The sequence below is a fragment of the Arvicanthis niloticus genome, chromosome 14 (assembly GCF_011762505.2).
Source record: "Arvicanthis niloticus isolate mArvNil1 chromosome 14, mArvNil1.pat.X, whole genome shotgun sequence".
NCBI lineage: Eukaryota > Metazoa > Chordata > Mammalia > Rodentia > Muridae > Arvicanthis > Arvicanthis niloticus.
In genome coordinates, this window is record NC_047671.1 from 65028812 (window position 1) to 65100900 (window position 72089).

Genomic DNA, 72089 nt, shown 5'->3' on the forward strand with positions numbered 1-72089 from the left:
CAGGACAGCCAGGGCTATACAGAGAAACCCTGTCTTGAAAAACAAAGCAAAAAAAAAGAAAGGAAGGAAGGAAGGAAGAAAGAAAGAAAGAAAGAAAGAAAGAAAGAGAGAGAGAGAGAGAGAGAGAAAGGAAAAAGAAAAAAGTTTAAAGATACCTGTAGGATATTTAGCATAATCCTAACACCTCTCTGGGTGTGTTAACTTTGCATAATGAGATTATGAATTTAAAGAATGCTGCTCTGTTGACCTATGATGATGCCAATGATGCTGATTAAATTATCCATAGCCTGAGCTCAGTATTTCTATTTTGGACAAATCTTGGGAATGGCATATATAGCTTGATCGGGCTAGCCCTTCTTGTCCTGGGAATACTTTTATTTCTGCCCATTATGTTAAAGCTTGTCTTTAACTACATCAGCATGTTGTCAGCCAAAGTACATGGCTTAAACCTGAAAATGGACCCCCAGACAAAGTTATTAAATTAACAGGCTGGCGAGCCAAGGACGAGTAAGATTCTACATAGAGCTTTACCAACCTAAGACAGAAATGCATTGCCTTTGATAGTGCATATTCTATGACAGGTAATGAAGGCATTCTTGTCAGAACGACTTAAGACAGGCTCAATCTTGTTAACAAAATAAAAAAAGGGGGAGAGGTGGAAAACCTTTGGGACTGCTTGGCAAGAAGCTGGCATGGGCCAAGGACAAGGAAATGAGCTGCTTGACAGGAATATAACATTGGCCAAGGACAAGGAAGTAGGCTTCAGGCAGGAATCTGACATTAGGCTAGAAAAAAGAAGTAATTTCAGGTAGGAGTCTAAATCTTAGGTTACAACAAAGAAGTAATCTCAGGCAGGAATCTAAATATTAGGCCAAAACAAAAAAGTAATTTCAGACAGGAATCTAAATTTTAGACTAGAACAAGGAAGTAGGCTTCAGACATGAAAATGCCCTTGGGCTAGGATATGGAAGTAAGATCAGATACTTTGGTCATCCTGATAAGCCTTTAGAAACAGTGATCATGGGAGTGTTCATGTAACTGGGTTTAATTGCCTTGCTTTTTCTTTGACTATTTGTGTTTATTGTATTGCTTTTTCCTCGACTATTTGCATCTATTGTATTGCTAGACCCTCAACCTAGAACTGACCTTATTATATGCATGTAATCAAAATGGTATAAAAGCATAAAGAAAGAGGGGGTATATAAAGAATAGGAGGTTCTAGGGAGGGGAAAGGGAGAAAGGGGATGACATCTGTACTGTAAATAAATAAAATATCCAATAAAAATATAAAATATTAAATTAAAGTTGGAGCTAATTTGACTTATGTTTACCAATAAAATGTTGAAAAGCTATCAATAGGAAATTCAGAGAAGGATCTTTTTAATGCTCCTATTTTGAATGGACTAAGATAAAAATCTGAATGTAGTTTTGATTAACTTCTTTCTGATCACTAGATGTTGTCGATACTAATCATGTGCTTATTGCTCATTTATACTTCAGCTATTAAAATGAGTCTCTCTGTCTATTCATTAAGGTATTTATTGATAAGCCCTTAGAAACAGTGATCACAGGAGTGTTCACTTAATCTTGTTTATTGCCTTGCTTGTTCCTTGACTATTTGCATCTATTGTATTGCTAGTCCCTCAATCTAGAACTGGCCTTAATACTTGCATGTAATTAAAATGATATAAAAGCAAAAAGGAGGAAGGGGGACAGAATAGGGGGTTCTAGGGAGGGGTATGGAGAAAGTGGATGACATCTGAAATGGAAATAAATAAAAATATTCAAAAAGGAAATATTCAACAATATAAACAATTTTCTAAAGAAGTCTGTAATACACATATGCAAAACATGCGATAAATACAGAGTGTAACAAAATCTCTTATAGGTCTTTTTGAAAGCCCCAGGAACTATATTTATCTCAGACAGGCAGCTGTCAGCCCTCCTTCTTAGTTCCTTTCCTTTCTAATTTTGGCTGGGTCTGGCAAGAACAGATTTATCTTGGAATCAGAAACTTTCAAACGACTTTAATTATAGCTAAGTTTTTGCACATTTTCATAAGAAGCAGGCAAATGTTCCTTGAAATAGGAAGGGATTACACTCAAAAGGGATTGTATAAGAATAGTGTGTTTATACAGTGGGGTACTACTCAAAAGTTAAAACAACAGAATTAGATTTATGTATAAAAGTTTGTATAACAAAGTGGTCAGCTATAGCACTGGAAGAATACAGCAAAATAAAGCATTCTATACGTTTCTAAACCTCCAAACACAACACTCAGTAGTCTGTATTCATTCACATGCATTGAGCACGTGTGAGCATGACTGCAACTCTATCTAGCAACTGTAGATTATTCCTAGAAAAGGAGGAGTGAGAATAATAGAGGGGAAAATGAGAACCTAAGAGTTTCAACCACATCAGTAAAGCACTATGGAAAGAGAAAATACAGCAGCAGACACTGGCTGTCTTTGGCTCTGCAAAAATCATTCTTTTTTTTTTTTTTTTTTTTTTTGGTTCCCTCATCCTATGCCTTGTGCCTACCAGGGTTCAACAAAATAGGGAAATAGAGAAATATATATATATATATATATATATATATATATATATATATATATTATCATGTTGCCTGGCACACATGCATGCACACACACACATACACACACATGCATGAATGCACACATTTTCAACCATAAAAAATGGAATAATTAGGTGACCACATAGATGAACACTAGAAATGTAGGCCAAGTGACAAGTAATACCCAAAGGACAAATGCTAAATGAATCTACTTTTCTGAACTATCTAGAAAAACTCAGAGTAGGCTGGACTCCCAGGAGCTCTAATATGCACAAGAGTGTAGGTGAGTAGGCCACAACACGCCCCCCCCCAACAGGGAGTAATTCAGGACCCTTGGAGACCCAGGAACCCCCTCAAGGTCAAGGGCGCTGGACTCTTTCAGTGTGCACCTGTGCCTGGAACAGTCCTAAGGCTACAGCTCTGCACCCAATCCCCCCAAAATCAGAGGAGGCTGAATTCCCAGGAGGTCTAACACATAGACACATAGGATAATAGAATCACAGGATCTCAGGATCTTGGGCACACCAGGATTTCAGGAACCCAGAAGCAGCCTGACTCCCAGGAGGTATCATGACCAGGATCTCAGGACTGTAGACAGATGGACTCTGGGAAGTCCTGACACAACCAAGATAACAGGACAGACAGACTCTAGTCAGAGACAGTGAGTGAAGGTAGCACTAGAAATAACCAGATGGCAAAAGGCAAGCACAAGAAAATAAGCAAGAAACCAAGGTTACTTGGCATCATCAGAACCTAGTTCTCCCACCATAGCAAGTCCTGAATACCCCGTGACACCAGAAAAGCAAGATTGAGATGTAAAATCACTTCTAAGGATGATGGTAGAAGACTTTAAGAAAGACATAAATAACTCCCTCAAAGAAATACAGGAGAACACATGTGAACAGGTAGAAGCCCTTAAAGAGAAAACACAAAGAAATACAGGAAAACACAAACAAACAGGTGAAGGAATTGAACAAAACAATTCAGGACATAAAATGGAAGTAGAAACAATAAAGAAATCACAGAGAGAGACTATCCTGGAGATAGAAAACCTAGGAGAGAGATTAGGAGTCATAGATACAAGCCATCACCAACAGAATACAAGAGATAGAAGAAAGAATCTCAGGTGCAGAAGATACCATAGAAAATATTGACACAACTGTCAAAGAAAATGCAAAATGAAAAAGTTCTTAACACAAAACATCCAGGAAATCCAGGACACAATGAGAAGACCAAACCTAAGGATAATAGGTATAGATGAGAGTGAAGATTCCCAACTTAAAGGGCCAATAAATATCTTCAACAAAATTATAGAAGAAAACCTCTCTAACCTAAAGAATGAGATGCCCATAAACATACAAGAAGCCTATAGAATGACAAATAGACTAGACCAGAAAAGAAAGACCTCCTGTCACATAATATTCAAAACACCAAATGCACAAAACAAAGAAAGATTATTAAAAGCATTAAGGGAAAAAGGCCAAGTAACATATAAAGGCAGACCTATCAGAATTACACCAGACTTCTCACCAGAGACTATAAAAGGCAGAAGATCCTGGACAGATGTCATACAGACCCTAAGAGAACACAAATGCCAGCCCAGACTACTATACCCAGCAAAACTCTCAATTATCATAGATGGAGAAACTAAGATATTCCATGACAAAACCAAATTTATACAATATCTCTCCACAAACCCAGCACTACCAAGGATAATAGAGGGAAAGCTCCAATACAAGGAGGGAAATTATACCCTAAAATAGCAAGAAAGTAATTCTCTTTCAGCAAATCCAAAAGAAGATAGCCACACAAACAATGCCACTGCTAATAACAAAAATAACAGGAAGCAACAATCACTGTTCCTTAATATCTCTTAACATCAATGGACTTTCCCCAATAAAAAGACATAGACTAACTGACTGGATATGTTAACAGGACCCAGCATTTTACTGCGTACAAGAAACCCATCTCAGTGACAAAGACAGACACTACCTTAGAGTAAAAGTCTGGAAAACAATTTTTCAAGCAAATGGTCCTAAGAAACAAGCTGGAGTAGCCATTCTAATATCGAATAAAATTGACTTTCAACTTAAAGCTTTCAAAAAGGATAAGGAGGAACATTTCATACTTCTCAAAGGAAAGTCAACCAACATGAACTCTCAGTTCTGAATATCTATGCACCAAATGCAGGAACACCCACTTTTATAAAAGAATGACCTAAGACAGGCTCAGTCTTGTTAACGAAATACAAAAGGAGGAGAGGTGGAGAGCCTTTGGGGCTGCTTGGCAAGAAGCTGGCATGGGCCAAGGACAAGGAAATGAGCTGCATGGCAGGAATATGACATTGGCCAAGGACAAGGAAGTAGGCTTCAGGCAGGAATCTGACATTAGGCTAGAAAAAAGAAGTAATTTCAGGTAAGAGTCTAAATCTTAGGTTACAACAAAGAAATAATCTCAGGCAGGAATCTAAATATTAGGCCAGAACAAAGAAGTAGGCTTCAGACATGAAAATGACTTTGGGCTAGGACAGGGAAGTAGGCTCAGATATTTTGATCATCCTGATAAGTAAGCCTTTAGAAACAGTGATCACGGGAGTGTTCAAATAATTATATTTAATGCCTTGCTTGTTCTTTGACTATTTGTGTCTATTGTCTTGCTTATTCCTTGACTATTTTCATCTATTCTATTGCTAAACCCTCAACCTAGAACTGACATTAATACATACATGTAATTAAAATGGTATAAAGGCAAAAAGGAGGGGGGATGGATGGGGGTTCTAGGGAGGGGAAATGGGGAAAGAAGATGACATCATAAATGTAAATAAATAAAATATCCAAGAAAAAAAGAAAAAAGGATAAAGAAAATAAAGCCATTGTTCCACTTAAAAATAAAAGAAAGAAAGAAAGAAAGAAAGAAAGAAAGAAACAAAGATAGATCTATAGTAGTCAAGGTCTTGTGGATAGAGAGCTGATCACAGATTACCAGAAACATAGAAGATAGGGAAATAAGACGTTGTTGCTTAACATTTATAGCATTTCTTGTTCTAGGTGATAAAAATGATTTGGAAGAAGATAGTGTTAATGTCTATACAACATTGTGACTATAATACATACTACTGAAATATATACTTTAAAATGATCAAAACACTGGGACTGGAGAGGTGACTCAGTCATTAAAATGTTTGCAACTCAAACTTGAGAGCTTAAGTTTAGATTCCCAGTAACCACATGAGAAGCCAAGCATGACTGTGTACCCTGTAATACCAGTGCTAGGGGTGGGGATGGAAACAGGAGATGCAGGAGATACCTGGCAGTTGTCACCAAGTCTAGACAATCCTTGAGCTTCAGGCTCAGTGAGAGATCCTGCCTTAAAAATAAAGGTGGAAAGCTATTAAGGATAACAATGACATCATACACATGGATACATATACCTATACATACATGCATTACAAAGATACATAGACAAACATATGATCAAAGCATCAAATACTTTATTCATACACACACATATACACACATCGTGCATTGAAATTAATAATGAAATATACCGAAACATCTATTAATATACTTAAAAGGAAAATGATATGTGACTAGTTTAAAGACAGATTTAGTCTTAGGAATTGGGTTTTCCAGTTGCAGAGTTAGGCTAGGCAAGTTGAGGCCAGCTGTCAGGATGGCAGGTTTGAGCTCTGGGTACAAACTGATGCTGGCTATAGTCTCAGCATGATTTCTTCTTCATCATCAAAGACTGTGCAGCAAGTGGTCTTTACTACCAAGCCATCTCTCTAGTCCAAGGCTGGGTTTGCAAAGGACAGATGGTGAATTCGGGGTGGATGCTTGAAACCCCCATTAATTGTCATTATTTGTCGGGGGACCATAAAAGCCATTCAGTTGTTACTCTACTCATAATTTTCATATCACACATAAACAAATAATTTATGTATTTTAAAATGTCCCCATAGTCTTTGGAGCCTGTGGAATTTGTTGCAAACTGAATGAATGCACATAGAAGTTGAAGACAACAGTAAGTACTTGTTAGGAAAACCACAATGGGATGTTTGGCTTTTTCTGCAGCTTGGCTACCTTACTGTCAGTTATCCAGTCAAAAAGGACCCAAAACCAGATGTGGTAACTCATGCATGTAATTTCAGTGCTTGGGAGGCTGAGACAAGAGAATTTCCATGAGTTGAGTTTCAGCCCAGACTGGGCTACAGAGTGAAACTTCATTAAAAAAATTACACCCACTTAGAGAAAAAAATATAGGTGTTGCTCCAACGGTATTTTGTGGTATGATGAAAATCTAAAGTCAGGTTCCTTTGAGGAAGGAAAATCTTTCTGGGCCATCTGGGTGTATGCCGCTCAGTTATTTGAAAGGCCTAAGTTTGGATACCAGCACCCAAGTAGCAAACTAAACACCCTGCAAATGCCTGCGACTCCAGCTGCTTGAATCCAATACCCTGTTCTAGCCTCCATGCACACAAAGGTGCATGTACACACAACAGACAAGTATAGCTAAAAATAAGATAAACAATTTTGAAAGTACAACAAGTTTTAAAGTAAGCCTATATACCTATGTTAAGCTCAAAATCAATAAGATACAAGTCTCAGGAAGTTCACAATCTACTCCTGCTTCCAACTATAAGCCATGGCCATCCCCCAACATGACATGATGAACTCAATGTACCATCCACCCTGCTTTGGATGTCTCTGTTAACTCCCTCCACCAACTGGCTTCTCAACTGAAAAACCAATACAAAAATTAATATGGAAGGATGTCTTAGAGATTTCTATTACTGTGAAGAGACACCATGACCACAACAACTCTTTCTTATCAAGGAAAGCATTTAATTGGGGCTGGCTTACACTTTCAGAGCTGTAGTCCATCATCATCATAGCAGGAAGCATGGCAGCATGCAGGTAGACATGGTGCTGGAGAAGGAGCTGAGAGCTCTACATCTGGATGGGCAGGTGGGAGGGAGAGAACTGGCTTGAGATTTAAAGAGACCTCAAAATCTACCCCCACAGTGACACACTTCCTTCAACAAAGCCACACCTACTCCCACAAGACCATACCTCCTAATACTGCCACTCCCTATGGTGGTCCAGTTTCTTTCAAGCCACCACAGAGGATGATTATATAAGAATCAAGTACTGATATTTCAAGAAGCTGAAAGAAAGGATTGTATTTTCACCCTAGAGAAATAATAAATGTTTGGTTTAAACAGTGCTCAATGCAGAAATGTCTGAAACATCACACTATAGACATCCCATTATTATACACCGTTGTTATATCTCTGTGTATCAGGTAAAATAAGTTTAATCCAAACTTACAAAATATTTCTGATCAGGCCAGAAATTTTTTATTAAATCAAAGTAGTTGCCATTCTTTCAAAAAAACAAAAAGAAAAAGAAAATTACAGCCACTTCTGTCTGATATATTTTTTTCTTTCATGACAAAGCTTGCAGAGGCAGGATAAGCAATGCGTCTGATGAGTGGGAGGCAGGACTTGTATTCTGTTCTCCAGTTCATCTGTTCTTAATTGTGCCCCATACTCTTGGTCCTTCCCCTCCAGTCTTCCTTTATTCTTTCATTCTAACATGTTAGTTTGTTTGTTTGCTTACTTTTGTCTTGGCCTTGACCCCTCATTGTTGCTCTGGCCAAGATTCACCTCTTGCCATCAGTCAGTGGTAGAGAGAATGACATGGTAACCTCCCACTCACTCCTTTGTCTGCAGGATGCAATCAGTAAGATAAAGCAAAGCAGATGCAGGAAATGCAGAGTATGAGAGCAAGATAAAGCAAATGCAGAGTGTAGACTGCAACTCAGTCAGTTAGGTGCTTATTGCACATGAGTGGAGTCCTGAGTTTCATCCCCAGACCCCACATGACACAACCAGACATGGTGATGTCTTTCACAGCCCCAGAACTCAGTGAGCAAGTTCCAGTCTAAAAGGTGGATGGTGCTGAGGAATTCCACAGATGTGCCCATCACATATACTCACACGCACACACACACACACACACACACACACACACACACACACAAAAGTACAAACACTCATGCACAGTATAAAGAAAACCCTTTTTCAAGACGAAATATGATAAGACATAAGAAGTTCTAAGTTCCATTTCCTCTGAGTTCGTTTAAAGTGATAGTCTTCTAAGACGGTGGTCCCATGGTTATTTTATGTTGAAAACAATACTCTGCTGATCATTTTGTGTTCTTAGGAAACATCACTCCATGAGAAGACAATGACTTCTGTAAAGACACGATTTATTAGCTTCTGTGCTTTAGGCTTAGGAAAGTTCCTCCCTTGTTTTTGCTGCCTGTAATTCTTGAATGTCACTTGAAAAAGAAAATCCATAATTTTGTAAACAGAAATTACAACCTCCACCCTTATTGAGCATCAAGTAGCATGCAGCCATGCGTGCAAACTTATTGTGGGAAAATAAATCAGAATTCTATGAAAATTAATTTAATTATGCTCTCAGAGTTTTTCTATTGACAGAATGTGCACTTAACTCCTTTAGGACAATAACGTCCTAATGGAATCTAGTGAGCGAAAGGTTTGTTGTTGTTGTTGTTGTTTAAATCATTTAATTGCCCATTCCTCTCAGGAACATATCAGGCAAGTCAATACATTGCCATTTAAAAGGAGAAACTGAGGCAGACCCACTTTTCAACCAGATCTTCTGAACACCACTGCCTGTTCCTGTATCACCTTCTTTCTGTGCATTGAAATATTTGTGCAAGGTTGTATCTGTGAGTTGATGGAAAAATAAACGTGCAAGGTTGTATCTGTCAGGTGATGGAGAGTCCTAGCACTGTGTATTCTCTGACATTTCAGTTGAACAAATACCCAAAGGACCCTCCCAGGTGGATATAACTTGGCTTTAGGCAATTAGTGTTCAAAGCCACATTAATGTTGTCTTCCTGAAGCTGCAACTTGACAGTCTGATAAACAATAGCACTGAGGGAGGTGTGAACTTCCACTATTTATCTCAATGGGCTGTTAACTTTGAAACCTAATTATGATCACTTAAATGCCAACACTGTTAATCACTTCACTGCTGAGCACTGTACCAGAAACATCCAGCCACGGCAGTGTGCTTCTTCCCAGGGTGGCCAGGTTCAGCGGCCGTGTCCTGACGAGCTTCTGCAGACTGTCCTCTTGTTACTGGCATCAACCTCAGACTAGTTAAATGGGCACATTCGGCATGGGAGCCATGGGCTAAGCAAGATACCTCAGACTGTGCTTAAAACAAAGAAAAGGAGTGCATGTCTGCTGTTTCTTAGTTTAATATAAGAAGTGAGGCTGTGGCAAGACCCTGAGTCCAGCTGACAGCACCAAAAGGAAGAAAATAAACAAATACTGAGACCGACAAACATCTCTGCTTGTTTGCAGTTAAGTTTTCATAATGTGTTGATCTCACCCAGAAGGATCATCCCAACATTAGTAGGTGTTGTTTCACATTTAAAAGAAAGAAAATAAAAGAAGAGGTGGGGTTGCCTGCTAGATCCTGAGTTCTGTTATGTTGTGATAGAATTTCAGTGTGACTTATTGAATTGAATGTGACGGGGGCCGGGGGGAATCAGTACTGTGTTGAAGAATTTCCTGGGAATGTTCACATCAAGTGGGGGTGGAGGTGGGGGGACTTGATATTTCCTTTTCTTTTTTTATTTTTTTCTAATTTGTGACACCGGAGGCTGAGCCTAGGTCCTCACACACAGTAGGCATGCTTTCTATCACTGAGCTATATGCCAGATCCAGATATCCTCTTCCAACGAGCAGTCGAAGTCAAGGCAGTAGTGTCGTTTGTAGGAAGGGTTTGCAGCAGAGGCTTTCAAACAGCATCCCCTGAAAGGCAGTTTCTCAAGCCACTGCAGATGCTCTGGGCAGACGGGCTATGAGGCTGAAAGAACAAACTCTCGGGATGCTAATGCTCACTGGTGTGTAAGAACTACTGGTCTATGAGAAACCTGCAGTACTGAGGCCAGGACCTGCCTGTCACTATCTGGAACCAAACAATGACCTCTCTGCCTGCATCACCATTAACCCCACTACATAATTAAAAAGAAAGAAAATCCATGCCCCATATTTGAAAGATAAACTTCGTTGTACCTCTAACCACATATTTTGACTCTCTTTTTACCCATTGTCCTGAGAAAGCTCTGTGCCTGAGCCGCTAATCAGAAACTTTAGAAAGCAATGAGAAATATATATTAAGTTTTAAATAGTCTGAATAATACTTTGGCTTTGATCTTTCTGGTATGCATCTCTTGCAGACAACATAGAAAAACACTCCTAAACTCTGTTCAAAACTCAAAAACTTCTACCTCAAGCTCAAAATGCTAATGATTTGCAATCATTTGATCAAAGTAAAATTATTGCCAAGTGTGGTGTCACATGTTTGTAATTCCAGCACTGGGCAGCCAGAGGCAGGTACATCTCTGTGAATTCAAGGCTAACCTGGCCTAAACAGAGAGTTCCAAGCCAGTCATGGCTATGTAGTGAGATGATCTCTCAAAACAAAATTATTATATATTATGATGAATATTCTCAACTTGACAGCTCTGCAATCTGGTGTCTATGAAGGATTAGATTAGGGAAGATCCACACTTAATGTACTCCGTGATCTGGGGTCCCAGACTGAATAAAACAGAGAAAGCTAGCTGAGTGCATCCTGACTGCGAATGCAAGTGTGGCCAACTGCCTCCTGTCCCTGACGTCATGCTTTCTCTATTGTGGTAGACTGTTCCTCCTTAAACCATGAGAAGAAATAACCCTTTGCTTCTTAAGTTGCTGCATTTATCAGGTGTCTGTCACAGCAACAAGACAAGTCACTACCACATTTCCCACTGTACATTCGATCAACCACTTTCTCTGAACCATGGAAGGGAAAGCATTCCCCAGAAACTTGTAATATGTCTTGAGCAAATGTTGCTTACTCAAGAATGCCCCCTTTTCTGAGGCTGAAGAGTGCCTCGGTGGTTAAGAGGACCGGATGATTCCCAGCACCCACATGATGCTCATAACAATCTGGAACTCCAGCTCCAAGGAATTTGATGGCCTCTTTTGGTACCTGCCAATACTAGGCACACATAGAGTATGTAGACACACACACACACACACACACACACGCACACACGCACACACGCACACACGCACACACGCACACACGCACACACGCACGCACGCACGCAAGCACGCACTGACATATATCAAATGATTTTTAAATAAAAGAGGAATGTCCTTTCCCTAAACTTACGTTCTGTTGAAATTAAATAAATTCTGGTAGATATTTATCAAGCTTATCAAATTTATCAAATAATAGAAAACCCAGGTTACTTGATTAATTTTTTGTTCATTTTATCCATCCAAAGGATTCCATATTCTAAAGCAACTAGCCAAAACAGTCTAGCAAGGATCACTGCTGTCCCATAAACTTAACTTAGAAGCTCAGCTTCAAACTCTCCCAAACCCAAACTACTGCTGTCCAAGAGTGATCGTCTCACTGAAGTGTTCTATGCATTATCTAAGGCACAGGACTACAGCTAGGGATTTACTCCCTGGGAACAGTTGATTAAAGAGAGCTGGAGCCCTGAAAAGTAGCAAGCTCTTTCACAGAAAGGTACACTCTGATGCTGCTACCATGGCTGGTCTCTCTATGCAGAGGCAGCCAAAGGCTAGGAAGAGTTTGAGTTTTTAACCTCCTTGCATTCTAGCAGGTTAGCCCAGCACAGTTTCTAGATAAAGACGGGACTTGAGTTTATTGCACATTGTGATTGTGGTAACCAGAAGAACAGTACTTACACTCACAGTCCTACTCCTCATCCCCACAAAGTAACAGAATGAGGGCCAGGTGATGTCTGTACACACACACACACACACACACACACACACACATACACACACACACACACACACACACACACACACACACACACACACAGTTGAATAATAAGAGAAGACTCCTGAGTGTAGAAAACTTAAATTTTTTGTAATAAACAATATTTTAGAATGTATAATACTATTTTTTTTAAAATACTGACTTTTTAATAAAAAGGTTGCTCCAAAGAATGAGTTAATATTCCTAGTATATTGTAATAGTAAATAAATATCCCTTTGAATTGTAGGAAGAGAATGTGCCTTCCGAAACACTTCACTGTAAGAACTCTCTGCAAAGACCACTAAGAGTAAGATGATTAGTGCCCTCACTGTCTAGGACAAACAGGAATGCAAGTGGCCTGGGGATTTCCCTCTCAATAGTAACTATAGACACTGGAGGGGCCCATTCTCCTGGGCTCCAGTCGGCACTCTGGGCATATTAATCACCTTCTTAGTCTATCTCCTAGATTATCCAGCAGGAATAATAATGGGAAATTTTCCATAGGTTAGTGTGCAAGTGAGATGTGTGCACAGTGTATTTTGGGCATTCGTGCCACACCCTTCACAAAGAAACATTTAAATGGCATTTATATCTGTCCCAATCACATATGACACGGTGTCCAGCCTTGGATGTGGCAGCTTCCCATTAGAATATGCTCTCAAATTACAAGGCTCAAAAAATAAAATATAACTTTAGAAAAATGAAAGACAGTGACAAGTAAACTATGTAAATTTTACTACCCATTATGAAAAAAACAAATTTTTTTTTATTTTTATGTGCGAGCACCACGAAGAATATATTTCTTAACCAAAAAGCTAGAGTTTATGAAAGGTCTTTCTGTGGAAACTCCAAACCTCATTATTTCAGATTACCCACCCTCACTTCCGTACCTGTCGGGCTCAGTGTAGCTTTCTCTTTGGATTGTTGTGTATTTGAACCTCAGTGACATCATCAGTTGGACTTCTCTCTTGGCAATAAATGGATATGATTTGTAACATGTGGGCTGGGCAGAGACACAGTTTAGTAAATTTGTAAGTGAACAACCCAATAACTTGTTTTAAAATTAGACACAATGTGGCTTACTGGTGAATACATGGAATAGATTCAAATGGTGAATACATGAATAGACTCAAAATCAGCATTTACTATTGTGTTATCCTCAGTAAAGATTAAATGTAGTAAGGTGTGCAGCGAGTTTTTCAGGCATTAAGTGGAAGTGTATGATAGATATTTGATAAATGTTGCTTTCCTTCCATTTCTCCAATTAAGCAAGGAATGAAAACTACTGGAAATAAATTTTCTAAGGGCCTAAAGCAGTTTGTCCATATCCTCTTCACGTTATTGATCAATGTTTCAGATGAAGGTGTCAATGATATAATTACATTCACAAATGGTACAAAACTGGAAGGAGCGGGAAACCTATGTAATGGTTGGACTAGTATTCAAAAAGGTTTGAATAGCCTGGGAACCACCTAGCTTGAGTTCAAAAGCTCATGATAGTTTAATATAGATTAAATACAAAGTTCTCTAGTCTGTCCCATGTTTTATAAATACCAATTTAAAGAAACTCAGACTAGTATTTTTAAAAATGAATATGACTCTGTGGTTTGTAAAAAAAAAATAAATTGTGGAACTTTTAAAAACCCCAGACTATGGAGTGTTCATGCAAAAAACACATCTCTAATCTCATATGTTCTGTAACCTAAGAGTGGCCCCAGAAGACAGATTCAGATGGACTTCATATAGACTATTTTCACATGACAATAGTTTCATGAAGTTTCTATAGAAACAGAACAAAGAAAATGAAAATCTTCAACAAATCCCTTTAAAATATGGAAATATACGCTAGTCAGAAGTCTGCCTTTATATTCTTAAAGGATTTACCTAATAATCACAAAACGTTAGGTCATACACGGAAGTAGAAAAAATGAGTATTTAGGGATCTAGAGATAGCACAAGACAGTTTGGGTACCAGCCTGATGCATCTCCCACTGAAGATTTCATCACTCAGTCAGCCTTGGTGAATGCTAATCACACATGTGGCTCCTTTCTGAGAAATCCAGCTCCCGGGGGCTGAGTCTGATCTGTCTTCCAGGTTCCAACGTTTCTTAACACTAGAATGATGTGGACAGAAATGATGTGACCATTGATGCCCATTCAAATACATTTTACATTTCCTAAAAGGCTTTTGTCATGTAGTCCCCTTGCACTCAGCTACGGAAACTCCAAGTAGAACACCTTTCAAAGGATCCTCACAGGTACCAGCCAGAGTCACCGGAAGAGATTTAACTCATTTTCCGTTTTCATCCAAGCCTCTCGAAGGCTGTATGGGTCCCAGACTGCCACCTCTCCCCTGATGCTGCTAAAAAAATTATTCTTATACTTTCAAGTTATTAAACAATTTTATTGAAGAAATTAAATTACATTTAAATTATTGATATTTTCAGAGACTGAGTACTAACGAGATCCAATAGGAGAAAGAGAAAAGGACATTCTTAAAGAGCAATTATCTTGACAGATTCGGTCTTGAAGCCTATATGCAATTCACAAGGAGATTCCAGCTGAGTCTCTTTTGGTTTTTGTTAGCAGGAGTTTTACTGAATAGTCCCCAAACATATACTGGTTGTTTCTGCAGTTCCCTTAGGACTCTTTATAGAAAAGTCTCCAATTTTTCTTTCTCTGAAACGTCAACAGGGTCACGTGATAACTTCAAACCACTGCAGTTCCAGTGGTACAAACACAAAGGGCAATGGGCCCGCATCTCCCCTCGGAGTTCAGTGAATGCTGACTTCAGCTCCCAGATCCCAGAGGCTAGAGGAGCTGCCTCACATTCCCGCTGCCATCATTTCAGCCCCGTGGTTAAGTTCTTCCAGACTTCCGGCTCCCTGCTCCCTGCCAGCTCCCGCACTGGCTTCTGCCATTCAGAGACTATGGCCCCAATAGCTCCTTAAACTGAAGAAAGTTTTATCTTTATCTGGAGACTGGGAAAGCTCACGCCAATGTTCAAATGCTTCCACATCTGTACACTCTGAGGTCCATACCTTCCAGCACCTTCTGGCAGAGGAGGGAGGTTTTGATCTCCCGGTTCCCTTATCTCGGAGTTTCACTACCAAGTCCCCATTTAGTTCCCTTGTTGACATATGGAACTGCGACAGAGAGTGCATTCTGGGAAACCTTCTAGGGAGACAACAAAATTAGTAATCAAGAAATACCATTACCAAGGATGACTGAAAACAGCAACAGCACCACGACCCCCCCACACACACACACACAAGAGAGAGAGAGGGAAAGGGAGAGGGAGACAGAGAGAAGGGGGGCAGAGGAGAGAGCCAAGGCTGACTAGAGCTATACATGCCCAGAAGCACGCCAAGAACTGAAGGTGACCTATGGCTCATTATAGTACTAAAACATTCCCCCATCCCTGTGTGGAGACCTAAGATGCTATTAAGATAAGCAATGCATACAAAGTACATTAAACTTATTTGTAATTGTCTTACAAAAAAAAAACATAAGCAATGCATGAAGTTGTATGTAGAACTATACGTAATGTAGAACATGCACTAGGAAGCTCATGCTATGCAAATGACCCACAAAGTCCATGCTACACTAATAACAACACCAATAAAAATAAAATAAACCACACAGAGAGAATGAGACATGAAAGCCCCAATCCTCTGTACAGTGTTGTCATACAAGTACTTTCCCTCTACGTTGCCCTCTCCTTGGAACTGTATTATCTCTTAATAAACCATAACTGCTTCTGCTAAAGTGGTGTGTCCTGTTCAGTTCCTAATTCAGAGACAGAAGGACCAGAAACTACACCCCTGAACCCCAACATTCACCAATATCACTGTCTGGATTCTGTCCCTCAGAGGGTGCACATCTGTGTCCTTGGTTTCGCCTGAACTACTTTTGTCCTCACTTAAGAGTTCAGGCCTTACTTGTATCCCAGAGTTCCACACTTCAACCCAGAACAGCAATGAAAGATTCAAGAAGGCATCTGCCTCTTCCTGTCTCCTACCACAGCCCATTACAACGGTTCTTTGCTTTATCTTAATATAACGAAGACTTTCTACCTAATACATTCATTAGATAATCCTTGTTATCATTCCAGACCAAGACTTTTCGAACTTTTTCTACTTACAAGCTCCCCTTTCGTAATTTGTAAGAGTATTATATGTAGGTATACGGGGTGTGTGTGTGTGTGTGTGTGTGTGTGTGTGTGTGTGTGTGTGTGTGTGTTACTGTGTGGGGGCATGTTCATGTTAGAAGCATGGGTGTGTGCATGCCACAACAAGTGTGTGGAAGTTAGAGAACAGTCTTACTTCCCTCTTTCTTCGAGACAGGCTCTTCCTCACCACTGACTTCCTGCCAGATTTCCTGGCCTGTAAACTTCTGAAACTCCCCAGTCTCTGTCCATAGGTGCGCTGGGATTATGGATGTGCACTCCAGCATCTGGCTCTCCCTGTACTCTAGGGATCCAAACTTTCTTGTCCAAGCTTGTGCAGCAAGTTTTTACCCACTAATCTTATCCCCAGCTCACATTCCCTTTTTGCCTAGGAAATTTTTGTATGACCCCAAATACATAGGTATATAAAATATGTATATGAATCGAATATTTGTAGGTAATAAATCATAAGGGAATTTATATTAAAACAATTATTTAGTACTTACATGGTTGTGGTTGTTTAAATAGGAATACCCCACCACCATCATAGCCTCATGTGTTTGAATGCTTGGCTCGTAGGGAATGGCATTATTTGGAGATGTGGTCTTGTTGGAAGAAGCATAGCTCAGCTCACTTCCTGCTGCTGGATGATATGGATGTAGAATTCCCAGCTCATTCTCCTGCATCCCGTCTGTTTGCATGTTGCCATACTTCTCACCTTGATAATAGAATAAACCTCCGAGCTGCAAACCAATCCCAATTAAATGTTTTCCCTTATAAGAGTTGTTGTGGTCATGGTGTCTCTTCACAGCAATAAAAACCCTAAGACAATGGTCTTATCATTTATTAAAGATTAAAGCGAATTTACATATGAATGAGATGGATGTGTTTATTTCCTGACAAAAAGCCATCTAAAAATATGCTAATTTAATACCTGCATGTTGAGGAATGACTATAGAAAAACAGAAGTCTTTGTTTTCCATAACTGTGTTATTATATTTAACAGAAAACTTTGTATAAGCAGTGAAACACTGCAATTCATAATGGATTACAGTCTGGAATCTTAGCTTGTTGTGGATTTAGTCTAATATCTGTATTATGTTAATTGGGTCCTCAAAATTGCATGAGAATCCACATGTAAGATGCTGATGGTCCCTACCCTCAGTTGGTTTTGATTGGTAAATAGAGTTGTCAATAGCCAATGACTGGGCAAGGAGACAGAGACAGGACTTTAGGATTCCCAGGCAAGGGACAGAGGGATGAGGAAGAAGATTAGTTGCCATGCAGGGAAAGGAGTAAAGACCAGGCCTGAGAGGTGCAGAAGAGAGAACATAGCAATCATGTACAAGCCAGGGAAGAGTGGCCCCAGGGAAAGCCCCCAACTTGGTCTGGGGCAGCAAAGATGGAATATAGATTTTAGTAAGTAATAACTCAGAAATATCGGAAAGGAGGTGTTAGCCACATGGAAGTTTGGGAGTGGCCCAGCCATTGAGCTGTTTAAGGCATATAAGTCTGTGTGCTTGCGTGTGTGTGTGTGTGTGTGTGTGTGTGTGTGTGTGTGTGTGTGTGTGCAAGATTTGGGAACCCAGAACATTGGGGTAGGTAGTGAGGAACATGCCACTACCACTGATGAGTTTATTAAAGAGGGGATTAATTGGCAAATACTACATTAGCTATTTCAGGCAGCATTTGTTGGCTGTATGAATCATAAGAACATGGTCCATGGAAGATACCATCCTGTGTGTTCGGAGCCCAAATTACAGAGAAGTCTCATGATACAATCGAGGTGAGTATTAACAGAACACTCAGACTCATCCCATGTTTCATTTTGGATTAATTTTTGGTCATTATGTGTTCAGAAATCTTCTGGTTTCACCAGATGTTTCATGAGCCATACATTCAGGTATGTGACCCCCAGATCCACAATTTAAGAAGTCTTTTAGTTCTAACCTTGGCTGTAAAATCTTCTAGTCAAGACAACTCAGAATGTGTAACAGATGAATGGGGCTAGGGGGCAGATGGAAAAAGATGTTGTAAAATTCAGGTTTTTAACAGGTGTACAGGGTGATGTTCATTAAAACATATTAATCTGTCGCACATTCTGCTGATACCACCTGCTGAGAACCTTTCTTTCCCACTGTCATCTCTGCTATTGTGTTAGCCTTTCCAATGCAACTAAGTCATCCCATCCCCCTAAATTCAGGACAACTTGCATCCATCTCTAGTCTACACAACCCACTGTATTGCAAGCACTTAGATCCTGCTTCCACTATTGAGCTATAATAAAGAGGCTGTGTTAGGCTTATCATTTATTTATAATACCTAGTAGAGTGGACATTCCATAAAGGCTCTTAACTTATGTTTAATGTGTGAGTAAAAGTCTCATAATCTGTGAACACAACATTTTGTCTTATTTACATGTTACTAACTTTTCTCTTCACTGTTACATATACCTGACATAAGCCAGTGTCTTAAAGGCAGAATATTTCCTTTACCTCATGACTTCAGGGACTCTAGTCCAAGGTCACTTGACTCATGTGCTTGAATAGAAAACATGGTGGTGGAAATGTATGACAAAGGAAGTTTTCACTTTATGGCATACAGAAAATAGAACAGGAAGAGGTTAGAAACAAGATACCTGAAGGGTCCGACTCTGGTGACCTACTTCTTCCCATTGGGTCTCCTGAAGTTTCCCAAACCTCTCCAAAAAGTACCACCAACTGGGGATTTAGACTTATCTAAGAGCCTATCAAAGCATGGCAACTTCTCTCTGAAGTACCCCAACAGAGCCCAGATCTGACACCTCTGTCCCTATCTGTCATTATGACTATTAAGTGACTTTATCCACATAGATGGGTTTTCCACTGTCAATTATTGGCTCTATCACTCTAGTCCCCAAGCAGGTGATCTCACTCAGATATCTTCATAAATGTGTATCTCAGTCTTTGTAGTAGGAAGAATACAAAGGAAGAAACTAATCTCACCACATCCACAGTCAAGAGCAAAGAGAGAACAGGTAAAGATCTGTTTCCCATTCACTGACTTTAATGTAGGAGAAGGGAGATAACTTGAACTTTGTATTGTAATAACTACAATAACTGTAATAGGGACAGATGTAACTATAACAGGAAATAGCTACATCCTGCCTAGAACATTTACACCTCGTACTTCAAAGTTTTCTAGATCATAAGAGGAAGAAGAAGATTTTATGGGAGCTTCTAGTTTCATTTGCATTGCTGTAGTAAAATGTCCAGACAAAAAACAACTTGGAGGAAAAAGGGTTTATTTTGTCTACAATTCCAGGTTATAGTTCACCACTGTAGGGGAGCCACAGCGGCAGAAGTTTGAGACAGCTAGTCATATCACAACCACAGCCAAAGAGTGGAGAGAGGGTGAATACATTGCATCTCTGCTTGCCTGTGCTCAGTTAAGTAAATTCCTCTACACGTATGCAGTTCAAAACCCTTGCCTAGAGAATGGTACCACTCATAGTGGACTGGGTCTTCCCAAACCAGTCAATACTCAAGGAGATCCCAGACAGACATGCTCACAGACCAAATTAGTTTAGATAGTCCCTCATTAATATTCTCTTCCTGGGTGGTTCCATGATGTCTCAGGCTGACAGTTAACTATCCAGCAGATGTCCATAGCAAGGTTCTATGGTGAAGCAGAGTTCAAGACAAAAATAACATCAGGCTTTTTTCTCCCTCTTTGAGTCTGCCTAAAAACACAATCTCGTAAGGCCAAATGTATTGTATGCTTTATTCTTTACCTACATATACTCATTTTGCAGCTTTTTATTATATTAATTATTTACATATTTATATTTAATTATTTTAGTTATACAAATTTATGAAGTGCTTTGTAATAATTGCATACATGCATAAACTATATCTTATGATCAAATGGGGCAGCTAACATTAATCTCTCCTTAAATGTTTAGCATGTAGTAATTGCATGAATTTACAGGCTGTTGTGACATCCCAATGCGTGTTTATAACACACACTGATCAGTGCAGGGTAATTAACTTTCCTGACTCCTTATTATTAGTTTGTGTTGAGCACCCATAAGCTCCTCTGTTCTAGTTATCCATACAATGTAAGAAGACTAGATTATTGTAAACTGTAATTTCCCTGCTATTACTTCCAATTGTTTTAAAGTTGGGGAATGGGGAGGCATGTGTATGCCCCAGAACATGTGTAGAGTTCAGAGAACAACATGCCTCTCTCTGAGGTTATCAGGCTCGGAGTGTCTTTACCCATTGAGCCATCTTGCCAGCCTTAAAATGTTACTTCTACTTAACTGTGTTTGGGTATCAAGTCTCCAACCTCCCACTGTTCTAGGCTCTCCCCACCCCTCCAGACTCCAACAATAACTACTAGAAATCATAATCAACCTTCCACATGAAGTGTCTCTTTGCATCTCATTTCACTTAATATATTGTCCCCTACTTGGAGATATGTCGCTGCAGATGGTAGGAGTTCATTCTTTGTAATGGCTCATCTTAGTTTCACAACCTCCATGCTGCTCTCCACAGTGGCTACAACTTCCGTTCCTGACAACATACATGAGAGTTCCCTTCATTTATTCATTTTGTTGTTTTTAACTTTATTTGTCTGTATTTTTATCTTATTTATTATCAGTCATTTGTGGTCTTTTAATAATAACTATTCTGACAGGGGTGTGATGATACTTCCTTGAGGCTTTGACCCATATTTCCTTGATGGCTAATGAAGCTCATCACTTTTCATAAACCAGCTGGCAACTTGAATTACTGCCTTTGAAAGATATCTGTTCATATTCTCTCTCTATTCTTAACTGAAATATTTGTAGGGGTTTTGTTCTGGACATTTTAAATTCTTTGTATGCATATTGAATATTAATCATCTGTCAGATGAATCACTTTGGTTTTTCTTCCACTCTAGGTTATCTCTTTACTGTGTTCACTGTTTCTTCTCCTGTATAGAAACTTCTTAGTTTGATAGCTAGCGCATTTGTGTAGTTTTCCTTTTATTTATTTCCCTTCCTTGGAAGACTCTTGCTAAAAAATCAAAATCATTGCCTGTGCTGATGTCACAAAGTATTCCTCTCATGTTTTCTTCTAACAGTTCCATCTTTTCAGTCGCTACATTTAGGCCTTTGGTTCCTTTTGAGTTTATTATTTATAGTGTGAGAGACAGATAACCTGGGTCTATCTTCCCAATGGGTTCCCTGCACCATTGCTTAAGGAACTGTCCTTTCCCAATGTCACTTTCTGGTGACTTAGTCAAGCATCACTGGACTGTGAATAAACCGGGTTGTCTCTTAGTGTTCTTTTTTTATATTCACTGAGAAACACTTTGAAATATTGTGTTTCATGTGTATGGAACTTTTGCCTTGGTGTATGCTTTTACACCATGTGGGTACACTTCCTGTGGGGCCAGAAGAGGGCACTGGATGCCCTGGATGTGGAGATACATATGCTTGTGAGGTACCACATTGTTGTCCAGCATTGAGTCTTGCTTCTCTGCAAGTGCAGTCAGTGCTCTTAACCACTGAGCCATCTCTTAGTCCCCAAAGGTGTTCTATTTTTAAACTACACCCCCTTTGATATATATCCTTACTCTGAACAAATATTGCTGAAAACAAATTAGGGTAAACTCTTGCAGTTGTGTTAACTGATACATTTTGCACCCAACAGGCAAGTTTTAGCATTTCTGTAAGCACATCCTAAAGCTCATCCTAAACCTGAGGCTGCGTGTTGTTGACAGAACGTTTCTGACCTCCTAAACTATGAGTGGGATCAAGTCTCCAGGTGAGGGTGGGAGGCCCTGCTTCTTTAATTCTCAATGAGGGACCCAAGACTCCAGGGTAGTCCAGCTGGCCATGAGGAAAGTTTGAGAACAGACTTCACAGCTAAGGAAGAGATGCTTATCTGGATCAAGTGGAACACAGACAGGAACAACAGCAAGCTAAAAGGAACAGGAGCTCGGAACACTAATGATACAAGTGTTGTGTCCAGTAGATTTTACAATAACAGAAAAATAACTCATTATGAGGAAACAATAAAAAATTGGGGAGACATGCATGGAACATTCTACAAGACAATTATCTTAAACTATTACAGGAAAAAAAGTATTGGAAATGAAGAAGCTGAAGAGACTGTTCTAGATACTCAGATGAGTGAAACAGCTAAATGCAATGTGTGATCTTCAAATGAATCCTAAACTCCTTGTTAAGGGTGGTACAGGATATCCAGGGGACATTGGCCATTGAGCTATATGTTAGATTACACAGAATCCTCACCAAACTTTGTAGTGACATCATAGTAATGATGAACATTATCCTTCTACTTGAGATGTGTGCCCAAGTAATTTTTAATTTTTTTTAATTTCCATACACTATATTTTGATCATAATATTTCTCCTCCTTCAACTCTTCCCAGGTGCTCCCTCCCTCCAACTATTTTTGATGGAAGGCTTCATATCTACTGCTTACCTTCAGATATTCTGCAAAATGTTCAGTCATGGAGGAGCAGAGAACAAATGTGGTCATGTGTTAACAAGAGTGAAATCCAAGGGAAGGTGCACAGGCACACAGGTGTGAAATCCAGGTGAAGGTGCACAGGCACACAGGTGTGAAATCCAGGTGAAGGTACACAGGCACACAGGTGTGAAATCCAGGTGAAGATGCACAGGTACACAGGTGTGAAGTCCAGGTGAAGATGCACAGGTGTGAAATCCAGGTGAAGGTGCACAGGTACACAGGTGTGAAATCCAGGTGAAGATGCACAGGTACACAGGTGTTGATTGATTTCTTCAAGTATTTTTAAAGTATAAGGTTCTTTGGTTTTGTTTTTGTTTTCAAGATTTAAACCTTTGTTGGAAGAATACAGTTCCCTTCATCATGGCTGACTGGGAGGTAACAAGAGACTGGCTTAGTCTCTGACATATATATTAAAAGTTCTACAGGCTAGAGAGATAGCTCAGCAGTTAAGAATGCATACTGCTCTTCTAGAGAACTCAAGTTCAGTTCCTATCACCCATGTCAGACAGCTCACCTGTCACCCCAGCCCTAGGAGGATCTGAGGCTCCTGGCTCATTGGGTACCTGCACCAAGGTACTCACACCCACACATATGCACAAAATAAAAAAATTAATAAAAATAAGTACTTTTTTAAAAACTATATTTTCCCTTAGTATATGACTTGAAAGCAAGAACAAATTCTAAAAGTGGACAGAATGTAAAAGGCAGAGTTTAAACAGAAACTAAACTGAATAGCTGGGGGCCATCCAAGCAAAAAAGAGGTTTGGAGAGTTAGAGTCAGGAGCTGAAGGAGCCAAAGACCCTGTTAAATGGGGACTGGACAATCCTTCTAGAACCTTAGATCCCAGGGAGAATTCTCCAGTATGTAAAAATTAAAAACAAACCAAAACAAAACCTGAAGCTCATCAACTTTACATAACTGCCAGCTGCCTGCCCAAAGGTGTGAGTGGGGAGGGGAGAAATCAGAAACCACCATGGTCCCATGAGTGTCTGTGAGCCAATTTCCCACTGGCCCAGAGTCAATACAATCCTGCCAGGAGAGCCTCCCCAGTCCAGAGCAGGGAGGCAAGCCAGCCTAGGGCAGGAGAGGAGGAAACTCTTGCCATTTCACTTGACTCTGCTGGAAAAACACAAAGAAAAACAAAACCACCAGCCTCCCAAGGGAATGCTCCTGGCACACCCCTTCTCCACTGTGGGAACTGATATTTCAAGGTAGCTGTGGTCTTTCCTCTCAAACCCAAACTCTGAAAAAAAAAATGTCTTAATTTGGGCTAAAGGGATGAGGCAGTCACTGAAGTGTTGGCTGCACAAATGTAAGGACCCAAGTTGTGTCCCCAGTATCTATGTCAAAAGCCAGACACCGCACTGCACTGGCCTCACCCCAGGGCTTCGAAGGCAGAGATGTCAGATTCCTGGGGCTTGCTGGACAGTCAATCTACTCAAACCAGAGAGCTCCAAACCGGCGAGAGACCATGTCTCAGGGAGTAAAGTGGAGGATAATCAAGGGTGACAGACATGTTAACCTCTACCTCTACAAAGACACACATGTGCACACATAACGTACACACAAAGAAAACAGTTTAAATCTAAGCATCAATTTATTCTGCTGGTCCTTAATTGTATCTGACTATCATATTATCACTAACAATAATTACAATTAAAGCATCATCATTATTAATTAGTTCTCTCTAGAGGTCACTTTGTTCTCTACTTGGAAACTGAGACACGTGGGAGCTTCCTGTCAACATGGCCCTCCAGCATGCTCAAACGTTCACAGAGAGGCACTCTCTCTTTCTACTCTGGTTCTACACTTTTCAAAGTGACTTCTTCCCAGAGAACTTTTTGTCTTTTATGTTCCAGTGATTTATTGAAGAATTACTCTTCCAGCTCAGTGGCCTTCCCTTCTCTTCACTGTTCCACATCCCACTAAGAAATGCTTGAGGTTCCTGAGGTCTGATATCTGGCAGGAATCAAGTTGCACACTCTCATTCGAAGGAGCGCTTCTTTGTAGTTTTGTGGTGCTGGATATTGGCTTGATTGAAATTCTATTTTAGGTAGAAGAGAACGGAGATTGATTTTAGAGAATGATCAATAACTATAGTGTCTGTATTTGGCTCTTTTCAGTCATCATTTATGCATCTCCTAGGTTGTTCCCCTCCTCACCCCACCTCATGGTATGTACCTTTTCAATTCAAACCATGTCATCTACAAAGCAATGCAATGATGCTCTCCTGCTAGATGGTTAAGACTGTAGGAAATGCTTTTAAAACTGGCCCATATTTCCTACCATGCCGTCCTCATTCTGTTTTTCAGAGGTATAGTCAATTCTTCTAACTTGTAGATTCTACTTTGGCAAACTTGCATATGCCCTAAACCAATAGCCAGTGCTCATAGCATGTAGTTAGAATTAACTGGGGATTTCTACTCCACCTTTGGTCATTTCGTTCCCAGATAAAAGACACATAACCTTTTATATTTATAATAAGCCTTTAAGCACTAAACCTGGGCAGATATCAACCTTCTAAGCTATTTTGCTTACTTCTCTGTCAATAACCCTGAGATATAACTTGTCATGTTCTGTCTGGGCCACTCTTACTCCAATTGGCCAGCCCTCACAGACAGTTCTCACAATCCATCTACCCCCTATGGCCTCTTCTCTCTTCTCTCTCATGTTCTCTGCCTCAAATCCCAAGCCCTGGGAATCAAAGCCTCCTATATTTCTCTTCTGCCCAGCTATAGGCTGTAGGCATCTTTGTTTAACCAATAGTTTTAAATCAAAGAGCAAGGTTACATAGCATCACTTGAAGTACATGAGGATTTCCTTGTCCCCAAGACCTTGGCTGGAGGCAGTATTTAGCAGTTAGCATAGTAACAATAGCACCTTTTTGGTTATTTGTGTATGTTCGGAGTACTTCAGAAACAAAGTCACTCAGTGGAGCCTAGGGAGATGATGGCTCAGTAAGCAACGTCCAAAACATGAGGGCCTGTGTTTAATTTCCAGAACCCACATATAAAAGTCAGGTATCATAGCATATACTTAAAATCCCAGCATGGGGTAAGCAAAGACAGGGGCATCCGTGGAGCTTACTAGTTGTCCAGCCTGGTCTTGTTGGCAAGTGCTAGGCCAATGAGAGACCCTGTAACAACAACAAGAAGTGTGGAGAACAGTAACAGTCCCTGTGGCCCTCTGGCCTCCACATGCGCACAAAACAGTTATTCAACACGCACATCCTCAACTGGAGCGGAGCAAGGCCACACTGACTTCCTGTTTTACTTCTACGATACAAGCAACCTTTCAACTGTGTATCTAGTGCCACTGTTTGGTGTTTGTCACTTCTGTGGGTTTTGTCGTGATGTCACTGCTTGAAATGGACCCCAAGCATGGTGCAACGTATTCTCTCTGGTGTTCCTGTGCACACACAGAAGCTATGCCGGCCCTGAGGAAGGAAGCAAACATGTTTGCTAAACCTCATGCAGGAATAAGAGGTGGCAATGTTGGCCACGGGTTTAGTGTTAATGAACTAACAACATTAAATAACAAAAGTCCCCAGCAAATATATCGATTGGTTGACATAGAAGGTCTTGTTCGCCTCCCTGCAGTTTGAGATTTGCTTATTCAAAGTTGGTGGTAAATCTCTAAAACAACCACTGTGACTAATGAGAATCTATTGTGTTTCTTCTTTATTTGAGCAGATAGTTCACAGGTGATCCGAGAAGATAACAAATTACTGTGAGCTTCACCATTTTAGAGATGGGACAGAAGAGATATTCTCAGGGAGAAATACAGAAAGCCATGGATAGAAACTACCTTTGAATTTTTCCAAGTTCTTGTTCAATACGAGGGACCTCTCTTGGAACATGCTAAGAGTTTAAGGACCAAAAACATCTGGTTGTAACCTTTGTAACAACTTTATTCAGGGTGCACTCTGTGATTTCTGAGGAATTATCATAAGTATCATCTCTATTATTTTAATTTCATACCTACTCTGTGAGAAAGTGCAAAGTGGGACTCATATTCCTACATGAGACATTGTCCTCAATGAGGAGACAACTTGATCAAGACTCATAGCAGTTCAGCAGCATGACTGGAAATTAAACCCAGGCCCTCCTATGCAGCTCATTCTGGTGTTTTCCAGGCCTGCTCTGGCTGGGGTCCTCTGAGTCCTCCCCCCCTCTATTAGCATTTTCTCATTGCACCAGACAATAATTTATTGAACTAGTAGTTTCACTTTTGTTGTTGCTACTGTTGCTGAAATAGGTCACTAGTAGCTCAGGCTGTCCTTGACCTTGGCACATAGCAGAGGTTAGCCTTGAATCCCTGATCCTTTTGGCTCTACTTCCTGAGCTGGCATAACAGGCATGTGCCATCATGCCTGAATAAACTAGCATATATTTAAGAAGCAGTCTTCATCAAAGAACAAGTGAATTTTCAGTTCATGTCACAACAACAATGAAGCATGTCTCTGTCAGTAGCCGCCTATGGAAAGCAAGATCTCGGGGATAACCCTAGAGCAGTGGTTCTCAACCTTCCTAATGGTGTGACTCTCATGTTGTGGTGACCCCCTAAACATAAAATCATTTTGTTCCTACTTCATAACTCACAATTATTCATTGTGATGTAGTTTTGTGATAGTCTCAGGTGACCCCTGTAAAGGTCATTTGACTCCCAAAGGGGTTGCAGCCAACACATTGAGAACTCCTGCCCTAGACAATAGGAGTGGGGTGGTAGAGGAAGTGTGGTATCTATCTGGACATACATAAAACAGTACATTAGGCTGCCTAGTCAAAGCATCATGTCATAGGTCACCTCACAGTTGGGACATGCTGGCTGTGCTACCTGGAGAGAGTAACAGTGGGTTTGCAGGCAAAAAAAAAAAAAAAAAAAAAAAAAAAAAAAAAAAAAAAAGGCTTTTTAGTTCTAAATACATCTGTACATATAATATGCTGTTGGTCATATCCCAATTTAGTGCTGAAGAAACATTCTAGAAAACAAGGGCAGGGGTGGATAATCATCATTGGAGAAGCAGAGAAGCTGCCACCACCCACCATCCCCAGCCTTCAGTCCCTGTTCAACAAGGGAATGTGGGACTGACTTTTACATCTTTCCGTCCCCACTACAATTGTCCTAATGTTGAGCCTACACGAGCCTGGGAGTCTAGAAACCTAAGTCCACACAAGACTTCATTTCACTGGCAACAACCACCTGGGGCCAGATTTGGGATCTGTTCCAAAATGGACAGAACCACAGAGTGAATTTGCATTTTTGTATGTATACATATATACACACATATAATCGAGTTGACAATCAAGATTAGCCACCACCCTCTAAGATGATATCAGGTTTATGTAGCTTTTGAGAAACAGATGTTTAGTTATGAACTGAGAGACTATGATAACAAATGTAAGCTGCTCTCTGTAGAAAAGAGAACCTCATGGAGATGTTGAGCTGAAGGAGGCAAAGCTTGCAGCCTCTACTCATGAGCTGCTCTGGTGGCTCTGGGCCCCATAATGAGGTGACTCTAAGAAGAGAAGGCTCCACTCCTAAAAAAGACTTCAGAATCTGAGCCAGCCTGTCCAGTGATCTGGCACTCAGCTTTGGCCTCTGTGTAACTTTTCTCCCATCTATAACAGAAGCCCCTAAGAGAACAACTTAAAGGAAAAAAGCTCCGTTTGGGCTCACAGTTCAAGAATTTGCATTTCATCCATAATTTCTATTAGCTCTGGTCCTGTGGGGAGGCAGAATATTACAAGAATGAAAGTGTGTTGTGGAAGTGACCCACCTTGCAGACAACGGGAAGCAGAGAGCAGGTGGCTGCTGGGGACTCGGTATTGTTCTCAGAGGCAGCCTCCAGTGTCCTACGTACTACACAGCAGGTTCTGACTCTCCAAGTTCCCATAACCTCCAACCTCCTCCAAACAGTCCAGCGAATAAGAATCAAGCCCTCAATACAAAACCTGCTGGGGACATCTCAGAATCAAACTGCAGAATCCTCTGCTGTTCAGATTCTGGTCGCTCTGGAAAAGCATCTTGCTGGTTGTTTCCATGATAGTGATAGGGAGAAGAGTGAAGGTCAATGAAACCTGTTGGAGGGGGGATCACTGCAAGTGAACCCTTGAATAAGCTGTAATGTAGACCATTCCGTCTAGTTTTCTTTAAAGTGGGAACTGGGTGAATAGAGAGGAAGCTGACACATAAAGCTAATCTCCCTCCATCCTGTCTGCTGGCAAGAAGATGCCCAACTCCAGAAAGTCATCTGTGTCTCCACACTGCTCAGGGCTGAAAACTTACCAGCTGTAGAGCAAGGACTAGGAGACAGGAGAAAGAAACATTCATTTCAAGCTTTCAGAGAAAACGTGTTCAAGGCGCTATGGAGGATTTGAGGAGATGGGAAAAGGTGGCCCAGGCAACAGACATATCTTCAAACTGGCACTGCCTTAAAGGGAATAAATGCTCTCCCCAGCCTTGCTCCTGGTCTCACCTCACAGACAAGACAGAGACAGCCATCCCCTCTGACAGCAAGTATTTGCAGAGGAACCTGCTGTAAGTATTACTATCCTGAGGAATCTACCTCCTTTACACAGAAAAAAATGAATAGATTTACTCACCTCATCAAACTATTGTGGATGTCCAGAGTCACTTGGGAATAGTTAACAGGAAAACGCTACTATGGTCCCAGTGCTTTCCTGTGACCCAGAGACTAGGGTTTACATTTTCCATACTGAATGAGGCTGGGCTTCAGGTCTGCTCCTTTTGAGGGGGACAAGAAGGGGAACGAAAGGGTGAGCAGCAGGTCACTTGTTTTTTTTTTTTTTTTTTTTTTTTTTGCCTTTCTGCCAGAATGTGGCATTTATCCTCAGCACTCTGCTAGATTCCTGAAATCCTCGTGTCTTTACAAAATATTTTTCTATTTAGTTGAATCAGGCGGCACAACCGCAATACGTCTTCTCTCTGTGGCTGCCTTTCACAGCCTGTGCCTTCACGAGACTTAGATGAGGTTTGGGTGATTCATGGCGCTTAAACTTCTCCAGAGCACTTTTTTCCATTGGAAAATTCTCTGAAACTGAATGCATCATCAACACAGTTGTCCATGCATTAAAGAGCTACAAGCAAAACAATGAGCACCATTTTTTAAAACCTACGCTTAAGCCAAGAAAAACAGTTATATCACAAGACGTTAAAAGACCTTATATTTCAGTTTCCAGGGATCTTTCATGAAGAACATGGCCTGTCTTTGTCTTAGGGCCCCTTATTCTAGGCTTTCTAAATTGCAAACGAAATAAATAGCTTATATTTTGTTTAGCTTGTTTTCAAGTTATTAGCATGATTTATGGAGGCGTAAGTAATGCAACCTGCTATATTTATGTACAACTGATCACCCTTCAACCATGTTAATTCTTTTCTTCATTGGTGGGGAAAACAGAGGGTTTTTTTTTTTTTTTTTTTGTAATTTAGCTGGCTTTTTCATTGTTATTTTTATGTATTAAATGAGAAGAGAGTTACCTAACATGCTTTCATGTGAGTTTTTTTTTTTTACAGTCTCTTGTGAACATATATGCTGTACTAATAAAACACAGATCTTATCTGGAACTTTAAATTAAAGATACATGACTTCTGTGTGATCATGCATAGCTATACTCCTAGTATTCAAGAGGCTGATTGGGGACGATTGAGAATTGATGCCAGACTAGGAGTTCCAGGATATCTTGAAACAAATACTCAGACTCAAAACAAACAAACAAACAGGTGTGTGTGTGTGTGTGTGTGTGTGTGTGTGATATTTTTCCATTGTGTGAATTCATTGTACATGCTGTTACATGTCATAAGTATATTTCACATAAGTATATTGAATATATTTTCCCACATCTCCTTACTCTCCAATTTTTCTCTTTATTGTCCTACCAGTTCCCTCTTCCCCAGAGTTTTGATTCTACATTATATTACACTTATATGTCATATATACATGCATGATTTATGCTTCTATTTTACGCTACATATTTCTATAAAATATGTACCTGCCTATATTTTTCCCCATCTGTCTCTATCATATAATGAAAAATTGTCCCAATAGGAATCCACAGATGCAGGTTCGTGTTTATCTTAAGACACACTTGGTTTTCCCATATGTCAAGTGGGCATCATATTTCCTACCCCTGAGTTTCTCAGCAGAGTGAGACAGAAATATCATGGGGTTGAGGCCAGCCTGGGCAACATGGTGAAATCTCCTCTCAGGGGAAAGAAATATCTCCCATCCCAATGTGTAACATGCTTATTCTCTTATTTAATAAATATTTATTGAACCTAACTGTGAGTTAGAGGAAAAACACAAGGTGCTGCTTATGAGACAGTAGAGTGTGATGCTCACACCTATAAAATGGTACTACCTCCTTGGTATATGTATCCCATGATTAAACTGTGCCTGCACACACAGTAAACACTCAGTAGATATTAAGCACCACCAATGCTGTTTTTATTGATTGCTAGAGATGGAAGATGGGCATGCACTGCTCCTACCCTTGAGAAACTTACAATCAATATATAAACAGAAAAGACCCATACCATAATTCCTACAGCAAAAGCTATGCAAGAACAAGTTGAACTTTTCACATGCTTCATGTGATTTGTATAAATTACTCCATTCATCAAAGTTATATCTGAATCTACAAGGGTTAAACATATGCTGCTCCTGGGTTAAAAACACACCACCATGCTGTGTCTTGTCCTTGTAAAACTGCACAGTTTTTGTACCAATAAAAATATTAGGAAATTTTATAACGGGGCTTGAAGTCAGAAGGCATGGGTACATAAGTTAGCACTCTTCTTATTACATGGAAAAGAAATTCAAATCAAATTCACTTAAGCAAAAAAAAGAGAATTCATTCATTACCTCATGGAGCTGAGAAATCAGAGTTCAGCTAACTTATCAAGGTCAGTACCTCCCTTACCCTCTCTCCTCTCCAAACTCTATGTGTGTCCTCTTCTCCTGAATAGTCCCTATGCCCATAAGCCTCCAGGATCATATCTTTCCCATTATCCTTGGAATAGGCAGAATTACTTTTCTTCCTGGACTCCAGCAAAACTCTCTAGAGGACTCTGACTAATCAGCTTGGGTGGCAAGTCCATTTGGGAACCATCGCCACAAGCCCACTTTTGGACCAGTCATGGGGTCATTCCCATTGATGCTACATCTAACTAGAATGGGAAGTGGGCTGTTTCCACAAGGAAAGGGCATGGTGAACAGAGAAATGCAAATAAAAATGACTCTGGGATTCTATCTCACCCCAGTCAGAACAACAATCATCCATAAAAACAAGTGAGGACCAACACTCGGAGGAGTTCTGACAAACCTTCGTTCACTGCTGATGGGACTGTGAACTAAACTAGTGGAGCCACTATGGAAGTCAGCATGAAACTTCCTCAAGAAACTAGCAGTAGGTCTACCATGTGACCGAACTTCACCACCCCTGGGTATTATACAAAGGACAAGTTATCACATAGAAAAGATACTTGTGCATCAATATTGACCTCAATACTGGATGACCAACAACCAAGGAAAGGGGAGGGGAGAGAAGGAGAGGGAAAGAGGAGGGAAGGAAAAGGGAAGGGAGAGGAAGGGAAGGGAAGGGAAGGGAAGGGAAGGGAAGGGAAGGGAAGGGAAGGGAAGGGAAGGGAAGGGAAGGGAAGGGAAGGGAAGGGAAGGGAAGAGAACTGTGTCTTAGGCCAGGTGTGGTGGTGCATGCTTTTAGTCCCAACACTTAGGAGACTGAAGCAGGTAGATCTCAAGAAGAGTCTGATCAACATAGTGAGTTGTAGGCCCGCTAGGGCTACATAGTGAAACTGTCTCAAAAAAAAGAAAGTGTGTTTTATAGACACAGTGGAACTTTTTCAGTCATAAGGAAAACTAAAGTTACGTCATTTGCAGGAAAATGGATACAAACAGATGATTATGTTAAGCAAGTTAAGATAGTCTCAGAGAACCAAATACCATATATTCTCTCTCTTTTTTCTTTTTAAAAGTCCTATACATAATAAACACATAACTTATAATGGACAGAAGACAAGGAGAAAGCACCAAAACTGGGAAACAATAGGGAATCAATGGGAGGGCCATAAACTGAAGGGGGGACTGTGAACTGGGGGGAGGACTGTGAACTGGGGGGAGGACTGTGAACTGGGGGAAGGACTGAGTATGAGGAGAGCATGCTCAAAATATATTATATACTTGCAAAAAACCCAGCATTTTATCACCTGCATAATTTTCTTTTAAGACAGTCTTTGTGGGGGATGAACAGATGGCTCAGATGCTCTAGAGTGTAAGTACCTTGAAGAGGGACAGAGAACTCCATCATTGGAGTCCCAGTGCCTGGCACGGTGTTGGGCAAAAGTCAGAACTCAATGTATGATTGACTTAGGTCTGCATCCTTACTAGGCAACAAGTTCCTGGGTGTTACTCACATACAGCTCTCTATACAACTGGAATACAGGAATAAAATTCCTGCTTTATGGTGAGAATCTGGCCATAAATATGTTAAGGTAAGGTTAGGAATCAGCCAGATTTCCACAACTACTTGGTGTCTGGTTTCACCTCCAGAGGAGAAGTCTTCATATATTGTTCAGGAAGCTGTTTCTTTACACTGTGGTATCTTAGGGATGTCAGTACTCACTTTCCCCTTGACCATTCTACATAGAGCAACTATTAATGATCTTAGGCACACTCTCGGTGTCTTCATTTCTCATCAGAAGAGGAAGATTTAGAACCTCTAAAGACTTGAAATCAAAGCTGTGTTCAGACCAACAGTACCAGGACCAGTAAACAAAATGTTGGCTGGATTTTGGCAGAAGTTGATATTACTTTAGCTGTAAGCCACAGACCTCTGAACCAGCTTAATTATATAAAATCACTATCTGTCTACCTAAAATAATTGAGCAAAATAATAATGAAGCTTAAAAAATGTGGGGAATATAGTCAGTCTTCTATTATATCCTCCACAAATCTAATCAGAGCAGAAATATTTGACCATATTTGAAACAAACATCTCTCCAGCCCCTGGCAATTAGACTTTCATCTGTCACTTTTGCTGAGGGTGTGGCCAGTTGGTGATTTTGGATTAAACTCTTAACTACTGGGACATTTTCCTCCACTTTGGTATACTGCATAAAGTGTTTTAATGTCTATCTTTACAACATAAGGTTAGGCAACTGCCAGATTCATTCACTTTTTCCAGAAAGAACCTAGGAAAATTAACTAATTATTACTATGAGATTGGTTAATCGTAGAAGAAAATGCCGTAACGCCGATTGAGCTGTGCTTCGCTTACACCCCAGTTATTTTTAAGAGGAAGTTTCGTCTTGGGACCTTGATGCAGCTCCATCTCATCTTTATTCTTCCATGCTGCAATTCTGGTTTGGGAAATGCATGATGACTTCCTTGTCCATAGTCACTCATTTCTAAGAATCAAGTGTCTTCCAGAGTATGACATACTTGTCACTTCCTAGAAATATAAAGCCACAGAGAGGACGGTGTCTCAAAGTAGAATAGAAATCAAGGTAACATCTCTGAAAAAGGCGAGAGAAAAAATTTAAGAGCTCGAGGAAGGGGAGGAGCTCTGTGAAATGCCCAAGGAAGGGGAGGAGCTCTGTGAAATGCCCAAGGAAGGGGAGGAGCTTTGTGAAATTCAGTCTTCCGGAAAGGCAGGACGTTTGCAAACATGAACTCAAAGTAGCAGTGGGTATCTGAAGAAAACCTGTACAAGCCCAATCCCTCCCTGAGGACCCACTGACAGGTAATGGTTCCTGGCAGACGGAGAGTCATTTTCTTGACCTGTATAGCCACTATACAGTGTACACTATACACTATTACAGTCAGATAATCCAGCCCTCAAAACCTTGCCACCTGTCCACCCAGCATCACACACCACCCACATACTGTCGTTTTATGACATTCCCTATTTCCTTCGTGAAAGAGCAAAACCCATCTCCGGTATCTTTTAAAACAACAAGCCGTGTTTAGGTTTTTGTATCTAGCTGTCCTCTCCATCTGCAGAAGATAAAATCTGCTACAGCATCAAAACACAGATCCTAAGTTCCCCGGGGTTACACCCGTGCTTTGTCCTTCCTAACACATACTGTTGGTCTTAACTTTCTAGAATTCTGCTGAGAAAGCAGACAACAGCTGGCTCTGACTACAGCACTTGCGGCCCCCTAGTGGGGCAAACGCAGTTTCAACCTGAATGCAGAATGAATGCAAATGAAATAATAAGCCACAACCACAAAGGGAGAACATAAGAATACCCAGGGAGGTGTTGAAATCGTCTGGGAGGGGGGGACGGGGGGGGGAAGCCCATTACGGGGCAGCATACAAACAACAATAACCCAAACTGAGGCTCAGACCACAAGTCTGCGTCTAAGAAATATTGAACGCGGAGTCAGCAGGAATAAGATGCAAAATCAAAAGGAAGAGCAGCAGCAAAGTGTCTGTAATTCAAATGCAGCCGGCAAAATGACTGTCATAGTGAGGGACTGAGATTCCCGTCTCACAGCGAGCATCACACCCTGAGATGCTGAAGCTCACAGTCACAGCTCAGCTGGGCCCTGGCTGCTGACTTGATGGTTTTTTTCTTTGTGTCAGGTCTATTGCTTATACAAATTGGGAACAGGAGGAAGGGGCCAAGACAGAGGAAGAAGAGTGGCTGATCTGCTAGACCCGCGATCTGCCACATCAGTCTCATCCTGTGTGATTTTTACCATCTTTCCAATCACAATGGTAACAACCGGAAGGACCTTGGGACCCTTAACCCTGCGTGCTCTGCATCTGATTAGCATCCCCCCTTACTGGTCATGTTGAGTCAAAGTCCAAAACACAATAGTGGGCTGAGGAGTTGGTAAGATATTTGTTTTGAAAGCAAGGAGAACCCACATAAAAAGTTGAGGACAAGTATGATGGTACAAACTTAACAATCTCAGTGCTGGAGAGGGAAAGACAGTGGATACCCAGGTTTTACTGGCTAGCAAGACCAGTGAGAGACTATTTTAAACAAGGGGTGACATGCAAGACTATTCTCTGAACTCCACATGTACATGCACACATACGAAAATACAAGCTGCATTAACTGGCAGCCACTGGCAGTCATCAGACTTGCTGTATACTACAGGAAGCATAAGCTTGGCAAGTTCCACAACTGTAAATTGACAAAGCTCACCTCAGGCCAGAGAACAGGAGTCTCTCCATCGCCAACGGGCTCTCCTCCACCTCACTACAAGAACATCAGATGGGGATGCTTTAGAGAGATGAAAATCTCTCCTGTTCCAATATCCCATTTTCCCTTCTTAATTCATACCCATAAATAACCATCACTGTCTGGATCATCTTCCCTGTATCTAACCAAATCTGGGGAGGCTTTGTTTGGTGTTTTAATTCTATTGTATCCACAGGGAAGATGCATGAATGCCAACCATTGTCCTTTGTGCAAGAGCCCTGGTGTCAGAGAAATTAAATTTGTCCCTGGTTTTAGACTCATCAGATTTTATATCCGGAGGTGACATTAGAAATCCCCTCAAACCATCACCCCCTGCTCTCATTCCATCATCCCAACAACCACCTAAGAAGGAACAGACCCTAAGAAATTCTCTGACTTGCCCACGGAAACACAGTAAGCTAAGCAAGTTTTCCTCTCAAACAATGTATTCACACCATTCCTTAAACATATCTTTGTCTGCTTCTCAACGACACACAAGCTCTGGGGTTCTCTTGTAACAATGATCTCCACTAGGTGATTTACGAACCCTAGCACATAGAGGACCCTGTATGTGAAACTACATATTGTAGTAAGGTTGGCTGTGAATCAGTCTAAAGGTAACAATCTACAGAACAGTAACTTCCCAATCTGTTTTACTCAACAAGCTCTGAATTAAGATAGCTTAGTGGCTGATCCATTAGCCCCAAAAGAACAGAACTGACTGACCCTGAACTCAGCCCTGCCTCCAGACTATACAATTTGTAACAAATATAGGGGATACTCTAAGTGTCTCTAAATTAACAGGTTTTTTTTTGAGAGTATCAAAATGTTTTAATCGTGCTTAAGTTTCTTCACTATGTAGTAGCTAACACAATTGCTGTCTCTCTTAGCCTATAAAACCCTGGAGAACTTAGATTTTTTTTTTCTCTATTTTTAGAAGGGGCCATTTATAAGTACTGCATTTTATGTGTCTGAATATGACAATGTTAAGTATAAAAAGGAGCATTTTTTTCAGTATTAATATGCTGTGATTTTGCCAGTGAGCTAATTTTACTGTTTGAATATCCTAGCTTACACACTGTGGAGACCTGTCTTCCCAAAAGAACAGCGGTGACGGGTTCTATGAGACCTCTGAGACCGGACTCCTTGACTGTTAATGTTCCCTCATAGAGAAAGGGACTGGAAAGCATCACTGGACCCTCACCTGAGCTTCTCGCCATGTCTGCACCTTCCTGACAGTTGTGTGTAATTCTGCTCTAGCTCCATGTAGTATGGTGATCTTGAAAGGAGATGGAGGAGATATACACACACTGTGGAAGGCTGGCTGAATCGTGGGTTCTGCCTATGCACTCATGCTAAAGTGAGATTTCTGTGGTGTGTGAGTTTTGGGGATCATCCTTAAGTAACTTCTAACCCATTGATTCCACAAGTTTGACTTTGGTGCAGTCGTACGTTGCCTTGTCACTGATGCCACATAAGAAAGGGTCTGGCATTTGTTTTCATCTCCCCACACAGAAGAGTTCTTGCTCTGTCCCACACTTAGTATCTGTTTATAACATCACTACCCTTCTTCCATCTTTCATGCAGCTCCCTTCTTCCCATTGTTTTTTCAAAGATGATTTATTATTTCTGTGTGTGTGTGTGTGTGTGTGTGTGTGTGTGTGTACATGTATGGGTACCACATGTGTGCAGGTGCTCTCAGAGAGGCCAGAGATGCCTTGTAATAGGAATCATGAGCAATTGTGAGCTCCCCAGAATGGGTTCTGGGAAACAAACCTGGGTTCCTCTGGAAGAACAAGTGTACTTAATCTCTGGGCCACTTCTATAGCTCCCCCATCATTGATTCACCCCCACTTCCCAGGAGAGATTTCTTCCCATGCATAAGTGCACAACTCTACAACACACATTTCTAACCTTTTTTTTTTTTTCAAACAGGTACACTGTATATTTTGATTTTACTCTCCAAAAATCTGAGAACCTGAAGAGTCTCAACTGCTGAACTTTGGAAATCTCTCTCATTAGCGGATTTGTGGAAATCAGGGCTCTTTTAGTTACGTTTAACTTTATTTAGTAAGTTCTCTCAGGCTCTATCAAGGAGGCCCAAGGAGCCTTGCTGAGAGTATGTAAGAGAATCCCTTCCTTCTAAGGCAGCATTTAAAACAACACTATTTCCAATATAGGATGTTTTTTCTTTATTGATTCTTGGGTACTCAACAGTTCCATCTTCTATCTATGCTAGCACCTCCAAGTGCTTTAACAGTATAGGCTTCTGGGGAGCAGAGATGGTATTTGTTATTACAGATGCAGATGAGTCCAAGGTGAACATGTTGGAAAGTGAGATGCCAGACACAAGATGAGTCTTGGCCTTTTTTCTGAAGTCTTTCTGTCTCGCCCCTCTCATTTCTACTTTGCTCTCCCACATCTCTGGGTACCTCACCATCCCTTAGCTATGTTACTACTTCATTGATGTTCTCAGTTTCCTCTCCAGGAAGTTTCATTTCTCTAGATGACCTAATATTTGCTTTCTCGGCCCTGAGCCTGCACAAATTAAAGCTCTGAACTAGCCATCAATACCTACTAGCCATCAATACCTGTAGGAAGAAATTGGCTGGGAAACCCAGGGTTCCTCTCACCACACTGTGTGTAGTCGCCTGGGAACACCCTGGGTTCCTCCAGCTGAAAGTTAGGCCCGGCCGCTCATTGACTAAAGGCCTCTCCACGGTTCCTCACGGGGCAGCCCCAACACACAAGAAAGTCCATGGGTTTCCAAAATGGGTTTATTGGCATGGCGGATGGTGGATGGATCTGGATGTGTGCCCCCTAAAACCAAGGGCGGACCTGAGTTAAATAGGGAGAGGAAAAGGAGGGAGGGGCTGGGGAGGAATGCTTAATTGGCTCCACCCTCTGGCCTTTAGGTATCTTATTAGTATGTAAATCTGTCTAGGGCCTGGGGCCTGTTCATCACGCCCTCCTGTGTACCTGACTGAAGTGTGAAGGTGGAGTGAAGATTAGACCTCATGTCAGGCCTGACAAATACCCATTTTTTTCTTTTTTTAAATGTTTTTGAAAATAGATTCTTTTCTTGTATAATGTATCTTAATTATAGATTCCCCTCCCTCCACTCCTCCAAGTTTCTCCCCACCTCCCCTTCCCGCCATATACACTCCCTTTCTGTCTCTCATTAGAAAAGAGCATGCTTCTAAGAGACAACAACAAACATGACAAAATGAAATACAAAAAGAAGCAAAAACTATCGTATGTAAGTTGGACATGGCAACCCAACAGGAAGACAAGAGACCCAAGAGCAAACACAAGAGGCAAAGAACCACTTGTTCTCACAGTCAAGAGTACCATAAAAAACTAAGCCAATATTTATATAATATTATATTATTACATAATATAATATACTCAGAGGACTGGGTGCAAACCCATGAAGGTCTTGTGCTTGCTGCTTTACTCTCTAAGTTCATATGCAACTTGCTTTGTTGATTTAGAGGGCTTTGTTCTTCTGGTATTCTTCATCCCCTGTGGCTCTTACAATCTTTCTGTCTCTTCTTCTGTGGGATTCCCTGAGGTGTGAAGAGAGGGATTTGATGGAAACCTCCAATTTAGACTCTCTTTCCTCAGAATGTCTGCCTATGGGTCTCTGTATCTATTCTCATCTGCTGCTGAAGGAAGCCTCTCTGATGATGACTGGGTAAAGCACTGATCTATCATATGGGTTCTCAAGCCACATGAAGGGTGTGGAGCACTGTCCATACCCTCGACAGCTCCCAGAACGTCTCTCAGAGAGCAGGGCAGGAGCTGGGCCACCCCCTCCCCAAATCAGGCTTGGACCTACTCAACTCCATAGAGTCAAAGGCCACATCATAATAAAGCCAGTTCGGCTGCTGTTTCCCTGCCAGAGAACTGGCTTCACAGAAATCATGTGACCTGAAGTCTGCTAATTTAGCAGATATGTTTGGAAGACTCTTACCCCCATCCTCGTGACACTAGCACTTCCTCCCTTGTCCTTTCTCCCCCACCTCATTTGAGCTATATAAACTAACCCCACTATTTCAATAAATGAGCTGTCCTCTGACACAGTCTCCCAGATACTCACCACTGCCCTAAGACCCTGCTCCCATCTCTTCTGCACCCTGAGACTGCCAGTGCACAACAACCAGCGGGGGACCTACTCTATGAGTATAGCAGAATATCATTAAAAGCCATTTTGTTGGTATTTAAAAGAAAACAGTGTTTTTTATCCAGGTTTCCTTGGATTATCTAGTCTCTAGTTCTTGGTTACTGACTCAGTGTTGGATGTGAATTCTTTCTGGTGGAGTGGGCCTTAAGTCAAACCAGACATTGGTTAGCTACTCCCACAAGTTCTATGCCACCATTGCCCTAACATATCTTGCAGGCAGGACAGGTTGTGGGTCAAAAGTTTTGTGACTGGATTGGAGTCCATGTTTCTCTTATGATAGCCTACAGTGTACCTTCTCACACCAACGATACTAGAACATAGAAGTAAAGGTTTTATGTAGGCATCCACTTGACCTCTCCATGTTCAATGAGTTGTGTGGATGTTGTCCTCATCAATGCAGAGCGCAACCCTTTGTACAGCCTGGATTGTTTGGGAATTTCTATGGAACTCCCTTGGCCAGTAACCCAATTGAATGCAACCCAATATTATCTGGCTACAAGAAATGACCTGTTGAGACTCCATATTCCCCCAATACTAGAAATCTTTGTTAGTTAGGATCTTCTTCATAGATTCCAGGATGTTTCCAGTGCATGAGGTTTCCATGCCACCCCTGAAATGCACCCCCAATTTTAGCCATCTCTCCTCTCTCTCCTTCCATCCCATCTCCCCCAACACACACACCTGATCCCTTGCCCCTACCCACCCTCCAGCCCACCTCTCTGGATCTACATATTGTAGCTTGGCTTTCATTTACTTAATGGCTAATATCCAATTATAAGTAAATACATACCATGTTTGTCTCTCTGGGTCTGGAATACCTCTCTCAAGATGATTTTTTCCTAGTTCCATCCACTTGACTACAAATTTCATGATACTAATTTTTTAACAGCTAAGTAACACTGCCTTATGTAAATGTACTACATTGTCTATCTATTCTTCTGTTGAGGGACACCTAGGTTGTTTCTAACTTCTGATATAACGAATAAAACCACAATGAACATGGTTGAGCAAGTGTCCTTGTGTTAGGATGGAGTGTCCTTTGAGTATATGCCCAAGAGTGGTATGGCTGGGTCTTGAGATAGATCAATTCCCAACTTTCTGAGGAACTGCCATCATATTGATTTACTCAGTGGCAGAGAAGCCAAAGGCTCAATTTTTATCTTTTCTTGATCTACTTCAACAACATTCTTGGTAAGTCCAGTAAACCCTGTCATTTTAAAATCCAGCAATAAGCTAATAGCCTCTACCTTTGTATCTCCAGGAAAGCTCTTCAGACTGTGCTCACATGAGTTATATTCAACTGCTTGTGTAGCCAACTCCATTTGAATATTCAATGAATCTCTCAGGCTCAGAGAGTTTAGCCATAAGCTAAACTCAATGTCTTCCCCAAGCCTTCTCTGCATACTTTGTTCTTATCTCCATTCTCCATGCTTACACTTGTTCTTCATAAGCACCCTAAACACACACACACACACACACACACACACACACAAATGTATGTGCCCATTAAATACAAGCCAAACTTTTTCCTGATCATAATGTACTAAAGTTAGAGTTTAAACTCAATCACGTGTTTGTCTTCAAACTAGATATAAATAAATCTTAGGTAAATGAAGAAATCAAGGTTGAACTGGAATTTATTCAGAAAGTACCAAAATAGATGCATTGTAAATCAAAACTGTAGAATGTGAATAAAAAGAAAATTGTGGAGTTTTAAATGAATTTTGTAGCAAACAAAGTTAAAAATTAAAAAAATTAAATATACATCCAAGTCATTAGAAAAAATCACAAAATTACCCCAATCAAAGTCAAAGGAAGGAAATCCAGACATAGTGGCACATATCTGAAGCCCATCATGTTGAGACAAGAGGCAGGAAGATAGTGACAGACAGCCTGCCTGCCCCCCCCCCATCCCTAATCACCCTATTAAACACAATTTAAAGATAATACAAACTAGAAAAGACAATAAGAATAATATCAAAGGAAGGAAATCCAGACATAGTGGCACATATCTGAAGCCCGTCATGTTGAGACAAGAGGCAGGAAGATAGTGACAGACAGTCTGCCTGCCCCCCCATCCCTAATCACCCTATTAAACACAATTTAAAGATAATACAAACTAGAAAAGACAATAAGAATAATAACATATAAATTCATAGAGATATGATAAAATGTTTGTGATCCCAAAGAAAAATACTATGTATATAGCAGGTGGAAGAGACCATCTTTAAAATAGAATGCTCAAAATTTCAACAAAGAAGAAATGTAAAAGTTGGTTAAAGTTTCACCCCTGCCAAATTGCATATGCCTTGTATCACTTTAGAGATAACTTCTACTGCCTTTGAAAAGCCATATGGTCCTCTATAAGCTGCATCCCCAACTTACTCCCCGAGGAGACCCTTGCTCTGGTGCTGATCCTATGCTACAAGAACACTGAAGAATTTTTTGGTTGAAATAGTACAAAACTCTAATTAGCATTGTAGCAAATTAAACTCTGCAGCAGGCTAACCAGTACCATATAGGATTAAATTAGCTCTTTGCCAATGGATGAAAAAGGTAATTTAATAAAATATTACAAACGGAATAAAACATGTTTGCTGAGTTTTAAATGTACTTCAAATTAAGCTCTAACTCCTATTTGAAGTTACACTGTGCTAGGAATAGGAATGGCTTACTAAAGTTCACCAGGATATGATATAGAAAGTTACAACCAGTGTCCTACTTACAAGGTGAAGTGATAGAAATGGCTGCATGAAGTTATGGACTGAATAACTGTGCCTCTTTAACTATGTCTAACCTGCAGCGCTTACTCGCTCCCATGTTCCAATACATTTTCATAGGGGAGAGAAATCTCAGGTCACTCAATAAATCACCTGCGTGCAAGCAAGAGGGGCTGGCTGATTTTGGATCCCTAGCACCCATGTAAAAGGCTGGGCACAATGACATATGTCTGTAATCTCAGTCCTGTGCAGGCTGAGGCTTGACAGGCTGGTCTTGTTAATCGGTGATCTCCCAGTTCAGTGAGGGAACCTGTTACTAGTATTTTTAGAAGTATTGCAGTGTCCTCTTAACCCAGATTGCTCCCATATAATCGAGAATGGATTGTTATATTTATTTAATAATTTTGAGTGGAAAAACAACTGGGTGGTAGTACTCTATTTTAATCCTCTAAACTAATCTGGCTACCTCCCAGCCCAAATCCACCTGATACTTGCATTTTTTTTTACTGACCTGACTCTCTGGATGGAAGGAAGTCCAGCCCTATTCTCTCCCCTGCTAAGTGACTGGCTGACCAGCTAGCTTTATTGACCAGTCAGGCAATAATTGGGGAGCAAGGTTTATACAACATTGAGGCAGGAGATTCTTAGTATAGGGATTGTAACTAGTTATGGAGGCGCAGAAATCAGCATTTTAATAATTCAAGGAGAATCTTTACACAGTGCACAATAACACTGTGCCTACAAGAGCCTGTCTCAAAAAGTAAAGTGGAGAATAATTGGTGGAAAACACTTCATGTTGACTTATAGCCTCCACATGCATGCACATCTTGTGTATCCATACACACAAATGTAGGAACACATACACAAATATCCAAAATGATCAACTGAAAACAACTACTAAAATTAACAAATATAACTTAATATTTAACTGACTTTAATACATAAATCCATATAAAGACAATAATCAGAAACAGTATCAAGAAAAGAATCTATTCCTAACTTCAAACCAAGAGGCAATATGCCTTAAAAATATCTTTTGAAATATATAATAAATATTTATAGGAAACACTATTTTTCTCAGAGATAGTTTCAAAAGGAGCTAGGTGGACAGCAGAGTGCATTATCATGTTGAGTAAAAAATTTCAATACCCAGCTATTTTAGCCTTCATAAAGACATTCACAAAGTCAGTATGATCCCAACAAAACTCCTCTTGACATGTATTTGTGGACTCTGACAAAAATCATACATAAGACAGTACCAAGTATTTTGGGAAAAGAACAACTAATTAAAAAATTGGCTACTGTTAGTCATAGCATATATTATGTAAAAACACTATACAATTATAGTTAAAGACCAGTATGACGTAGGAGCAGACATAGAAAAATCTAAATGAACCAGAATAGACATTAATAAATACATATATAAATAAACCCAGTAAATGTCAAAGATGGTTTTTTAAGGACTGTGGGAATAGTTCAGCAGTAGCATGCCCAATTAGCATGCTTAAAGACCCACATTTGACCCGTGTGTGTGTGTGTGTGTGTGTGTGTGTGTGTGTGTCTTTCACACACACTCACCACCACCATCACCATTTCAAAATAAATGATAAAGGCTACAACATCAATAAATAGTATTGAAATAATTAGCTCCTCATTTGTGGAAAACAATATTCTATAACATTAAATCTGCATATCAAAGAATAAACTACCGTCAAAGTAAGCCTAGCTTTTCGTCCAGCTATTAAAGACTCATTTCTGATAAATCAGAGCCTTTTTGTCATTTATAAGCAGACCACACATGATAGCTTATATAGCAAGTTTACTCATGAGGCACACCTAGACAGCTTTGTTTAAAAAAATTTAGAACTCCAGAAATCCTAGCCATGTGCACAAAGGGCCTTGAGCTGATTGTTATCAGTTCAGTTCTCTGGAGGATGGGTGTGAAAACTGAATTGAAGCACATAGCCAACAGTTCAATTGCATGGGGTGGGGGTAACCAGGGAGATAAACCTCTCCTGGGTACCACTTAATCATCTCTAAGGGATGCCTCTAATTTGTATCTTTTTGTTCAAGTAATGTTTTCATTATATGTATGGTATATTAGGTTACTTGAGTGAATTTCTAGTGAATTATCAAATCTGAGAATAGTCGTGGGAACCCGTAAACTTCTGGCCAGCCAGTCAGAAGTAAGGGTAACCCAAAAGGTCCCCAAACTTACAGGTGGCATGTGAAATGAGAACAGTTTTGTAAGGGAGTGTATACTTAACTTTGAACTTCAGAAACTCACCACAAAAATAAATAAATAAATAAATAATGGTAATATTTTAGTAATCTTAGTTTTAGCAAAATCTTTGTAATACAATTCAAAATCCAGAAAATATCTTAGTCAGTGTTCTGCTGCTGTTATGAGACACAGTGACCAAGGCAGCATATAGAAGAAAGCATATAACTGGTTGCAGTAGTTTGAATAAGAATGGTCCCCATAAGCTTGTATATTTGAATATTTGGTCATTAAGGGGTGGTGCTATTGGACATAGATTAGTAAATTTGGCCTTGTTGGATTAGGTGTGGTATTGTTGGAGGATGTGTGTCACTAGGGGTGGGCTTTGGGGTTTCAAAAAGTCAAGCCAGGCCCAGAGTCTCTTCCTGTTATCTGCTCATGTGGATGTAGAAATCTGAGCTCCTTCTCCAACACCATGTCTGCCTGAGTGCTGCCACGCTTCCCACCATGAAGATAATGAACTAAACCTCTGAAAATCTAAGCCATCCCCGATGAAATTTTTTCCTTTATAAGAGTTGCCTTGGTCATTTTTGCCTGCCATCACCCTGTGATGGCAACTCTTATAAAGGAAAAAATTTATAAACAAGCCACCAGTGTTTTAATTAGTGTTCTATTATTATCTTTTCACAATAATAGAACACTGACTAAAACACTGGTGGCTTGTTTATAATTTCAAGAAGTTAATCCATGATCCCTACCATGGGTGACAGGGTGATGGCAGGCAGGCAGGCAGGCAGGCAGACAACAAGCAGCAGGCAGGCAGCAGGCAGGCAGGCAGCAGGCAGGCAGGCAGGCAGGCATAGCACTGGAGCAGTAGCCGAGAACTTTATATCATGATCCACAGGCAGCAGGCAGAAAAAGCAAAAATGGCTCTGAAGTGGACCTTGGGAACCACAAAGCCCACCCCAAGCAACACTTCCTCCAATAAGGCCATACTTCTGAAATATTCGGCATCAGCAAGGCTATGAGCTAGGAACCTCCTGACCGGCCGAAGGAAGACACGTGGGTGTCATATCTTCCTTTTACAATTTGGCAGCCTGTAAAACAATTTCAAATACGGATCACTGTTGAATGTGTACTATAACACAGTTCCCAAGTGTGCCGGCATGCATGTACAGGCATGTTTCTGCAGCACAGTTACCTCCAGCAGCTGAACCTGAAACAACACACAGGCACGTAACAGGCACTGTTTAAAACTGTTACATCCATACAGCCTCATGAAGAAACCCTTAGCAACTATCTTTAATTCCTTTGACTGGAATGCAGGCATGCCCTTAGTAAACATCTTTAGTTCCAAACAATGAAAGTAAAGTTAGTTTGTAAAAGAAAGGACCCATCTTTGAAAGTGATGTCTAATTGAGTGGCAGACCAAGTGAATCAGCGGATTTGACAGAATAGAATATTCCCAACACTCATGAGGGAGGAAAGGGGTGTATAAGAAGGAGCAGTGTAGAGATAGAGAAGGAGGCAATTTTACTGGGAGAGTTTAACAGAGACAGATTGAAGAGAGAACAAGTTAGACTCAGGTAAAGACAGAACAAGCCAAAAAACAAGAAGGAGCCAGATTAGAACAGGTTGCCAAAGTTAGTTTGAAGCCAAGCAAAGCAATTCAATCAGAGCCTGAGAGAGAAGCCAGATTGAGCTAGTCATCTTGTAGAGGTTTGAGCCAGACCAGCTAAGTTGAACCAGCCAGCCAGAGCTCAGAAAGAACTAGGAAGACTGAGCCTATTCAGCAGTAAGTCTCAGAGGCTGAAAACATTCTAGACCTAAACTATATTGTATGGAGGCTAGAAGCTTCCAGGACCAGGCCTAGGTTAGCAGATGGAGGCAGTAAGCCTTCTAGACAGCAATTACATCTGAAGAATAAAAGTTACTTTTACATTTGGCATGCCAACATGTGGCAGGAACACACAGACAGAGAAATGGTGCCAGCTGTGGACAAACTGAGGAGCCACCAGATTTGAAAAACACCCAGTGTGATTGGACAAGAGAAATCCTACCACCACCGAAGAAACTGACAGAAACATCACAAAGAACAAGAGATAGAGTCATTTCAAGGTCTGCCTGATGGTCCCCTCAACTGACACTCCCCAATCACTATAGGTGACAATGTGTTTGCTATTAGCTCAACAAACAAATTACAGGCATTTTTTGGTAGAATAATCAATACCAGTTTATGATGTTTGTAGATTTTGAAGAACACAGAAAATTTACCCACAAATAGTGAGCTGTCTCACTGTGTCTTGGTTTTGTTTTTCCTGACTGGATACTAAGATATTGCAAATGTCATCTAAAGGGAGAGAACTCAGGCATGAGTGGATATTGACTTGTGTTCTACCCACCAACATTAGCTGACCTGATAAGTCAATACATGTCCAAGCTTACTTAACAAGTCAATAATTCATTTCAGTTTAGGTGTGGATTCTTAAGAAATGAAAGCTACTGTCAGAGTATATTAACATGTATGTTAAAACTAGTTCTTTAAAAATTAAAAGTATCCTGTATGGTTGTAATTTTCAAACTAATGGAAACAAATTTGAAATGACCCATTGTCTTTCTCCCTTTCATCTTGCCTGCCCTATTTCCTTCTTAAGAAGCTGTAATGTCTAGAAAGCTGTACAAACAATTAAGCTAAATCATTTTGTAAGCGGTTCTGTGAAATGCAAGACTGACTTTTTTCTTAAAGTCCAAATGTGTAACTCAGCCTACATGAGCATATAAGCATATTTTGCTTAAATTACATTTCCATCTGACAATATTAATTTCATCAAGGAAGCTTAGTATAAAATTAATTATAGCTATCATTTATGTTATTTCATCTTCTCCTTCCATTGAAGCTTCAATGAGAATTCATCAACTGAAGGGCAGGATTCACATTTTAACAACAATAATAAAGAAAATAACCAAAAACTGCCTTCTCCACCCCTACTCCTTCAGTTCCGTGACTAAAGACTTATCAGTTAATGTCATCTGAAATGTAATAATGTATTTAGAGGTTCAAGGGAAATGCCTCCAATGGAAATAATGAGGGCACATCTAGTCACATTCTCCTGCTGACAGAGATCATTTCTGTTTCAGTGACTTTGGTGAATAACCTCCAATGATGGTTTGAGAAACAAATCCCAGGGAAGGACCTGAATAAGGCTTTCAAGGGCAAGCTGTTGACTATGAAGACAAGGATACCCCTTTGGCTCACTTGACAATCCCAGAACAGTTGCATCTATATAAAAAAGAACCTCGTGCTTTAGATTGCTTCTTCACAATTCACCTTTCCATGAGTGTTAGTAAAAATTTTTGTTCAAGAGAAGAATCCACTCCTGGAAGCAACATCTGGGCAGACAGTAGATAGCCTCAGACAGCCAGCAAACACAAGATGGAAGCTAAAGAAGGCAAAAGCTTTTCTGAGGTGTACACAGCTTTGGATCATTTCAAAGAAATCTATTGCAACATCTTTAACTTTAATTGACACTTTTTCCAGAGCTTGGCCTTCCTGAGACCTTCAGAAATACACCGTGCTTCTCTTAGCACCTCTCCTCTGGCAACTGCCCTAGACTTTGAAGTTCTCCCTTGCAGAATCAAAGGCTTACCTTTCACCATGGTGAATTGAACAGTGGCGCAAAAGCTTGCAACATGCCATTATTTTCCAAGCACAAGTGCGGGTATAGACTTTTTGATCACCATGTTCATTACATTCCACAATGGGAAGACGGAAGGGAAGGCCATTCTCTTTGGTCTTCATCTCTCGTAACCTAATTAAAGCCACAAAATGCAGCAATTTGTGCTCAGGCTCTGGGAGACCTGAGAAAATGATACAGATAAAACCCAAGTGTCAATGTATTCTACTCACATGGCAATAAACACGTAGCAGAGTCTCAGACCTTACTATAGGCATCTTAGAAGAGTATTTACAAGAAAACACCAATCTGATGTTTTCTTATTAAAAAATTGCTATAGTTTTTCTATTTTCAGTAATGATGTTGTTGTGGTGGTGGTGATGGTGTGTGTGTGTGTGTGTGTGTGTGTGTGTGTGTGTGTGTGTATGCCCATGTTCGTGAGTGACTGTGAGATAATTACTTTGGCATTAATACATGCCAGTGAGTAAATAACTGGCCTACAAAACAGCCAGTTTTATGAGAATCTTTTTCCCAGTTTCATGTAATTTTATGTCAACAAAAGAAACTTAGGAGCTACAACCTAATAGGAAAAAAAAATACCTGATACATTACCAAAAAAGGCTTTTAGCACACTCCCCAATTGTTCTAGTTAGGGTTATAACTGCTATAATGAAATACCATGGCCAAAATCAAGTTGGGGAGGCAAGGATTTATTTGAATTACACTTCTACGTTGTAGTTTATCACTGAAGAAAATCAGGACAGGAACATAAACAGGGCTGAAATCTGAAGGCAGGAGCTGATGCGGAGGCCATAGAGAGGTGCTGCTTACTGGCTTGCTTCCCATGGCTTGTCCAGCCTGCTTTCTTGTAGAATCCTGTATTACCAGCCCAGGGGTGCCCCCACCTACATGAGTGGAGCTTCCCTACAGCAATCACTAATTAAGAAGGTGCCTTACAAGCTTACCTGCGGCTGGATCTTACGAGGGTATTTTCTCCATTGAGGCTCCATCCTCTCGGATGACTATAGCTTGTATCAAGTTGACATGAAATAAATTTGATAACTACATAACAAACTCTGCAAATCAGATGGTTTCTAATGCTGGCCACTTGCAAAATTACATGAGTTCATCAACCTCTCAGTAATTAATACTTTCAATGATTATTATTGGATTTGAGGACATACAACTTAAGAGGGATTTCAAGTATCTGGGTTAGGTATTCCTATATGAAACTCCTCCTCTTCCCTGAACTTTGTCAGCTAGTTTTTCAGTACAGACCTGGGATTACAAAAGAAAAGATGGAGGAAGGAAACTATGGTATGATACATGTGGTGGTAAGAAAGAGAAAATGAAGGAAGTAGGAGAGAGAAAGTGGGAGAGGAAATAGAAAGTATACACACTCTAATGTTAACATACTCATTTGTAGATTTGCAAGATGATGAAAGAAAATATCCACCTCATTCATCTCCAATAGGGATGAATTAACCACAGAACCTTGTATTTTTTAATTTAGTAATTGTCTAATTTTATCATATATTTATATGCTTTTTCTTAACATATGGATAACTTTAGACAATTCAACACATTAAAAATATTAGCATTTGCAGACTTAACAAAGATGATAGACACCTTTTTGATTTCTAAGCCTATTTATTGTTGTAACAGAGTGCCTCTAGGAAGTGACTGCAGAAATCCAGGCACTAGAGGATCAGGCCTCAGATGTCTTTAAGCAAAGGAAAGAAGTGACAAAGCTTAGAAGTCACTAACAAGACTCCATAGGCACAGTGACTTGTGGGCTCAGAGGTGAGGTCAGGTGAGGTACAAGAAATTATTTAGAAACTGAGTCTGGATACCTAGGAGAATAGCCATGTCTGTGAGCTGAGTTCATTGTCCTGGAGATCCAATTTACAAGGTTTTGGTTATGCAGAAGGGGACGGACAGGTACTCCACACAGGGCTGAAAATCGAGGTGGGGGATGTAAGGGTTACGTCAGGGCATGGAAAACTTCACATCACCTGGTATCCCTACATGCTGTATGGGACATGTAAGCCATCTTCATCAAGATAGGTAAGTTTCGGTCTACACAGAATAGCCATCTCTGTACTTGGGTTATTAACATCCTCTGATGTTGTTTCAATCTAAAAGGTCATGGTGACTTTATTCTTGCTTCTTACAGCCCTCACTTAGCCCTTACTCACCAGCTGTGCCCACTTTTCCTCGGGAATTGTACAGCAGCTCTGTTGTAAAGAAAAGGTGTCATTCTGCTCAAGCTGCCAGGCTATTCTGAGTAAAGACTTCTTCACGAGTTAAAGCACTAAGTCACAAGCCCATCCATGCTTTCATAAGTGACTCATTCTTTAACTGTAGACTTTGGGGATGATGTCTTTCTTCAAAATGCTTTCAGAATGTATTATTTATAGACAGACATATTCATCTTTTTAATTAGACACCATGAATCTCTAGTTTGAGATAGTTTTCTTCTCTCCAGTGATGTTTTTAGTAGACCCCTGAATTTCATGTTGCTGTTAAACATTCGTTTAGAGTGATACAACTCTTCATTTTACCTAAGCTTTGTGAAAATTAAAAGAATAATATGGGCTGGTAGAACCTTGACATTTTGGCAACATTGTTGTTGTCAAAAGAACAGGAAAGGCTCTGTGGTTAAAGCACTTGATTCTTTTCCAAAGGATGTAGGCTCAATTCCCAGCATCCATACAACTGTGCACAGTTGTCTGTAACTCCAGTTCCAGGGGATCCAGTACCTTCTTCTGACCTTTGCAGGCATACACATGGTTCACACCTAGGCACTCCACATTGCATGCAATAAAAGGCAACAATGTTGTTGTTGTTGTTGTTGTTGTTGTTGTTGTTGTTGTTGTTGTTATAGGAATGAGAGTCTCCTTTGGCTAACACTAATAGAAAGTTGATACTAAAACTTATTACAGGTACCCTAACCACGCTATCCTTCTTGAGCTGTGGATTATGCACAGAAAGAAGTCTTGCATGGCTTTGTCAATGCTACAACAGGACTTCTTGAGTCTTCAGTGTTATTTTAGGAGCAGAAAAAGAAACGTCAAGTTATAGTATCTGAAACTCTGCCACTTATGTACACAGTTGATTTAAATACTGGCTTTGAAAATGTTCACCCAGATTTAGTTTTTTACAAAGAAATCTTTAGCCTGATGCTTGACTTCATATCTTTAATATCATTAAAATTAATTGTAATTATGAAATTTTCAAGTTACTTCCTGGCATATCATTCTGATATGTCATTTTAATGCTGACAGTTTTAGAAGGCATTAAATTTTATTCTCAATATTTGTGACTGTTTTCCTTAACACCAGGAATGATATCATCCTTAAATACTCTCACTAACTCATTTTATTTCATCTTTGGGGACCAAGGGGATTGATTTGTCTAGGAGCCAGAAACATTCAGCAGAACTAAAGAGTTTTCAAGGATGCACACATAAAGGCCAATCAACCCATTCAAGACCATAAAACATTCAGAATTTATCTTGGTCTGGGGGTGTGGCTCAGCACTCAAACTTTTGCTTAGGAAGGGCCTGGGTCAGAAAACCCCAGCACAAAAAGGCAAACAAACCACAGAACGGCTCATCTTAAAGTAGTCAGCCTTCATGCCCTCTCTTCACCCAACTCTGATCTTTCTTCTGCCAAGTGCGACCAACTTTGCACAGGCTCTGTATGACCAGGCTCTCACTTCTGACTACACCAGAGAAATGGTGTTTGTGTTGAGGAGGCGCTCAATACTATGGCTTGATCCACTATATAATGTATATGTGTATCAAACATCATAAAAGTGAATAACTGAGACTAAAAGATGACTCAGTTGTTAAAAGCACTAGGTGCTCTTTCAGAGGATCTGGGTTTAGCTCTCAGCACCCACATCGCTGATAAAAACTGCCTGTGACTCCTCAAACCACCATAGGCTTCTGTATGTAGATAGCACGTAAATTAATTTCCTTACCCCTGGAGAGAGCATTTAGGATAAGAGGGCCAGTAACTGAAAGAAATTGTATTTACTGAGCATTCCTGAGAAGATATACACACAATAGAAACCAAGAAAGGGCAAACTGTTAGAACTGTACAGCCCAGGAGACAGGTCACTAATGCAAGAGGACCTTGAAGTTCAGGTAATCGCCACCAGGTGGAGTGTGGTCTCTGGGTTCGAGTCTCTTCTAGCCCAAGTTCCCACAAGCACATTAACCTGACAGACACAGGTGAGCATGTGTCTGTCACTTGGTCTAGGACTCTTGGCAGTGCCAGGAATAGGATTTCCATGTGTAATGCAGAGAAAAGGTAAGGAGTACGGAGGGAGGAACAGCTTCCTGTCTTGCTGTTTGCAAGGAAACCTCCAGCAAGGCCCTTTGTCTCTTGTTTTCAGTGTCTTCAGGTTTAAAAACAATGAAGTTAGACTGGCCTTTTCAGTTCCTCTGACTGCAATGTGATGAACAAGAAGAAGAACAACCACAGAAAATATCTGCCTGACACTGTTTCACAGCTTGGGAAAAACAAAAGGGAACAATGAAGACTCTTGTCCTCAGAGGCCTAACGTTCCAGCAGGTTTAGACATATTTGTAAACAAAGGTTGCAACAATATAGCCAAGTGCGGTAATGAATTCCGATGTGTCCCACCCACGGCCATATGCAGCCAAGAATAGCTATGAATATAAACTAACAGAAAATTGTAAACTTGCTCAAAACAGAATGAGATCAGGAGGGGTGTGTGTGTGTGTGTGTGTGTGTGTGTGTGTGTGTGTGTGTGTGTGTGTGTGTTTCAGGCATGAACTTTACAGACAACAATGTGCCGTAATGTCAGAAGGTCAAAACATTCTGTATAGGGAAGCACAGAGAAGCCAGCCCTAACAGCTCCAGAGTTCTCACATAGGAGACAACCCAAGGATGAACTTTGTAGCTGAGTATGTGTCATCAAGAGATCATGGTGAAAAGAATCCTATGCTTATAGTGCCAAGGCCTGGAGGTATATTCTGTGTACATAAAGGGAAATAAATAACAATGGAAAAACAGGCATGGAGCAAAGAGCCTACTACCAGACTTACATATTCTATGCTTAAGCTTTATTTAGCTCATGAACATTTCTAGACACAAACGTGCCAGGGATTCTTATATGCTACTTACACATACTTACACATTTAATTCCAGCAAAACATGCTATGCAGCAAACCACAGTCATCCCCACCTCATTTTACAGAAGGAATTTCCCATCTTCATAGTATTATAACCTTACAATAAATGACCATCTCTACAGGTGACCACAAACTACCCCCATATGTGAATATTTGCAATACTAAAATCATCTGAAATAAGATCTAATGAGAAAGAACTACCTAGGCACACACCATAGAACTTGCCATTCCCTTTAAACTGTCTTGAATTATTTCTTACCTTGGTCTAACGTTGGTTTTCATTTTCTCACATTAATTGTAACTCATCCCCATGTTGACAGAAGGTTGACGGTGTATGGATTGTGCTTCACCTTCGAGTTTGGAGTTCGGCAAACTTTGGGGAAAGCTGTCCACCCTCACCTGCTGGAGGATTAACCTCCCTCATTAGCTGGCTTAGGAGCTCTTCAGCCTGCATGGCAGTCACAGACCACAGCCTCCAGCAAGCCATCTAGAAGCTAGTACCTCACTCTTTCTGTGTTTATCTATGCTAAGACAGAAAATCCTTCTGGGACCCCTCAGCCCCATGACCATTGTCTTCTGGCGAAACCCTCTCCCTGAACCCCTGGGCTCTCGCAAGCAAGCATGTCCTTCTGCTCTTTGATTTTCTTTTGGGGAGGGGAAGTGCTGGAGAGTCAAACCACACTGGTACATGTGTTTAGGCGAGTGTTCTACGACTGAGCCACACTCCTGGCCTTTCTGTTATCTTAGCGGGGTGATATAGCTTCAGTATATTTAGCTTTCTGCATATACCTAAACTGTCTGCTATGTACAGCAAGCAAGGCTGCTCTTTTCTTCTATTAAACAATTTTGAATTCTAAAAGAAAATGACTTTTTTTAAAAAAAAAAAATGAAATTTTCCTTGTTTTGAAGGCTATGAACTTCTCTGTGACTCTCTGAGGAAGGATACTTGCCATTCATTTGTCTAAAGCCACAGAATCTACAATCCCAAGAGTGATACTCACTGTAGACTCTGAGTAATGACGTTAGTGAAGCTTTGAGGACTGTACAAAATGGTCCAGGCTGGGGCATGGAGAGAATGTGCAGGGGTCTGCATGTGCTGGGCAGGCTTGTGGAATACAATCTGCTTTGACCTGGGTCTAAGACTACACTCCGAAAAGTCCAGTCTGCTGAATGAAGGGCATGGGTATCATTTACATCACAGTTTCGAGGCTGCGATGGACGCTGTTGATCCTTATTAACCTTCTCTGGGCTGCTTGAACAGCAGTGGATCTGATGGATCTGGTCCTCCTCTAACTCCACACTGATAGCATGAAGGAAGCACTCTGGGTGGTGACCAGGGAGCAGCTGTGAAGGGCTCCTCCGGAGCTTCTGCTGGCCCTCCTCCTCTAACTTCTCACTGCCTGCTGAGCAGTCTGTGAGCTGCATCCTGGGCTGTCCCTTCTTTCACCTCCAATCCCATTAAAGGAATGTGTGGACCTTTAATGCCAGCTAGCTCAAGTGCTTCTAACAGGAGCATTGTAGAGCTGACATCATGTGGACCCAGGCAAATCAGCAAGAGTAAGCACAGTTCAAACAGCTTAACAAGATGGCGCAGCCTCCCCAAGCTCACCATGTGCTTTTCTCATCTCACCTGCAAACCAGTGATGCAGAGCACCAAGGACCAGCAGCCTTACATTTCCTTCCTAGTTCTCAATTTTTTTTGGAGGGGCGGTTGTTTCTTTGGTTTTGGGGGGTTGTTTTGGTTTTGAACCAGGGTCTCATACAGCTCAGGCTGTCCTCAAACTCCATGTACAGTTGAGGATGGCCATGAGCTTCTGATCCTCCTGTCTCCACCTCCCAAGTGCTGGAAGTACAGGCTGACATCACCACACTCTGTTGATACAGTGCTGGAGACTAGACTCGGGATTCACACGTGGTAGGCAAGCATTCTACCAACTGAGCTACATCATCAGCCTCCCTCCTGCTTCCCCTAAATTACCTCTTCACTCAGTGCATCTCAGAGGAAAACCTGAACAACCATATATGCATTGCCTCTTGAGAGTCATTGTGTGACCTGCTTTGAGAAGACAGTGTGAGAAATGAAGACTTTCCTCCTGCTCGCTAGGATGATGGTGTCATTACAAAGAGATATGCAGCCTTCCAACAATGGCTATCACAACCTTCTCTGACTGGGCCACCACGCCTCTGGAGGGGACAAAGACATCCAGAAAAATGTCAATTACTGTGCTATTTAATAGAACATAAAGAAATGACCCAAATGTCCCTCTGAGAACAGTTAAATAAATGATGACCCATCTGTAGAATGAGAATAAAGTAGATCTGCAGCCCCTGGATGGCAAGTATGGATAAAGGCATCTCTAGCTTCAGATCATTGTCTCTAGAATGTTCTTGCTATCTACGAAATCTGTGTTTGCATATACATTTTCTGAAGTCTAGACAGTTAGACAACTAACTTATGAGACACTGCCCATAAGGATTTAGGGGGAAAGATAATTCATTCACTGTATGAGACACTTTCAGTAATCTGACTCCTAGTTATAATGAGCAACTCTTGTGCTGTGCATGTGCTCATGAGGGGGGTATATCAGTGTGGGCAGGGGTGTGTACAAGTATAGTGTGTGCACATGGAGGCTGGGGATCAATGTTGAGTATTGTTCCTTGGGCACCTAGTTTTTTAGATAGAGTTTTTCATTAAATCTGGGGTGCACCAGTTTGGCTAGATTGGCTGCAGCAAGCTCCATGGATCCACTTGTCCCCGCCTCTGACACTAGAATTCACTAGAATTATAAGCATGCACCACCATGCATGGCCCTTTCTGTGGGCCAATGTTTTAGACGTAAACAGTGAAACAGAGGGCACTGGAGATGGGGAAAGGAAACAAAGAAAGCAGCAAAAAGAAATGAAAGGGGCTTTTGAGAATGGAAAGGTGTTACAGGCGGGAACAAGAGCTCCGCATAGAAAAAGGTGGGTGCACATGTCAGTGTAGCTTGCACATGGGTGGGTGCACATGTCAGTGTAGCTATGCACATACATGGATGGGGAATTGTACGTGTCAAAGTGTTCATAAGTCAGAAACAAAAAACACTTAAGTCGTATATGGAGACCACGCCACTGTTTAATTATGCAGTCTACTTCTATCCACGTTTGTACTTTTAAGTGTTGCATGTTGTCTCTAATGACTTAACCTAAGAAAGCTAATGATTATTGGTTAACTGTCATATACAAACTCACTTAAAGATATAGATTATTTTAATCCTTAACCAAAAACTATTCTAATAGGAAGTTATCTCAATTTCATGAGAAATCTTCCAGTCCTAAGATGTTAGTATCTGCCTAACATTGTGTAGTTTTCAGGAGACAGATCCCGGATTTCTCCAATCCTTGGTCTCTGGGGCTTCTGCTTTCTATGCTATCATCACAGATTCCATCATGAAATGGAATGGACACTATTATCCCGTTAGGAGATGAGGGGGAAAGAGTTTAGAAAATTTAAGTGTGCTTTACCCAAAAGTTTATTGCAGTATAAGGAAAAGAGGACCAAAGACTGGGGGTGATGTCAGTGGTAGAGCACCTATTCTGTGTGCACACGACCCTGGCCCTGAGTGTCACCTCCAACACAGGGCAGAGACGGACAGGCTCAGGTGGAAGTCTGCACTATTACCCTCAATAGTCTTTACTATTACCAAGTAGCTTGTCTCCTTGATAACACTTTTTACAAAACTCATTTCTGGGCAGGGGAGGTTATTCAGCAAGTAAAAGTGCTTCCCACCAAGCCTGATGACCTCAGTTTAGCCCCTGAACCCCATGGGGTGAAGGGGAGAAGAGATTCCTACAAGCTGACCTCAGACCTCTGAACGTGCACCACGGCATGTACATGCCCCATCACACAAGTAAATGTAATTTAAAAAAAAAAAAAAACTATTTCTAGTAATATAAAAGAAGAAATTTACTTAGGTATGCAAGGTCCAAAATATAATTTTGAAAAAGAAAAAGGGCTTAGCATGTACAAAGCCCCAGGCATGATTCCCCAGCATCATATAAACAACGTGATGGTAAATACCAGCAACCTCAGCAATCAGGAAGCCAAGGCACAGGGATCAGGAATCCTATTCAGTGGCTAGACCAGTGTGACCTGCATAGAAACCCTCTCTCAGAAAAAATTAAAAACTAAAGGATTAGAAAGACAGGGAGAAAGGGAGAAGTGAAGAAAGGGAGGAGGGCAGAGAGTGGGGAAGAGAGACCCACTTCCTGGATAAAGACCTGTGTTCATTGGAATCTAGCTTAGAAGACGCATCTCCACGATCACGTCACACAAAGTTTAACTGTGTTCGTGGGACTGCCCTTAGTGTGTTCTCTCACCCCTCAGAACTATTGCTCTAGAGACACTTCCAACTTCACGAGAAAAGGAGGAGGGCTCTGAGGCTGTATAAATAAAGACATTGTGCAACAGACCGAGTGGATTGTGGGAAGGCAGTTAGAGCACTTGCCCTCTGCATTTTAGGATGAGCTTACTCATCCATGATGTTCCAGGGCAGGGGAAAGTGCTGCTAGATGACAGATAGGCCATCCTTCACAGGTGAGGCCTGAGCCATTGACCCGTCATCTGGAGGGCATGACATTGAATTGCCAGGCAGCGGGGGTGATGGATATTCACTGGTCTCTGTGTGCTCTCCCTTCTTTTGTCCCACTGTGAGCGATGACAAGTATTTGAGGGCATTGGAATTCAAGAGGTGGTATCGTCATGATATATGAGATTAGCAATAGCCTCTGCAACCTTAGAGCAAGGACAAAGAGCAGGAGCCTGTGCAAACCCTGAGAACGTGTGACCCATTTTCTCTCTGGCTTTATACAATTGAGCGACGAGATAAGAAGCTATGCAAAGCTGTTCTCAGTGTCAGCAACAGCTCATGTTTCCATAAATAGGACGAAACAGAGAGCACAAGCACAGTGCCCTGAGCCTAGTGTGAGACAAGTGCTTTTTACGGTATGTGTTAGATTTATAGGCCTCCGTCTCTGTGCTTTATAACAAGGCCATCCTGCCAGCATGCCCTTAGAATGGGACAGAGGCAATATTTCCTTCTGGCGGGAGGCAGGGATATAGAGGGAGGGGACGCAGCTTTACCATGCAAAGGTGCTAGAAGGACACACCCCCAAGTCCTCTGCAAGAGGCCCTTAGAGAAGATAAGTGGAGAAATCGGGATGACTATTTATCTAATAAAGCCTGATTGTAAGCAACAGGTGAGCTAGCATATAAACTACCTTGAAATCATCAGGAAACCCCAAAGAAAGCTGCATCAAATTGCAAATGATATGACTTTGCTCTAATGGTAGATATTAATTATACAGGGAAGATTGCAATAGGATCGTAAAATGGGTGTTTGTATCTTCATTATTCAGTATTTCATGCCGTGATGATAAAGCCATAATGACAGAATAGCAAACAAGCTTTTTATTTATGTATTTGCCTCATTGGAAGCCAGACCTTGAAAGGCAAATCCAAGTTTGGAGGTAAAAGACATACAGAGACACTTGCAAGGGGCGAGCAGAGATCTCAGGGACGGGAAGACTACTGGAGGTCAGCCAATGGATGGTGGGAAAGATGTGTGTTACCTTATGACAAACACCCTCTAAGACTGCATCAAAGTCTTCGTATGCATCTCCTAACTATTGGGGGTGTCTCTGACTCAGGCTGTGTTACCTGCCTTTGGATCTCTTTTCCCTAGCTGGGCTGCCTTGTCTGGCTTCAGTGGAAGAGGATGTTCTTAGTCCTGACGGGACTTATTGGGAGGCGAGGTTCAGAGAAGGGGGGTAATGGGAAACGGGGTCAGAGGATGGGACTGAGAGGAGAGGAGGGAAGGGCTTCAATCAGGATGTAAAAGTAATTAATTAATTAATTGGGGGGGAAAGTCTCACCGCCAGGGGATAGCAGCACATTGTTGATGTGTTCAACCCTGCCTAGACCCTATGAAACAATACAATACCTTCTTCTCATGACACAGAGAGTGTGGCTCTTGTGTCATTCACTGAGCAGCACCTGTCACTTTTATCCTTGCTAAATGCTCTGTGGGCTTCTGAAGTCCTGGTGACGGGCAGAACCAAGCTGTGGGAGACCGAGAGTGGGTGGAAAGGCCAGCAGACTGAGATCACCTGCAAGCAGAGAAGCAAGGCAGGAAGCAGTGGGTGGAAAGGCAGGCAGGCAGGACTGGTGCCTGAACATACAATGCAAACAAATGAGGGAGGGTGAAGAACTTTACCATAAGTTACTAAATAGCTTGTGGAAGAGCAGAGCAACCTGGGCGAGAGGGGAAGAGAGATGCAGCTATCTGACTTGCCTGGAATCCTAAAATCACCCTCTCAGAAGAAATTGCTAAGGGCTCTGTGGCTAATGAATCACTCTTCCAACCAGCCTGCCTCCTGTCTGCCTTGTTAGTATGTTTCAGAGTTTCAAACTCTACTCAGTTTGATGTTTTTGTAGATTGAGTTTGTAAGTCTTCATTGCTTGTGACGCCTCCCCACCCACTTTGTTTTGTTCTCCTAATGGAGAATGCAAATACTTTCCCTATTTCAAAGTAAAATAAAGTGGCCCACTCTGCATTTTTCTTCCAGTGCTCTCTCTGGAGACAGATGAAGGAAGAGGATTGTTTATGTATTTTGTTATTTAAGACTCCAGTTTCATTGGGTTGTTCTGTATGTCAGTATGAATTATAGAAAACCAACCTGGAAAAGAAAGGCTGTGGATAAAGAAGGAAACCCCAACTATGTCTATCCCACCAGCTCTGAAATCGTGACAACGCATAGTGGGTGGGGCACCGGGGACGGAAGGGCACCTTTAAAAAAAAAAATCGATCAGTGAAATTAATAATGTAAAAAGAGTTGAAGAGGGCTGAGGGGGCAGATTAGTACTGATCACCTCTGTGGAATGTACAAAGTGTTAGGTTCCATCCACAGCATCATAGAAAGTAAAAGGGAGGAGAGAGGGACGGAGGGAGGGAGGGATGAAGGGGGGACAAAGAAGGAAGAAGGGAGAAGGAAAGGTGAGAAACACTGTTCAACTTACCAAACAGCACTTGCTGATTAAATACAAAAATTCTGAGTTACAAACGGAAAGTGTAACCGGTTATATCATGAACTACCATGAATTAAACAAGACTTGTCACGTTGGCTAGAGTTATTTGTCGATACACTTCATTTATATAATACACATGGTGCACTGTGCTGAGATTGCATCTGTAGTTAATTTTGTTACTGGAATTTAGGCAATGATATCTCAGGAAACAAGTAACTCTGCTTCCCTCACCTTCAGGTGACACACTGTGGACTGAAAGGCTGATAGAGGCCCTGGAACATCTGTTTTCCAGTCACATGGAAGACTTTCATAAGAACAGGCGTTGACTTGACTAAGGGTGATAACATCTCCTGAACAGGAAGAGCAAGCATTGAGAAACATGCTCACTTCACACCCACATGTCAAAAACTGATTGTTCCATGTCATTGATAAACTACTCCGTATCCCTAACCCTATCCCTAACCATAATCCTAACCCTATACCTATCCCTAACCCTAACCATAACCCTAACCCTAACCCTAACCCTAACCTAACCCTAACCCTAACCCTAACCCTAACCCTAACCTAACCCTAACCCTAACCCTAACCCTAACCCTAACCCTAACCCTAACCCTAACCCTTGCCTACATGCTAGAAGGCTCATCTAATAGTTACAAGTTCCCTTGAGTGAACCAGGATATGAAGGGAAACAGAGGCTCTCTTTCCCACAGTGCATTTGTTCAATGAAAACTTACTAGGTGCTACTACATTCAAAGTAATTAGAAAATAAATTATTCAGGGGGCTTGGTAGAGTGTTTGCTTAGCATGCAACAGAGCCATGCAGTCCACCAGTTGTATAAAGTGGGTGTAGCGGCACACACATTTAATGTCAGGATTTTGGAGGTGGGGATGTTCTCAGCTACACGGCCAACTAGTTTGAGGCAGCCGGCATCTATGAGGCCCTGTCTCATATACAATGCCACAGTATGTCTATCTGGTGGCCCTGTCTCATATACAATGCCACAGTATGTCTATCTGGTGGCCCTGTCTCATATACAATGCCACAGTATGTCTATCTGGTGGCCCTGTCCCATATACAATGCCACAGTATGTCTATCTGGTGGCCCTGTCTCATATATAGTGCCACAGTATGTCTGTCTGTCTCATTTATGGAAAAGAAAATTAGATAAGGAGTAAAGAGAACTGCTTCTCTAGGCAGAGTTGAGAGTAGAGTCAAGGGTACAGTGCTGAGGTAGTAACTGCTTCCGGTGTGAGAAGAAAGTGAGGTTTCCAAGTAAGAGTAACACAGACTTGTGGTTTGGATCTGAAACATCTCCACAGCTCATGTTTTTAAGCTCTGGCCTCATATCATGACTATTTTGAAGGTTGTGGAACTCTTAGCAGGTAGGGTCCAGATGGTAGAAGTCAGTCAGTAAAGGATACAACATCCTGGTTCTGGCCTGACCTCTTGCTTCCTTACACACAGGGATGTGAAGAAGTCCCATTACATTCTCCCATTGCCATGAGCTCCTCCATGCTTTCCCACCACAATAGGCCATGAGCCAAAGTAAAGCTTTACGCCTCTAAGATATATTTTTTAATAACAATTGTGGCCACCGCTGTGGAAAAGTGACTAATACACACAGAAAGCAAATGAACTGAGTTGAGGACCTGGGAAGACACTGTGCCATTAAGATAATACTTAGGAATTTGAGTAGGAGGGGGAAATAACAACAGTTTGTTTTGAAAATAAACTAGGCTTATCCTTTAAGAAACATTTGTCAAAATTCTGTAATGTGTCAGACACTAAGAGTCAAGATAAAAAGTGTGATAAAGGCCTTCCTAGCAGTGTATTCCCAGCAAGACAGTGGTACTGGTGACATCTGGGCATCATTACCAATGAAATCACCTCAGGACCCACTTTATAACTAATGAGTCAGACGATGCATTTAATAAAATCTTGAGGCAGTTTCCACAAGCCTTAAGTTGCAGTGCTGATGTCATATGTTGTTCATAGTCAAGGAGTCTGGGGTTTTGTGATTGCAATGAACAAGCAAATCAGTAAATACTGCGTACTATGATACATGCCATAAGAGATAAAGACAGGGCAGCTTGATGAGGTCAGCAAATCAGAGGAGGCAAAAATGGCAGGAGTGGGCAGAAGGATAAGGCCATGAAATTGTCTCAAGTGCTCTACAGAAGTGTGACAACAGCCCAGTGTAGACTGTGGGAGGTGTTTATCAGAAACAAAAGGAGCAGAGCTATTTCTCCACTGTCAGGGACACTAAGCACAGTTAGTTCAAGTGTGGTTCAGTCCTTTACCATTATGTACTTTCTGCTCCCATCTAGCCTATTCTACTCGGTTACTGTAGTGTTTGACAAAGCATGGCCCCCATAGACCCATAAATTTGAATGTTTAGGGAGTGGCGTTAAGAGGTGTGGTTTCGTTGGACTAGGCATGGCCTAGTTGGAGAACGTGTATCCCGGAAGTTGGGCTTCCGGGTTTCAGAAGTTCAAGCCAGACTCAGCGGCTGACTTTTTCTTCCTGCTGCCTGAGGATTCGGGATGTAGAACTCTCAGCTACTCTCCATCCTATATCTACCTGTGTGCCACTATGTCCCGAGCCATGATGATAATGGACTAAACAGCTGGACTGCAAGCCAGCCCCAGTGAACTGTTTTCCTTTACAAGAGTTACTGTGGTTATGGTGTCTCTTCACAGCAATAGAAACCCTGACTAAGACAGTCGACTATGTGCTTAAAATTCTTAACGTTCTCCATGCTTCTTAATGGGGTGGTTAAGATTCATAATGCCCTGGTGAACCAGCTCTTTTTTTTAACCCCCTCCTAATGTTCTCTGGTGCTCTTCAGTTCAACTATTCTTCAGGCCTTTCTTCAGGCCCTTCTACTCCTCATACTGTCTTCACCCAGAAGCAATGTAAACTTGTAGTTCTCTAAACCAGTCCCAACCTGAGACCTCAAATGATCTCCTAGTAGAACATTCCTGAGCTCCCTGAGTTCAAATCTCCCTTGGGCAGGGTTGCCACATAGCCCCATTCACAACATGCGTTACGGTAGCCATAGAGTAGTCATCAGTTTCCACCAAGTCCAAAGACCTGTCTGCTTTTTCACCTTCCCTCCACTTCCTGAGGATAGTTGTAGTCTGTGTTACCTCTCAGTATTTTTTTGATCACGAATCATTTCTATGGGGTATGTCTAGGTACAAAGGCTGGTAGTTATATTTATGACAACAGATCAGTAACATGAAATACTTTGGAGAAATTTAGTAGGTTGGAGGTTATTAGATGACCATGGACTTTGTGATAAGATTGCTGCTGTGGTTTAAGTATGAAATGTCTCCCATTGGCTATATGTTCAAACACTTCATCCCCAGCTAATGACACTATTTTAGAAGGCTGCAACTTTTAAGAGGTAAAGCCTTGTTGGAGGGAGTAGGTCAGTTGGGTTGGCCTTGAGTAGGTCAAGTGGTAACCTGGCCCCATTTCCTTTCTGCTCATGACTTTCTGACTGTGTGCATGATATAGCAGCTGCCTCATACTCCTACAGCATGTTTTTCCTACCTTGATGGACTGTTGCCTTTCAACTGTAAGCCAAACTAAATTCTTTCTCCCTTAAGAATCCTGCTTCTTGTGTAGCATTTGATCACAGCAATGAGAAAATGTCTAATAACCTCCCAATGGTGGCTAAGCAGTTTCAGTAGCAAAATCCCCAAAGAGAATCTTTAAATGGTGATTAGATGGAGATAGGAGTGTGAACAACCTGATTACGAGTGGAGGAGAAATGGAGATTAAAAGAGAAGCTGAAAGGAGGTACCAAAGGCAAAGAACTACCTGGAAAGGAAGGAAGAACTAGGAAGTTTGTTGGGATCAAAATAGCAAGAACAGATCACGAAACTGAAGAAGGAGAAAAAGCATGAGGTTTAATGGATACAACAAGGAGACAGGAAGAGAGGATGATAGACACATGGAGACATCACCCTTAAAAACCTGAAAGAACAGCACATGTTGCTTTAAAACGAGTGAGAATGAGTTCCAAGATTTGTGGTAAGTGGTTTAGAAGCATTATATATATATTTTTAATTCACACAATAATTCTACCATGTCAGCATAATTAGCTGGGTTTTCCACAAAACAAACTAGGCATCCGCTGCCAGTGAATGGTGCCTCAGGCGTCTATGTTTATAGACTGCCTTCTTCCAGCAGTCTAATCCATTCTAAGTGGATTTCATAGATAAATGACATTTGAGCAAAGCTCTGTCTCAAGCCTTTCCTATAACAAAAAATAGCCCCTTTCTAGCTGTTTCTCTACTTTGGAGACAAAGGTGTTCAGATATTAGGCTCACTAACAGCAGTAGAGGGGGTTCAGTTGAGAAAGGTCTCCTGAGCAGCCCTCAGCAGTCCCACTGGATCTCGGAACTGACCTCTTTCAGTCACCACGAATATCACAGACATAAATATAATTGATGTCTTTATTATGACTAGCCACATGAAGTGTTTCTATCTTAATAGATGTTAATAGATCACGAAGTCCTTTCTTTGGACTAGCTCTCCGTAACTGCTACTTCCATCACTCCTTAAACAATTGTTTTGACATTCTGAAGCCACCCTTACTTCTTTTCTTGCGTTGAGACAGGGTCTCAAATGCCCAAGGCTAACGTCTAGCTCTATATGTAACCAAAAATGCCCTTGAACTTTTGGCCCCTCTGGGTAGATCTTTTGAGTGCCGGGATTATGTGCTGCCACTCCTGGTGCATGTGGGTGGAACTTAGAGTCTCATGCATGTTAGTCAGGAACTCTACTAAGTGAGATACATTCCAACATCAGATGCTATCCAGTCCTCAAAAATCATCTGCTTGATATTTTATTGTACCCGATAAATATGATGGTGGATACCCTCAGAGGGGACCCCATCTTGGTCTCTGGAATATGAGTAGTTTCTGGGGAACTAGACAGTTGTTAAATTAAGAAACTGAAGAAGACTAGATCATCCTAAATTGGCTGGTGGGCACAGAGTAATCTCAAGGGTGCTTATTAATGAAGGTAGGAAGCAAGGCAGAGTTGAAGAGATTGGGAGGTACAGAGCTGCTGACTTGACAACTGGAATCAAGTGTCAAGTAAGGCAAATAAACATAGGCAGCTTTGACAGCTTGCTGAAGAGACTCAACCTACTTACCCCGTGATGAGCCCAGTGAGGCATGTTTCAGGATCTCTGACCTCCAGAACTGTAAAATCACAAGTTTGTGTCGGGATAAGCCAATACATTTGTGGTGATTTGATCCAACACAGTAGGAAACAAATGTAAACACCTTAACTAACTCTTTTCCTGTGCTTCTATCTTATTGGGGACATTGAATGCCATTTAAGATGGACCTTGTACTGGTTACACCACGTTCTTTACCAAAAGTTCTCAGCAAGTCAGGTGTGCCTGTGCTCAAGTGCAATCTTAGTATTTAAGAGCCAGGGGTCAGAGAATGGGGAATTCAAGGTCATTCTTGTCTACATAGCAAGTTCAAAGTCAATCTGAGATACAAGAGATGCAGTCTCGACTGAACACATGGGCTTGGGGAGATGGCTTAGTAGTTAAGAGGACAGTTTGGTTTCCAGCATGCTTGTAGGAAGGTTCACAACCACCTGGAACTCCAGGTCCAGGGGACCCAATGGCATGGTCTAGCATATTCTCTCTCTCTTTCTCTCTCTCTCTCTCTCTCTCTCTCTCTCTCTCTCTCTCTCTCTCTCTCTCCCTCACACACACACCATGTTATTAAAATTAAAATAAATTGTTTCATAAAACTAAATAAGCCCAAAGGAGAAAAAAAAACTTCAAAAAACATAAACAAAAAGTTCCCAGCAAATAGCTTTAGAATTTACTTCTCTGCTCTGGTTCTCGAATGTGGGTCCGTTGGACTCACCTTCTGGGCTTATTAAAACCAAGAGCATTTTATTGTTTACATTCTGACTTTACATTCTAATAGTAGTGCCTTTTTTCTTTTGGAACTTCTTCTAAATATTACAAGGTCAAAGGAAAGAGATTAAAGGGCTAGTTCAGCTTGACAGTTGATTCAGCATTCCGAACTGAATACGCCTTATTTTCCAAAGTCAGTGGATGTTAAACTATGCAACATTTCATTACATCTTTGCAAAAGGAAGTCAGTAGAGTAACAAGACAATATGCAGATTTATTAATGTTTCAGCAAAGGTAGAGCTAATTAAGCTTTTGAGAAGACGTGTTTCTTTCTATGTCAGCCTCAAGAACAAACTTGCCATAGACAGAGGCTGTGTCATACAGTAAAGGAACAATGGCTGTCAATATTTAAAAAGAAGTAGCAGAGAGGATTTTGAACAGATGCCATGCTGAGTTTCCTGCTGTCACCATTGCATTGTATGTACTGAAATATTGTGCCATGGTGATAAATACATCCAATTATGTGTCTGCCTAAATAAAGAACTGAGTCACCTACTTGCCTATCTATATTCACACAAATCACAAAACAGTCTTGTTCAGCAACACCGTTCTACAATGTTACTTAAGGCAATTCTTGGTTTCTCTGCTACACACTAAAGACTAGAGAGACGGAAACTCCCTCTACTATGTTGGTGCGATATAACCACATCATTTCTTTAAGAGATCATTCTTAAAGTGGAAGCAACCCGCTTATCTTTACCTTTAAAAAAAAAACATATTCTTATTTTTACCATCTGATCTTTCTCAGCACTACTTCTGAATCATGCTTTCCCAGATGTTAGTTTTCAGCTCTGTGATGGATAGTTTTATTTGTCAACTCAATCCAATCTAGCATCAACTGGAAAGAGTCTCAGTGATGGATCATGTAGATCAGGTGGACCGGTGAGCATGTCTGTGGGGCTTGTTCTTCATTACTTTAAGTGATATAGGAGACTCAGCTTGAACTCAGGCCATGTCGTTCCCTGTTTTGGGATCCTGGACTGTAGGAGTACAGTAAGCCGGCTAAGTATTTCAGTCTGCACACATCCATTTCTCTTTGCTCTTGACTCTGGAGATGTGTGATTAGCTATCTCACAGTTTGTGCCACTGTGACACCTCCCACACCTAAAATCACCTTTTTATCCTCTAACTTGTCTATTGTCAGTGTATTTCGTCCCAGCAATAAAAATGAAACTTGAACAACCTCCATGGCTTGTCAAAAGCTATCGTTAAACCCTAATCACCAAGGTTTTGTTCTTCGGGAGACGGGGGTAGATTTGGTTTTGATTTTAGACTTAGTTTTATTCGTTCGTTTTGAGGCAGTCTTGCTAAGCATCTCAGGCCAACCTGAAATTTTGTAGTTTCAGTCTCCTAAGTGCTAGGAGTCCATCATGAGCCATCACGCTTGAGTTCCTAATGGTGCAGATTTGAGGAATTATTTGTAATTCTTGTGGATTCCAAGGTGATTCTGAAGCCACTGCCAGGAGACTATACTCTGAGAGGCTATGTTCTAAATCAAGCCCGAGTGACCAGTTGAAACTGCTCTAGTTGTACATTGGAATGACCAGTACAGCTATGGTGAGCATAGATAAGTAGCTCAGTTTCTTCCTCTCCAGAAAAACAGCCTAATTCAACTAATCTGCCGACAGATATTGCTTTAATCAGTTTTACTGCTGTTCTCCGCATTTTCTGGACACAAAGAAACCATTCTGAAAATATAAACCTTAAAATTAGACATATATATAAATAAATGCCTAGCAGACAGCATAATCAGTAGAAGCGGGCCCTACAGAGCTTACAAACAACCCAACAATTTCCTTATTGGAGCTTCACTTGTCTGCTTAGGTCATCAAGCAAAAAAGAAACCATTGTTCTGACTCTCTGTTTCTTTAACTAACACTATGATACAAGGAGTCCAGTTTACTTTTAATATTTTATATTACACAACAAGGAATTTTTAGAACCAACTTTCCCAAGCCACATTTTTAAAAACTAAGGTTAAAAATCACACAAAAGAAAGCAAATTTGTTTTTTTTAGCTGATCATCTAATGAAATAGACCTCCTCCAGCAACTAATAAAGCATGTCTTTTAACATTAGTAAATTCGGAAGATGCCCCTTTAATACAATGGAGAAGTGTATATTGGTCCTCAGCTCATTAGTTTTAGTATGCCCTATTAAAATATCTTACTTGCATTTTTTTGTATCTGCCAAGATGTCAGTTCTGACATGACTCTCTTCAGGCGAAATGTGGTTGGCCTTTCCTCGTTTTTCGCTGACACAGAAAATGAACAATTTCCTAACATCATTTAGGATAACACTATCTGAATCATAGGAAGTTCAAGTATAAATGAGGTGCACATGCTAAGTCATCTGCAGAAAGGTACAATTTTACAACTGGCTGAATTAGTTCAGGGCATGAAAATTTAGCAGCCAACTAGTTCTAAGAGTACATCTGACTGATAAAAAAAGAAAAGAAAAATTTCAATCCATAAAAGGACCCGGCTTTAGGATCCCCATTTCCATTTGCATATGACGTTTGACTTTAATCTAATGGATGTGCAAGTTGTTTCCTGCCATGTTGAGCATTAACTATAAAGCACCCTTATCTAAGTGTATTTGATGATTTGGGTTGGCCATTAAAATATTTAAATTGAGCACTTAAGTACAGTTTAGAAAATTATATTCTCTACATTTGAAATAACCGTAAATAAAACTCTCTTTAAATTATTATGGAAGAATAATGCTAAGTGAAAAAAGCAGAATACAAAATTGAATCTACACTGTAATTGCAACTATATAAAATTGGTTATGCATGCAAACAAGATTGGAGGAAACAGGGAAATGTAAGTGATTTAAGAAAGTACATTTGAAGAGTTGCTTTTAAAAACCTCGTTCTCTTTACAGTTCTTTTTTTGTAAAATTTCCAAAAACATTTAAAACCTTTTAGGGAAGTTGTGTGCTCTCTTAAATTGAATGGTTTCCTATCATTCCTATAAACATAGAAAAGAGAGTTTAAAGTAGTACAGCTGCTCTCTCCTTTCAGTCAAAGCACTATATTTTAAAGCTCATGTGAGCACATACATAAATGCATGTTTCCAGACATTATTATTGCCATTCGTCACCAGCATTACAATCTTCAAAAATACTAGTCTTCTAACCAGAAGTAATCATGGAATCATAATAAAGACAAATGAACTAAATTACTGATGAGTTGAGAGTTGCAGTCTTTTTGATGAAACAGCCAGCAGGAATTGTCAGACTAATTAACTCAGGGTCAAGCTGCTGCTGAACCAAATGCCAGAATGATCAAAATCCAATACAGGCTATGCCCCGTTACTCCACTAAGACTACGTATTTGTACTTAAGAGTAATGATCTGATATGTTAAGAAAGTTCAGCTCAGTAAAAATAACTGCTGGTGAGACCTATTTGTGCCAGGGCTGGTGTCAGCAAATCGCTCAAGTTCAGTCTGTTCAGTTCTGAAAGTGAGGGCTTCCTAACATCTCATGCCTTGTAGGCCTGAGGAGGAGCTCCAGTTTAATTTCACAGTCTCAACAATATTGCTATGTGGTGAGAAGCAGGAATGATCTGAGGAACTGGGGGGTAGCAGAACACACCTTTAAAATTCAGGATTAAGGGATGGAAGAGTTAAACTCAGTAGGTAAAGTGCTTGCTGTGCAAGCATAAGAAGCCAGGGCGGTGGTGGCGCTTTTAATCCCAAGACTTGGGAGGCAGAGGCAGGCGGATTTCTGAGTTCGAGGCTAGCCTGGTCTACAGAGTGAGTTCCAGGACAGCCAGGGCTACACAGAGAACTCCCCCCCACTCACCCCCAAAAAAAAACCAACAACAACAAAAAAAACAGGCCCAGTGGTGCCTCTAGGTAGCCCCTGCACTAGGGAGGTGGAGGCAGGTGTTTCTCTGAAGCTCCACGGGTCAGCCAGCATAGTCTGCTTTGGAGGTCCCAGGCCAATGACAAAGTCTGGGAAAGTGGATGAAGCCAACCAAGGTTATTGTCTGTCCTTCACAAACACGTGTATGCGTATTCATGCTTATTCATGAACACACACTGCTTAGGCTGAAACAGACAGACTACTGCTGCTGCTGCTGATGCCCAGCCCCCACCCCACCCCACCCCACCCCTACTCCCCACCTCCACCATTTATCTCTCAGTTTAAGAAGATGAGGCTTAATCTGTTCTTCTTTTCCCTGCTTCCTTAATCATTTCTATTGTCTACACTAAACTGTAATCCACTCATAAAAATATTAAGAGCTTTACGTTAGTATCTTGAGTTACAAGTTATCACTAAAATTGCCTTAAGCTCTTTGAGTGCCCATGTTGAATACCTTCACCTCCATTCCCAAAACACTCACAACCAGTGTGCATGTATTTGGTTCAACATAAGTAAAAGGTAGGATTGACTAGAAATATAGCACATGCTGCTGAGTTGGATACAGTGAAATAATACATGGGGCATGTATTCAGGTATTCCTGAGTGGTTTTCATCTGGAGACAATGATATAGCTGTCACAAAGAAGGGGAGGTGCTACTGGAACCACGGGTAGTTAACAGAAATGCTAACTAAAATGCCAGTAAATTCAAAACCAACCCCTTTCATATATATTAAAGTATCTTGCCCTAAATGGCAGTAGTGCCAAGATTGAGAAGCCCATGGTATCCACACATGGATGAAAACTTACAATTATCATGTCTAATTCTTAATTA

The 72089-nt window shown here is 40.9% G+C and overlaps 1 long non-coding RNA gene across 1 annotated transcript; it reads right to left on the reverse strand.

The window, feature by feature from the left end:
• Positions 1-15746: 15746 nt before the first annotated feature.
• Positions 15747-54773, reverse strand: LOC143434364 (uncharacterized). The gene is made up of 4 exons (XR_013103825.1): positions 54620-54773; positions 29766-29907; positions 23112-25204; positions 15747-17351 (listed from the first exon to the last, which is right to left on the reverse strand). It is a non-coding gene; the product is annotated as an uncharacterized LOC143434364 (long non-coding RNA).
• Positions 54774-72089: the final 17316 nt, after the last annotated feature.